The following is a 72,089-nucleotide window of genomic DNA, read 5'->3' as shown; positions in this document are numbered from 1 at the left end:
TAATTTCCTTAAGAACCATCCTCTGTATCTTCTTCATGGAGTTTAGGAAATAGTAGGTTTTACCTAGTTTAACTAAAGCCTCTCTTCCATCCTCATCCTTTGGGAAGGTATGGGCAACCATATCAGAGAATTTCCTATCCCTATAAGATATTTTCCTAATAGTCAAGATCCTTGTAACTTGGGAAATAATTTCCTCATTCATAGTAAATTCATTCCCCTAAAAGGCCATGTGGAACCCTTAACCCAATTTTTATGGAAATTTTTCTTAACAGAGGGGTTACCTCCACGAAGGTGCCCCATGAATGGGATAAGACCACTAGCCTCTAGGATCTCAAAAACCCTCTTCATCTTCCTCCACTTATCATAGGAGATAGGCTCTTTGTGCCTCCTCTGACCACTATTATTACCAAAAAACACTCCAAACTAGTCAAGCACCAAGTAAGAAAAATCCAAACATGCGAATATGGAAAAATAGATAGTTAGGCCAGAGGTAGGAAACATAATGAATGACTTGTACATTTTAAATACAACCAACTCCAAGAATAAATACCCATTAAAATATGCAAAGGAAAGTGGTAATAATTACCATGAGTATCATGAGGACAACACAATTTTCTAGCAAACACAAAGACTCTTCTTTGGAAAATTGACTTATTAATTTTAAAGTAATCCTGCTTTGCCATGAACATTGTCATAATTAGTATATGATATGACATCAATTTGGAGATCCAACTCCCCATGCCACCTCACTTGTTGATTGGATCTGATAACCATGTTTTCTAGTGAGTCAACCACCAAATCTAACTCCCTAAAGCTATGAGAGATATAACTTTTTTCCATAGGATAAAGAATTTCCAAAGCACTTAAACTAATGTTAGATAGACTTGTGTAATAGATGTCAGCTCACTATGTACTTCATATTGTATCAATTGTCTCTATATGTTTATGTTTAAATATGATGATGCACTTGTTATTCATTTTCTTATGTGAGATTTGGTATTAGTGGTTAATATAAGTTATAAATTATATATATACGCAATTCTATGCTATCGAACACTTGAGAATTTTCATTTGTGATCTCAAGTTACATTTATGTCATGTACTATCTTATGATATATTACTTGTTATAATTCTTTAGAATAACTTAGAGGGGGGGTGAATTAGTTATCCAAGGTCCAATGATGTCCAATACAACTTTTTCTACAAATCCTTAATGGCACATAACTGAAATTATCATGCATGCATTTGAACATTAAACAATCATGAAAAGTAAACATGCATCACACCATAACACTAAGGATTTGATAACCCAGAAACCCTCCAGGAATAAGAAGGTAAAATTGGAGTGGGGATGATACCCACAAAATAACTATGCAATTGATTTCAACCACTTCTGATGGTCTTCCCTGTTAAAGGCTACATCACATTGTTAAATGTAACCTTGTTAAAGGATTTAAGAACATTCAACTTGGAATGTCACCCTATTAAAGGATTTACATAGAGTTGTTAGGCTCACCCAAGTTCATGGGATTTACAATCACCTTCTCAAAAGAATCTTTCATCCCTCTCTAAGGATCTCCTATCCTCCTCCTAAAGATCTCTTTATCCTTCTCTTAAGGATCTCTTTATCCTTCTCCTAGGGATCTCTTTGTCCTTTTCCTGAGGCTTATCCACCTAGCTATTAAGCCAACCTAGCAATGTAGGATTTCAATATCTAATACAATGGTAAGAAAGTATTAGAAGGGTTTTGACCTAATACAGATTGCAACCCTAACTGTGCAGGTTTCATATCACTTCTTCAGTTCTCTTCTTTGCTTGGCTTTCCTCCTTTGCAGTGCTAACAGCTTGTTCACCCTTCAAGATCTATCTCCTTGAGTTCTTCCACTCATTATGCCAATTCTCTTTCTAGTCACTCGATCAATTCAGAGTCTTGATGCTTTGTTCTTACTCCTCTTGGCTTCTTCACATGATTACACTTATGACCAACTCCTTCTCATGCATTTGTGCTTGATCTTTGACTTGTAACTCCTTATAAAGAAGTTTTGTTCTTGATTTCTCGCTCAAATCTTCCTCTCCAACTTTAGGGTTTCAATGGATTAGGTAGGATATAATGTATCTATCCCATATCTTGTCTCTATCTTGAAACTTCATGATAAATCCATTAGCATTCACCAAAAATGTTTTACATAGTGTTCTGTGCCACCAGCTCATCATTCTTATCTTCTATCTAGTTCACAAAATTCTAGATAAGTACTGTGTCAGCTTAGATCTGGCGAATCTTTGACTTTTCAAAATAATGCAGCAACTCAGCATCATTGGTTTACTAATGCTCAGCACCTTCTGTGTTACTTGGCTTCTTAATATTATTTACTGGTGCTCGGCACCTATATCTTGCTTGGCACTTGAAGACTGCTCAGCACCTAACTAGAACTTAGTTAATCCTTACACCTTTTATATGACTTAGTGTGTCCATCCTTTGTGTCTTAGAGTATGTCATCAATACACTATTTCATCAATGGCTTAGCTGATCCTTGTACTTCATTACAACATCATAACTTCAACCTTTCTCGAGGTACTCTAGTTACATCTTATTGATTGCCACCTCCTTGTCAATCAACCAATTGATAGTATTTGGATCACTAAAGAAATTGTTATTCCTGCAAATAGCAAGTTTGACATCAATGACAAAACAATGATTGAAACATTCTTTACCAATTCCATTTCTCTTCATTCATGATCTTTTCAATCATTTCCAACATTACTTTCACATTTTTATTCATTATTGTTGTGTAATATTTTAAGATTATTTTTTATGTAAACTTATTATCATGTTTTAGGCTAGTTTCTCTTTGGTTCCCTTGTAAGGTGTTACATTGCATGGTACAACTTAAATGGTTTGCTACAAATTGTTAAACATGTAAAATTTACTATAATTTTTTTATCCCCTTCTTATTTTTCCAATGTCATGATAAATGTGTGTGCATTGAGTATGCATCAAACCCATAGGTTATACCAAAAACATTCTAGCCACCAAAAACAATTTGCCTAGTTTCGTGATGATAAAAAATGATAATTTGATAGGCAATCTACGGGTTTTTAAGCATTTTGAGCATGACGGTGAGGTCCTTTTTTCTCCACGATGCTTAAATTTTTTTTGACTTTACATTTTATCTCAATTTAATTATCCTCGATCAAGTTAACCTATAACTTTGATTGCTAACATTTTAATGAAACAACACTCAATCAATAGGTTTTGAGACATTGCAAGTGTAGTGATGACCTCTATTTGAGCCTAATGAGCATACAAAAATTCTCAAGCTTAGATCTTTCAATAATATGGATAAGAACTTAGCAGATTAAACTTTGATAGGAGTTGATGATAATTTTGACCCACAAGCCAATAATCATTTACAAGTAGGTCAATTATCATAAAGATTGATTAGGAAAGATAATTTTCTCCACATAACTTGAGAATTTTGTATTGATTGCTCAAAAAGAATTGAGATTACAAAGGATATTAATTATAATTTGTAGATAAATTTCTTTTATAGAAAACACTAGCTAACTGATAATAGAAACAAGCTATTTAAAGAAGACTAAAGCTCAAGCAGAGCACAACTAGATCCAACTAGAAACAACTTAGCACAATTAAAGATCCAGTAATTAAATGTTAGCTAAAAATACATTTGCAAATATGTGCTCAATTATGCATGAAAATATGCATAAGCATGAACATAATCATCACATGCAACAATATTCAAATGTGCATTGTACAACAAACCTACGTATGAGGTAACATATATGTTTTCTATAAAATTCACTACTAGATACTTGGGAGAGTAAATGTCACCCATCAACATTTTTAAAAGTGTATTACTAGGTATCAACTCTTTTAAATCAATTATTCAAGTCCTTAATACCTACCACTATTCAAGATAATAAAGGAGCCAAACGTATAGACAGGTGTCTTCCTCTATAGATTTGAAATTTGAAATATTAAAAGGGAGACTCATTTTGGGTCAGGTAAGTTAATCTATAGATATTAATCTTAGTGCCTTATCCTAGACAATGTGTCATATGAATAAGATATAAATTTTGATGTATTGGCTAATTCTCAAATAATTAACTCTGTATTGCCAAGACTTTGGCCTCAACATGAATGATAACCCTAGCCCCTATTATCTATTACATAGGGAGCCTCATCATATGTTTCAAAAATTGCATGTTAGCTAACATTGATTGTGTTGCAAGTCTTATTGGGAAACAAGATACTTTGGGGGGGGGGGGGGTGTGGTCAATCAAGATCTATAAAAATTTTCTCTACTTAAACAATATATTAGATTAAGTGCATTCACTCCTAATCCATCTCATATCTTAGATCTCATACCATATAATCATAAATTTTAATGTTGAAATAAAATCTATCTAAGCATAACACATAACACAGATTTTGGTAACCTAGAAACCCTCCAAGGTGAAGGTAAAAATGGGGTGGGGATGAAACCCACAAATATTTACTATTGCAACAACAAAGTTTTTTTGTTAGGGCTATAATTTGATCACTTCTGATGATCTATTCTATGAGGGGTCTGTTAGAGTAAACAATTAATTTACTAATTATTTATTCTATTTACTTAAGCTTACTTAGGTAAATGCATTTCATTTATTAGTTGTAGCCTAGGAGTTTGTTATAAGTTGTTGACAATATGGGATTTTGTTCTCTCTTAAGTCATACTTATCCTCTCACATTGTTCGAGGACTTTCCACCTCATGTGGATGTATGCTTAGTTGTCACACTTATCTCCTAGCGCCTTCTATCTTGTTCTAGGAGATTCCTCAAGCTCTTTATATTCGAGCTCCCTCATTATATTTCAACATCACATATTATCTCATTTTGCATATTGTAAATACATATTTTCTTGTGTTGCAATGTCTTGTGGTCTCTCATGTCCATTTAGGGTTTTTCCCTTACTCTACACTCTTCCTTCCTTGGCTTTCCTTTGATAAGTTTTCACATGCAGGTGATCTTGGGCATCTTCAAAGTTGGATTTCATCAACTCCAACATGGTATTAGAGCCTTCCTACTACTACTTTGTTGAAGGATTTTTGAAGCCGTGATTTAAAGTCACAAACCCTAGTTTGTTTGTGCATTTTTTTTTCAAATTAGGGGAACAAAAAAATTTCAGAGCACATTGGGCCCAAACGGACACTACCATTGGATCCGGAAGGCCATTTGTAGTCAGGATTCGTATAAAACTTTTCATTTTTTGAGACAAGGCTCTCGGAGGCAAAAAAATTTTACTTGCAGGAGGTTCCGTACGGATCGTACGAATTCTTGAGCTAAAAAAAAAAATTAAAAATATGAAAAGTGAGCGGTCACCACCACCGCACCACCCATGCGTAGCTGTTAGTGGTTGTAGCAAACAGCGCAACCTCACTCTCCACCACAACCTAGGCATTGCTCGTTCCACCGCCTCTACCAACAGCCTCTCCTCCCCATTGTTCAACACCACTCATCTTCACCAATGCAGAGCTCATTCCCGCCACTCCGCCTGTGAATGTAGCTCTAGCACCGCTTAGTCCTCCGCTCTATTTTGAGCCAGTCTGCACCTGACACGTGGTAGGTCTGCCATGTGGCCCCTACCACGTCAACTTTCTACCATGTGGCACTTTTTTTTCCGCAACGACCACCAAGTCATAAAATTTATGCTAGGCAATTGTTGACATCAGCATGATGTTAGCACAGCATCACCCACCTTCTTGCACCTCTCCTTCAAGGTCCTTTATGACCTACCTTCAATTTTTTGGCCATAACTTGAGCATACGGAGGTATTTTTCCAATCTGAAAGAAGTGTTAAAAAGCTGATTACAAGACGGAGACATTGGTGCAGGTATTTTTAGGTTTTGATGCATTTTTTTTGACCTTTTTCAGTTGAAATCTAAAATTCTATTTTTGTCTCTGGCTTGCATATCTTTTGCGTCCCATGTCAGTTTCTTGAAAACTTTATAGTTTTGAAAAGCTAGTTTTGTCACCTTTTCAAAAATGTGGTCCTTTTTTTAGATTTTGGCTCATACTCTTTTTATCATATTTTTGGCATTTTTGCTCTATGGTGGATATCTTGGGTGTTTTAGGTCCGCGGATTATTTTCTTGGCATGATTTCCTTTGTTTTGGGCTGTACTTTATTTTGTTGTAGCTTGTTTTCAATTTTGATCATTATAGCTATCATTTTGAAGCACTTTTATGTATTGCACTAAGATAAAGTGCCACTCTTGCATTTCGAGATCATTAACGTTGTTTGAGACAGTTGTACTTGCACTATTTTCATAAAGCACCATAGGGGGATAGTAGTTGCCATGTTTGTGTCATCTTCCTTTGTCAAGTGAGTGTCCCTTCCATGACATTAGCCCATGCAGAGTCAGTTTGACCATGTCTTTATGGGTGTTTTGTACCTCTTTCCCTCTCTCGCCATTCTTGGTTCATCTATACGAGACTTTGGCCCACCTTCTTAGTTGTCTGCCATTTCACCCCGTCTGCATTAAGGGGGGTTATGTTGTTTTTCTAATGCATCCTTGGTTCAATGGTTCGATAGTGTGAACTATGTATTTAGTGGTTGATCCTATATACAAGGCAATTGTAGTGGCTGGCTACCTATGCATTTCGGTGAGATGGATCATCTATCATATAGACAAACTCGATTTGTGCCTTCTTCTTCCATGGAGGTTCTTCAAATCAACAGTTTTCTTTTTGATGGCAGATTTGCAGCTTCTTCATGCTTCAATGATGCTCTTCATGATCACTCCTTGTTCCTGTTTTAGGGGACATTTTCCTAGTTGGAGGCTTCTTCAGTTCTTCACTAAGTTCTTACCTCTTTTTGGGGGAGGGTTTTTCCCACATGGTTTTCTCTCTTTCCCTATTTACAGAGGTTGCATTTTGTTGCTTTGTTTATGGGTACCTAACATCGCCTCGTTGCCAAGACCCATTATACATTCTGCATTTCTTAGTTTTGTGAGCTTAAGGCATTTCCCTAAGTTGCACTTAAGGGGGGGTGTTAGAGTAAATAATTAATTTACTAATTATTTATTCTATTTACTTAAGCTTACTTAGGTAAATGCATTTCATTTATTAGTTGTAGCCTACGAGTTTGTTATAAGTTGTTGACAATATGGGAGTTTGTTCTCTCCTAAGTCATACTTATCCTCTCACATTGTTCGAGGACTTTCCACCTCATGTGGATGTATGCTTAGTTGTCACACTTATCTCCTAGCATCTTCTAGCTTGTTCTAGGAGATTCCTTAAGCTCTTTATATTCGAGCTCCCTCATTGTATTTCAACATCACATATTATCTCATTTTGCATATTGTAAATACATATTTTCTTGTGTTGCAATGTCTTGTGGTCTCTCATGTCCATTTAGGGTTTTTCCCTTGCTCCACACTCTTCCTTCCTTGGCTTCCCTTTGACAGGTTTTGGATGCAGGTGATCTTGGGCATCTTTGGAGTTGGATTTCATCAACTCCAACAAGGTCTTCTTGGTTAAAAGCAATATAAGACTATTAAGTCTATCTTGATTAAAGGATCTAAACTCACAATAAAGTAAGCACTGTGTTAGGAGATTTAAACAAGGTCTATTAAAACCACTTTGTTAAGAGATATTCCCTGATTCACTTGTTAGAATGTCTCAGTACCCGATCCTTCGATTTTCTCTCACAAAGTTGTTTATGAATCTCATCTCTTCAATATCTTAACCTAATCTCCTTATCTAATCTGCTCTGTTATGCTCCTCACTGCTAGGTTTCTCTATCTAATCTCTTTATCAAAATTAGCCTTCCTTGCTTTTTCCTTAGCTTGTTCACTCCTTCATGCTTTATTCTTTCTCTTATTATAATTTAGGGTTGTATCCCTTCTTAAACAAAGAGTCATAGAATGTTCTAGATCATAATCAACAATCCATAATTCATCCATTTTATGTTTTACCCTTTTGATTGGTTAATCTATCTTTCTTGGGATTAATGCCTTCTAAAAAAAACCTTAACTATCTCTATGATTCTTAAATGTCACATAGAAGTTGGCTAAAATGATTTATATAATTATTTTTGTCATTGGAAATGCATATGCCAAAATTGGCTTACTCATAAATTAAATGTTTTAACGCTTGGTCATAACTAACATTCATGTTGTCTCTCGGATTCTATAGGTTTGGCATATACTAACTCACTCAGCATAAGTTAACTTTACATCACTTGGTCTCCATTGTTTTTCTCAAAATGTATGTTGGCTTAGTCTTTATTGGGGTGCTTGGCAACCTTTGACTTGCTCAATATAAAATGAAATATAAACAAGTCTATTTAGCTGGGCCTTCTCTAGATGGCTCAGTCATAGTGATGACTAACCAACATTTCCTACAAAATGACTAAGTGTTGGAAATTAATAGGAAACTAGGCTTAGAGATCAACAAACTCCCCCTTTGACATTAGTGGCAAAAACACTTTGTCATGACTAGGCAATATTCATAGATTTTTTTAAAGTGTAGCACCCCCCCTGAGACTATGATTCGATCTTCAAAAATTTGATTCTACTATACAATATATACATGTTTGTAAACTTTGATGCTAACTCATCTAATAACTCTACTTTTGATCTAATTTGCTAATTTTTCGTTTCCCACTTTATACTGTTATGATAATAATTTCCCCCTTATTTTTGTATGAGGATAATATTTCCCCCTTATTTTTGTCACTTATAGCTTGGGGTTTCCAAAGGTTAGCTAATATTTATCCAAATATAATTTATGAGAAGCCAAAATTTCTTAAAGTCCTTGATACCATCTAGATCTCACTAATTCCATGACTTGAATTTGAATTTCTAGCTGAGCATCTAGATCACTTAGGCTCTTTGTTGTTGAAAGATGGGGATCTTTCCTTATTACATTATGACCCACAAATAATTCCTTATAAATTATCTCTAAATGAGGTACATGGATAACTTTAAGAAACCCCTCCTGAAAAAAATGCCTAAATTGCTAGCGAATCCAATATTTTATGGGTGAGAAAATTTTATTATCGAGGGAAATTTTTTTGTTCCATGTAGGGAAATAAAATATTATACATTGGTGACTTGTTTCTTTCCCTAACAAAAATCATTTTAAATGTGGCAAATTAATTTTTGTTTTCTTGCTGAAAGATAAATAAATGATGACTATTTTTTCCTTGCCAAAAATGAGATTGTAATGTTAGAGGTGAAGTACTTGTTTTTGTGGGAAAATGAATAATAATGGTCTTGGCTAATCTTTAGTGGTAAACTGAAAAATTGTTTAATCTAAAAGCAAATTTGCAAGTGTATTGGCTAGTGACCTTTTAAGACTTTATGGTTGCCAACTATACTGACTATTGACTAGTGTACTGTCTATTATTAATAACATCAATGTCACCATTACCAAATTGGCTACCATCACTTTTGTATTGTTAATACATTTGTTTTATTGACTATTGATTAATTAGAGATCAATGACAGAAGATGAATTTCGGGGCCAGTTGCTTCAAAAGACCTAGAGCCGCATGAAATTGTTTAGACTAGAGACACATGGAAAGTTTTGCATGGAAACCATTAATTGAAATATAGGGAACATCACATCAAGATTAAATCATAAATGTGGCATTGATAGTTACAATTATTACATTCCATTTATAGCCACCTTGGCAGGCACTCTGATTATCCAACATTAATGCGAGTACATTTCCCAAAATTGCAAATTAATAAGAATACGAAAAAAAAGATATGAAAATTGCAAACACCGAACAATTTAATGCAATTTTCATTAAAGAGTCTCTTCAAATCCTCTTTCACTATCATTTCTCAAATTCTCAATTCGATATGTAGAGTTTCTTAGTTTGTCGAGTTTCTTAGAATCTTAGGTTTGTAATTGTCATGGATACACCAATTCAATTGAAATGTACCACAATGGGTGTGCAAAAGCAATTTTTTGGGCATGATACGTAAGGATGTCCTAGCCATGCTTTGCAAGGAAGATGTGACAAGTCCTTTTATCCGCTATGTTTTGTTCATGGTCCTCGGCCATGAATTCTTAAGAAATGAGAAGAGGTACCATGTGTTCACAACTATTACCTCCCATTTCCTCGCGTCTCTTCTCAACCTTGGAGTTAATCAAGTAGACATTTTGATGCTTCTACATAACATTTTAACAGAAATGTTTTTAGAAGATGATGTCAAAATTCTTATATTGGTTGAGGAAGTACCGAGGCCAGACATTGGCATCCCTTTTGCAAATGTAGAAGATAAGTGTTGGAAGCAAAGCATAGGGAGAATTGTATAGAAGCATCTCTTCCTTCTTGACATGCATGAATGCCAATTGACTCACCATCGGAAGTAGGCATTGCTCGAGAGGGATTATCTGTAGAAGTGGTTGTTATTGGACGTCATCATTGACACCAACTTCACATGGCTAGACGATTTAAGTGACATTATCATCTCCAATTGATTCCTCATGGAGGGGCTTGAAGACCTTTATGATCGAAGGCTTCAAGCCCTCAACCTGTTGATGCTCACTATTCCCTGTTTCATGTTTCCTTGACCCTTTCCCTTTGGAAAAAGAATTTTTTTAATCTATATTTATTTTTCTTCAGATTGGGCATTGCCCTTGAATGTAAATTATGAAATAATAAAATTAGGCTGATTTAATCAGCTATTTTGAATATCTATGCTATGAATCTGTACATTGTACACTCTCAAATATAATCAATGAAAATAGTAGTTTTTGACTTCCCAAATCATTGTTCTTATTAGCCCATGACTCTATTTTTGGCTTCTCAATGCACTGTTCAAATGTTAGTTTGTGACTCTTGTAACGCCCCACCAAGGAACCCAAAAGAAATCAACCTAAAGGTTTACTAAGTTTGCCAAACATTTTTTTTGAAAGATAATAACTTAACAAAAATAGTTATAACATAGCGGAAGCAATAACAACAAGAGATAAAATAATAGTGGAAGCATTAACTCACATACATAACAACCATCATAAACAGATTACATCCCTTAGGAATTTGTGACGTTGAATCACATTTAATTTTAATTAATTCTAAAACCAATATATAACACATCCACATTAAAGAATAATTGCAAGCACAAATTCATTTAAGTAATCTACAATTACAGGATGCCACTTGGCAATAAATAGAATGCACAATCATCTACTATACAAGTCACATGGTATGAGAGGCTAAAAGAATATACATCATAAAATAGATTACATTATCTCATAAGATCTATGAAATCAAATACAATACACTTAGAATATAACCATCCATCATAGAAATACAAGATCAAATAGAAAGGAACATATGCACAAACAACAACAACATCCAATTGTCAGATCTCAATGGTATAAGAAAATGCACTACCACCTGACCTCGTGAAACCCAAAAAGGTCCACTCCTACTGTGTTGAGAAGATAATCTCATGTCCTAAATAGGATAGCAAACTCACAAGTCAAAACCACTATCTAGGTTCAAGGAATCACCTGAAAGCAGACTATCTTAAAGGGTATCAAGACACAAGTATCAACTAATCCCAGAGGTAGCATAGACACATAGGAAATCTACTATGCAAGTGGGCAAGTGTCATCGCATAAGCCAACTCTAAGGTTATTCGGTCTAGTCTTTTAATACTCCAAACTCCTAGTTAATTTATGCGACATCAATATCCTTTTGTACAGACAAGGCATACTAACAAGTCAGCTCTAAAGTTACCCTGGTAGTCTTTTAATACATCGGCCCCCTACTGACTTTCTATGGTACCAATATCTTATTGATCCATTTTAAACCCATTTAATGAAATGTTATCACTTATTAAAATAACCTACAATGGGTTACCAGTCAACCTCTTTAGGGCCTCAGCCTCCATTGCAAACCACTTCCCAACATGGCATATAGAAAAACTACCCTAAGCTCAGCAAAAGAAAAAGATCTCAAATGACTATAAACCACAAATCAATTCTTAAACAAGAAACTAGAAAGCACTTAAATATCACTAATCATAATCATAAATTCTACCAATACGATCATCCTAACAGGACTGATCCAAAGTCAAGTATACATATACCAAATCTGTGACATCACATGACATCACCAAAACAAATCACAATATCACCTCAGTCCTATATAAGAAATTGGAAAGAAATCCAAAGATAATAGATCAAAGACTCAAAGGTTATATCAAGAAAGACACATCATCCACCTCAATTATACACAAGAACTGGAAAGCATATCAAAACATCTGATCAAACTCATCATAACACACATGACACATCACCATGGTTAGGTATAAAATATCATAATCAAAACATCGTCATGACATCACAGAACAAAACTCTCAAGCCTCTAGTCAATATCCTAACTGGCCAAAGTTAAGTCGACCTTGAAACCCATAACAATAACCCACACATCATAAAGAGTACATACAAAAGTCATTTTCATAATTCATTAGGCTTTGGAAAACACACAGTTTAATTTTCATTATAAGTTTTCAAGCTTTCATTCCCATTTTCAAGTGTCATAAATACTAAGTTAAACCTAAAACTCGACACGAGATACATCATACATTTCATTAGAAGTTTAACACTTGTTTCCATAGATCATCTAGTTTTTAAAACACAAAAGTTCAATAAACAATCAAGGTTTCAGTTTTCATCTTTTCAAATTATTATACTTGTTAAGGTTTCTTTTGAATAATCAAAAGATATAATCAATCTCCCAAAATAATAGAAATCATTTCCATAAAGACATCATCAAGGCAAAATCTGAGTTTACTTTAAAATAATTATTTTTCCCAATTTCCAATTCGCAATAAAACTTGCACACCTACATTTTAATAATAAATTAATTAAAATCTTTAATTAAAAAATATTAAAAATTAAATCGATAATCATAACATTATTAATAGATAATAATTAATACTAATATTATTGAATAACATTTAAAAATTATTAATAATAAAATTTAATATATTTAAAATAATTAATAATTAAAACATTTAATAATTTTAATTAACATAATAATAAAATTATTAATAAAATTTAAACAAACTTTAAAATAAAATAAAGTTAAAACTTACCTTTTATATAATATACGTTTAAAGCTCGTCGGCTGGAAAGTACCGTCGTGATAGTCTTGTTGTTGTCATAGCAGGTTTGTGTTAGCAGCAGACTTTTTGTGTGCGGCCTTATTGTCACCAGTGTAAAATGGAGAAGGGAGGAGGAAATGGGGGTGGGGGGTTGGTGGCCCCCGCCCACCCAATCATATTTTTTTTTGTTATTTACTTTAAAATAAATACAAACACCCACCCCTCCCCCGCCCCCCAACAATAATTAAATTCTCATTCCTCTTTTTAAATATTTAATAATGCAATTACATTATTTAATATTTTATTTTTTTTGATAAATTCTCCAATATAACTCTGGTATAGAAACTTGAACCAACCAGTCAATTTCTATAAATCAAAATTTGTTTTCCTTTCAAAACCCAAATCTCGATTCCAATTACTCAAATAAGAGTATCAAAACTAATATCCATTCACAAATATTTTCAAGAAATGAAGAGCAGTACTTCTAACACGAGGGTTACAAATTAACAAACAATATACAGATGTTTTTGAAAATAATGAACAACCAATTTCACGCACAAGGGTTTCAAATGATCAAATTTCTTATAGAGGTTTCCTAAAACAAAGAACATTAAATATGCAAACAAGGGTTTCGACCTGGAGGAATTTTGAAAATAGAAACACAACAGACACGAAGAAGATAGGAATTCGAAGAACGAGCAACTACTGCACACACCCACAAGAACCTACCTGGATCTGATGCTAAACTAGCAAATGCACAAAACACGCAAGAATTTCCTTCCTTCCGAAAACCCTCTCCCCGGAAATCAACTCCTCCAAACCTATGTAATTGCAAAATGAGCTCTAGATCTTTGATAAATATTTTTTTTCTAATTTGGGGCTCTGATTGTGCAATCATGTGAGGGAACTCGTTGATCAATTTCTTTTAATATTTTATTATCTTTTACATTTTCATGCACACTTTTTGTGATTTAAAATATCTTTATTAAATTAATTTTCTTTCTCTCTTTAATTTAATTCTCGAAACGTTTTTAATAGAAATATTTATTAACTTAAGTAATAATAATATTTAGCATTTATCTAAAAATAATCTCCTAAATATATTATTATTAAATTAAATTAATATTATTAAGCTCCAAAATTAGAACTATAACTTTATCTTTAAATTTAATTCTTTTATTTAATTTATTTCTCAACTAATTAAATATAATTAAATATTGATTTTTCTTTATAAAATTCCCATTAAATTAATCAATTTATAATTCTTTTAATTTGATTAAATTACAACTAAAAATCATCACTGACCCACAAAACCAAATATGAAAACCCATCATAAAGTATAGAATACCAAAACAAACTCTAGGGTCAAAATCATGAATTCACATCACTTGACGAATTTAGAAAGGTGAAACTAACTCAAATACTTGTCCTATTTTCTTGGGCAATTGGCTTAGGTTAGGATTTGGACACAAGAGTAATCTCCCCACTTATACCTTTGAGATACTATGATAGGGTGTGCTCATCCTAATAATTCAGGAAAGTTGATACTTGGTACCTACAATCTGCATAAAATTTATGCATGTACAAACACATATATTCTAAACTAAATAGGCAATGGCAAGGAGTGGTACATCGTGTAGATCTTGACTAGTAGGTGACTATAACTCCCTCCCTCAACCATATCAGGAATGTCAATCATAAAGTAAAATAGACACGTACACCATACACATGTAAGTATGGGGTAAGTAACCATAGAAACTGTATATAATTAATCCATCTAACTAACCATCATGAGATAACTAAAATCACTAACTGAACATACATATATCATTATTGAAAGGATAAATATAAACAAATGAAACAACTGAACAACTCATCACATAAATCAACTGAGTATGACATACATTTAATCTAATATAGTAACTAAGTACTGATAATCATAAAACACAATCATAAAACTGGCCTAAAAGAATCTGACACTACAACAGAAAAGTCAAGTAGGGGTAGGCATTACAACTCTATTACAAAAAATTAATTGTTACAAAGTTAGAAACAAAAAAGGGTTTCAACAATCCCTTTATAGTTTCATATTTGATTAATGATTCATAGTAAAACAAATATTCAATTGAAATTTATCCTATGAAAATTTGTAATATGTATATATGTATGTCCTTTAAATCTCAAAACCTATAAATTTTGATAATATATGAACGCAGGGACCAGGGCCATGCAAGTTAATAGTTATAATAGTTTTAACTATTATTAATTTATTTTAAAATATTAAATAAATAAATAAAAGTTTGTTAAGTTAAACTTATGATACATGTAATATTGAAATTTAAATTGTATAAATAATATTGAAATTTGATTTAAAAATAATAATTATAACTTATATATAGATGTTCATATAATATATTGAATATTACTTTATTAACTCATTACTTCCTATTTTCAAATCTAAATTTATTTAAATATCATGATCATCATAATATTTTTAATTTTTATCATATTTTGAATTAAATGAAAAATGCCACAGTTATTTAAATTTAAATTAAGTTATCATTATCAAGCTATAGCAATTTAGCAAATATCAATTACAATCTAAATTAATTTTAATTAAGTAAAAAGGATACAATTATTAAATTAAGTTATCATTATCAAACAATTATCAATCGATGACTGATAATTGATTTCAATTTACAAATTATAATTTTATATTTTTTTAAATTCGATGTTTCATTAATTTTACATGTTTAATTTTTTTCTAATCCAAATCAGAGATTTTGGAAATTGTCAAGAAATTCAAATAATTTGTATGTTTTAACTAAATCTTTTAGTTAAAATGTGTGCAACTGGTTACTGCACTTTGTGATTTAAATTTAAATCTTCATTTTGAAACAATGAGAAAATTTATAATTTAAATTATTAATATTTGTTATGTGAAAGATTTAGTGATTCACGAATTGATCTAGATCATTCAATGAATGATAGATCAACAATCATGATTCTATTTCGGGCCAAATTTTAAATGATCTAAGTTAAATTCTATTTCTACCCAAAATTGGGATATGTGTAGTCCAAGATTCTTTCTTATAGTTATGTCCAAGTCTCGACTGTTGATTAAAAGAAAGATTGACGACCCGAGATGAATTTTGAGTCGATTTGTGGAATGCTTTCCCATGTGCCTAGATTTATTTGGAATTGTGACACATGTCCGGTCATTGCAATGCTTGATTAAGTGTTGGGACTCAATTATTAATAATTATGTTTAGTCTTGTTTATTAGTTAATTTCGACTGTTAAGTATAAGACAAATCAATGACCTAAGATGAGTTTCAGGTAAATTTTGGGAATGCTATTATTCTTGTCAACAAATATTTAGAATCGTGAGACATGTCAAGGACACATGTTTGTGACAAGTGTCACAATTTTGGATGACGCTTGACAACAATGATAACATTCCACAAATCGACCTGAAAATCATATCGGGCAGGGCTGCAAGGGTCATCAGTTATGAAGTTCCATTTTTATTATTTAATTTATTTAAAATGTACAAAATTCAAAATTCAAATGTATAATGTAATTAATTATTACTTTTTATTATTATGATTATGTACATTATTGACAACAATTACATGTACATTGTATATAGTAAAGTACTGTAAATCATTAATTACTTATATTTAAACTTTTAACTATTAACCTTTTACTTTTATATTTTTAGACTATGAAGTTCAGAGTTCTCAAGAGTCTGATACTATAGGGTTTTCAAATTTCAACTTTTCAAAGACTGTGATTGAATTCCATTTTCTATTTTAAAGACTGAAAGTCTGAAACTTGAGTATCATAAGACAACACCAAGTATCTAAGTATCTACTAGCACCAATATTATCGAAACTCAAATCTCAATTTTGGGTATTTAGAAAAATGTGTAGTGTAATTGCAGCAATCGAAATCTCATTGTCTTAGGTTTATAATTTACAATTTTTTATAATAGGGCTTGAAGAAGAATTTTTTATAATAACTAGTAGAAGGCATGGGAAAAACAAAGTCAAAAACCTCTAGTACGAGTGCAAGGATAAAGGAAAAGAAAGACATTATAGAATTCGAGCAAGTGCTACAAACCTCAGGTTTCATCGATGAATGTCATGATATTTTATATCCTATTATCCATGGAGATTTGGGAATCATGAGAATTATAAATTCATTGTTTAATAAGTGGAAAGATCCACAAAAGGGGAGAAATTATTTCAAATATAACAAAAGTATTTGCACGCATACAAATAAACTAGTTGCTTTGGTTAGTGGATTAGCAAACCTCATTGTACCCAAAGTATTCCCTTGACCTAGAATTGTAATGCTATGCACTTAGAATTATGATGAAAATAGAAAGACAATTGTAAACCAAAATGCTCAAGAGGAAATTTTATCCATAACTAAGAGTGAATTTTTCACTCTATTAAACCTAGGGCTAGGTTTTAAACCAGAAAATTTTAACAAGTACATTGAGTTGGATAAACTAGCTTAGGCTTATGACAAATTGGATAGATTTTTTCAAGATTCATATATTAAGGGTTTAATAAACTCAAAGTCATCTACTAATCATATTAGTGTTACTGTTACACTAGACATAGACCATAAGCCTCCTTATTAGTATGATATTTTTGTGCCATGGATTCAAAATACTATTTCTTCGTTATCATTTTGTCTAGGATTAGACAGTAACAAGGAAGTGGGGGTCAGTGTTCTTGAAATGATTTATAATATCCATTTTTGAGGTCAATCAGTTAAGAAGGTAGAAGTAAGAAATAATTATATTCAACATGTTATTAAAAATATATGCAAGAACATTTACTAATGATTAAATAGAGTACAACTATAGGCAAGATAGAGACATTTAGGTTCAAAAGTTACTTGTGCTATCTTCTTTTAGCAAAGCATTGGCCAATATTTGAGACTGGGAACAACAAGCTTGATATTGAGGTCTATAAGTTTGATGAGAGAACCTAGAAGAAATCAGAGACTCCAAGTCCAGTATATGAGTGGACACATAAGATGAGGATGACTAGTAACAATAATAACTACAACCATTTTGTAGACTTCTTTTTGGCACCTATTTACCAAAAAATCATAGGCACTTTGATGCCTAGATTGCCTGTGTCTTGTAAAGATTGCATTCAACTGGGAAGTCAAATTCAATTGGCTGGCTAGTTCTTCATGAAAGATTACATTCTGTTAAGATTTTGCGGTTCAACGATTGAACTATGCAAACTTCCAATGCATGTTACAGAAAGGGTTTTTGCACTAGAATATGTATGGCAGATGGAGAGCACATATGAACTTTTCAATGGACATCAAAAGAAAATGATATTTTCTTCCTTGCCTTTCACAATTGGAGGCCTCACATTTGAGAGAAAGACTTTCAAAGTGGCAAATGAATTGGTAAATTTTTTAGCTTTGATTTTGTCAGTCACTGAAATTATGATCCACTGAACATAACAAAAATAAAACTTATTGCCAAAGGGAACTCTACAAGAAATTATCAATATCATAAGATGTCATTGATAGAAAAGTTTAAAAATATGGATTCATGGGATGAGGTTAAGAAAGAGATGGAGAAACATGCAACATCGAATAATATTTCAATGAAAGAATTGTCATCCCAAATTACAACATTGCACATATTAGAGTCACACAAATCAAATCCTTTGACATGCTTAAATTTCTATAAGAAATCATCTCAACCTTCTAAGAGTTCTATGCTGAAAGCAATTAAAGAGGCATGCAAATTTGAATTATGGTGTCAAACCAAGATGACTAATTTTTGGAAAATGAGGCAAAATTTGGGTGAACCAAAATTCTTAGCAAGTTTTGAGGAAATTGAGGGAGATGAACTTTTTAGCAATTATTGGAATAAAGAGCATACATTTGTAGTATAGCAATTTAGCACTTGCAATGGTAGTGATAGTCAAAGACAGAAGGACCTCAACTCTAATGAAAACATTCAAGATAATTAGGATCTCAAGTCAATGAAGCATATTTTTAATCTTCAAATGAGTGATTCTATTAAACAAACATATAGTAAAGGGGTAACTATGATACAAAAAATGTGTTATATAGGTATAGGGCCCATTGGTGCAAGTGGTGAAGGGATTTGGAATCCAATTATAGTACCAGACCCACCCAAAAGTGGAAATAAACTAGTCATTGGACTCTCCAATAAGATTGAAGATGATTCATCTAGAAAGGGCAAAAAATAGTATATTTCTACTTCTGAAGGCCATCCCAAGACAAAATTTGTTAAATCTTCAAATCCAATAGTTGATCCCACTAGTACTGGCATTGGCACTAGCATGGGTGAACTTTGTGCAAAAAAGAAAAAGTTATGACAATTACAATGCAAGAAATGTGGGTGGTTACTTCACCAATGTATGCACCAGTAGCTTCTGGACTAAACCTTGAAAGTAGTCCTAAAACAACAAGATTTGGAATGAGTCATATTTAGTATGTTGGAAATCCTCAAAATACAATTATAGGTGGAGTAAGTGTAACTAGAGTTGGAGGAGCATACATGAATACAATTGATAATTCACCATGCAATCCTTGGTAGTACTGCCTGGGCATAGGTGAAATTGGTGTCCACCATAAAACATACATCATCAAAATAATTATCTACCACTAATTTTGGTATTCTCATCTTATTCTTCATCTTATTTTTGAATTCTTCAAAATAATTATCCATGAAAGCTTCAAAAATTTCTCCCAATTATTTGATAAGGTCATTTATCTTCTCAATAACCAGTCTACTCCTATCCCATGCAACTATGCTGACAATAGGGAATGAATTCTATACAAACAAGTAAAGATCCAAACTTACAAGAAGTATTGTTTGTGTTCCTTATTTCTTCAAGATTTTATGATAGTTGTTGCAATTGCAGCTTGGTCAGATCATAACTATGATCTTTCTATACAATCTTGTAACCTAGGTCAACTGCAATGCAAGAAACACTATTTAGTTGGCTCGACTAATAGAATCTATGTGCAATTACACACACTGCAAACTCAACAACTAGATCTTCACTTCCATCAATTAACATTCCACGACCATTCCACTTGGCCTTTGTTAGTTGTTCAATAATGCCTTTTGTGGCACACCTCATTGTCTTTGGTCTGTCCAAGGTATGATAACTAGTAACTCGGTGAATGATAGCCTTGTTTATATTCACTGGTCCACCTTCTAACCATATTTTCATATCATGGGCTCAACTTAACACAATCTTGATCCATTCTTCTTTGAATACCTTTGGAAATGCCAGGGCACGAGTAAGCCCTTCCTTAGCAACAATCTTGTTTTCATCTCTCAAAACTCCATTGTCACACAACTTCTAGTAAGTTGCTCTTAGTTCATAGTCTCCAATTTTTGCAATCTTATACATATAACACGATCATACATTGTGAACCATTATTACTCTTGTTGGAATCGATGACAAGGCTCCAGATTCATCATCACTTGTTGCAATATCAAGGTATCATGTGAATTTTGGTGGAGGACATTGATTGTTCCTCACAACTTTTGCATTACTTTCCTTCAGTATCTCTTCCCAAATACATATGACATTTTGAAACTAGGGTTTAAGAAAATTTACTTCAACAACTTTGAAAACAACTTAACTCAACACTTAAAATTCACTTACTATATTCTCCAAATTTTTCCAACAACATATTGTGATTTGCTTGTTCTTTTGTTGAATTTGCCTTGATTGCCTTAAATTGCTTGTGTGCACTTGAAATCGTTGAGTAAATGAAATTGCACTTCAAAATTTGATATTTACCTTCAATTTTTTCATTTAGGTCTATAATAAATGTGTTTTACTTTGGTAGGTGCATAATAGTTGTCGTAGCCTTCAAAAATGTGTCTGTGTTTCATTCCATTCAAATACTCAGTCACTATTACTTGACTTGATCAATATCATTTAGTTTGGCCAATACATCAATTCAATTGAAATAAGCTCTTGGTCTATATTGCAATGCTTGCTTGATACAAACATTATTACTAATGCTCGACACTTGACAGTGTAACTTATTCCATTTCCCAATTCTAATCTTAGATTTGTCCTAGTGCATCTTGGTTCATGCTGATATGAACTTTTAATCACATTTCATGTTAGGAACTGGTGTATGATATAACATTCAAGTATACAATCCCTTACATACCTTTTTACTTAGTTGGATATGGTGTGATCACCTGATCCATTGGATTGGGTGATCTCAACTTTTCTTGCTCCACTACCTCCAGACTCTACTATCTTCTTCCATGTTGTATGCATCTCAACCATGTCTTTTCCTTTATTTCTTTCATTTTTCTGTGTTGGTGCTTGAGTCCTATAGTTCTTACTAACATGTCCAACCTTGTGACAACTAAAACAAACTAGGTTTCCATTCAACTATTTCTTATAGTTACCTTTGAAATGTGTCTATACTCTCCAAAATAATGAAAATTATACCATGTGTTGTAATCCAAATTGTAGAAGTTACCTTGCTTAGGTGTTTGAACTTGCCTTTTAGATGTCCAATTGGATTTTACTTTGAATATATATTCTTGAGCTCTATGTCCGTATTTCTGATAGATGTAACAATGTCCTTCAAATATAGGTGTAGTAGTTGTATCACTTGCCTTGACCTACATTCATGTGCTTAGTGTCCTTTTTTCTTGCAAGTAAAACAATTACCAGTAAACTTAGGTTTATGGTTTTTCATACCATTTTTGCTTCCCCAAATGTTTGTTGTATGTCCAAGTTTACCACAATGATGGCATGTAGGTTTGCCTTTAGGTTTTGCATTTCTTTGTTCTCCACTCTTTGATGGCTCTCATTCCTTAGTAGATGAGTGGTCCTTTTTGTGTCCTAAACCAAAAGTATCATTTGAATTCCTTGGTGATCTCATCAGCTCTTCAAAGTATTAGAAGTTCTTTCTCAAATTTGATGAAGGGTGCTCCCCTTAACAACATAAACACATAATAGAAACAAAGAAATAACAACAATTTGTAAGAACAAAATATGGGCTTCTTATTATCATTGTAAATGCAGAATTACATAATTCATGATTACAATATGATAATCCACATAGGCACCTTCATTACAATAATTTACAAGACAAAGTTGTGAACTATCACCCAAAGTTGTCCTAGACAATGTTCAGGCATTTCTTAAATAAGCAATTTTATGCCACTCAAGAAGGTTCTAGACACTCAAACTTAATACCTAGGTCCGAAAGACCCTAAAAAAACATGTAGAGTTGGCCAAATACATTTTTGATAGTTATTTTGAAAATTTTGGTTGGCCCAACTTTAGAAGGACATAACTTTTGAACTGTTGCTCTGATTGGCTATTATAACCACTTTTCAAAATCCTCAACTCATGATCTATAGGATCAGATTGGTGCAAGCACCCATTCAATGAGCTTTTAGGACTCATCGAGGCACGTTTATGCCTCCAATGGTGATCCTGAAGTTTTTCTACAAAATTTGCACACCAAAAATCCACAATAAATCCATTAATCTTCATGATATGGCACTAAGCCTCAACTGGTAGGCTAATATATCCACCTCTCAAATTAGGACACTCCAAGCTTGTATGATTGACTTATTAAGTAGCAAGCCTCTAGAAACAACAATCTGCACTGATACAACCCTTATTCAAGAAACAAAAAGGAAATATTTTTGGGTGATGCAAGATTGCTCTTACATCCAAGATGCTCCTATACCAAGATCTCAACTCATTCCTTAGTTGATCACTCTGTGATTTCAAATTTTTAATCTCCATGTCCTTTTGTTCAGCTCCTGATTTGTGAGTAACAATTGATTCATCATGTCCAGCTTATTGTTTGTAAGCTTTTTCACATCAAATGACCTTTCTTCAAGTTTGGTAGCCATTTGTCTTTTGTCTTCTTCAACCACAATCTTATCTTCTTCATCTTTCTTCTTTTGTTCAATCACCTCACATAATCTTACCGATTGAATTTCATGTTCTCTCTTCAATCCTTTGACTTCTTCATTTAGAGTGTTGATTTTTTTCCCAATAGATCTACTATTGTTGCATCACTGCCACTAGAATTTCCATTTTTAAGCAATTCTTTAGCATCAACTTCCTTATATAGTGTGGCATTCTATTGAATAGCCATATCTTTCCTTTTCTTTAAGGATTTACTTAACTCTTCTTTTGCTGCTTCAAGTTGTTGTAATATGATCTGGATTTCAATCATCTGATTCTTAATGATCTTTCCCAACTTGTAAGGCTCCATCTCCAAGATTTGAACTCGCAAGCTTTTAGACTTCTTTTAAGGGAATTCTGCCCTGATGCCAATTATTGGAAGTCTTATTGGGAAACAAGATACTAAGAGGGGGGTGGGGTTAGGTGTGAATTAGGATCTATAAGACTTTTATCTGCTTAAACAATATATCAGATTAACTGCATTCACTCCTAATCCATCTCATATCTTAGATCTCATACCATATAATCATTAATTGTAATGCTGAAATGAAATCTATCTAAGCATAACACATAATGCAAAGATTTTGGTAACCTGGAAACCCTCCAAGGTGAAGGTAAAATTGGGGTGGAGATGAAACCCACAAATCTTTATTGCTGCAGCAACAAAGCTCGCTTATTAGGTCTACAATTTGATTACAACTGATGATCTACCCTATGAGGGGTCTGCTTGGTTTAAAATAATATAAAACTATTGAGTCTACCTTGATTAAAGGATTTAAACTCACAATAAAGTAGGCACTATGTTAGGAGATTTAAACAAGGTTTGCTAAAACCACTCTATTAAGAGATTTTCCCTTATTCACTTGTTAGAATGTCTTAGTACTTGATCCTTCGATTTTCTCTCACAAAGATGTTTACGGATCTTCTCTCTTCAATTGTATCTAAATTTGATCTCCTTATTTGATCTGCTCTATTATGCTCCTTATTGCTAGGTTGCTATGTCTTAACTCTCCATCAAACTTAGCCTTCCTTGCTATGTCCTTAGCTTGTTCACTCCTTCACACTTTATTCTCACTCCCATAATAATTTAGGGTTGTATCCCTTCTTAAGTAGATAATCGTAGAAAGTTCTAGATCAGAATCAACAATCCATAATTCATCATTTTTTCATTTTACCCTTCTATTTTTTTGATTGGTTAATCTTCCTTTCTTGGGATTAATGCCTTATGACAAAATGCATAATTTACTCCTTAATTGTCTGTACAATCCTCAAATGTCACATAGAAGTCAGTGAAAATGATTCACATAAGTGTTTGTGCCATTACAAACACATATACCAAAACTGGTTTACTCAATAATTAAATGTTTTGACACTCTATCATAACTAACATTCATGTTGTCTCTTGACTACTATAGGCTCAACATATACTGACTCACTTGACATAAGTTAACTTTACATTGTTCGATCTCCATTATTTTTCTCGGCATGTATGCTGGCTCGATCTTTATTGGGGTGCTCGACAACCGTTGACTCACTCGGTATGAAATAAAATATAAACAAGTCTATGTAGCTTGACTTTCTCTGGATGACTCAGTCACACTGATGACCAACCAATGTTGCCTAGAGAATGACTAAGTGTTTGACACTAATATGCAACTAGGCTTAAAGATCAACAGATTGATCTGCGATCTTAATAAGAAGTGTGTTGTTCACTAAATGGTTATAGTTCATTTTTACTATTGTAAAAGTAATATTTACTTTTATTGATAATTATAAGGTGACATATTAATCTATTGTAGTTAACATAATTTTATTCTTCAACTTAGGATTTTTGTTATACTTCCTTGCTTTCTATACTCTTTAAAAAAATTCAACCATCCATCACAATAACTTTTGGTTTAAATTAGTACAATTAAGAAACATATCTTTTAATCTTGAAGATTGACTTACAACTCATCCTTGGTCCTATATTTATTTTTATTGTTAGTATTTCATGTGTATTTCATCTATCTAAATTGAGTAATAACTCCTAATGTGCTTGCAAAACTTTGAGGCAATTAGTGGAAACCAACCACTAATTATCTAGTAGTTTTAATTCATGTTTCTTAAAGTAGTACATCAATAGAAAGTCATGTTATTGGGATCATAACCTTAATATTTATCAATATGTATATGTTGTTGCCACTTTCATATTGGTCTACTTGTTATTAGTTGGTTGCATTACCATTGTCTACTTTTAATTTTAAGCTATTTATTAGTATATGGGAAGACTAAGATACGAGTCACAATTGAGATGCGATAGAAGGGAAAATAAAAGAAGATGTTACCCAAATGATACAACTTTAGTGGATGTCCTAAAAGTGGCATGCATTGCAAACACAATAACAACTCACCCTTCACTTCTCTTTGTTGCATTCCCAGTCTTCTTTCCAACATTAGATAATTAGTTATACATATTGGCATAAAATCATTTCTTATTTAATATGCTAAGACATACAACAAATTACAAATTAGTTTGGTATGGATACATTTATATTTATTTCCTTTTGTTCATTAAATATGACTTGACATTCTTCTTGATTCATGTGATAGTTCAAATAAGAACCTATAACATGTAATTGTATAAATAATTCATTATTTAAAAAATTTTGTTTTACAAATGCATAAGTTCACCATAAAAGAATAAATATTATTGATGGGAAAACAAATCTAGTTTCCATTGACATCAAGGTACATAAATGAATAATTAGTTTTCTTGTCTAAATAGAGGGTAATAAAAATAAATTAATTTATCACTATAGACATTATATTTCCCAATATATAGATCGATAATCTACAGAAATTTATCATAATAGTTTTACAAATAATTAGAATTTTTTCAATGAGAATTCTAATCACACTTTATAAACAGTCATAATTGGTTTTACACAATTACCTACTAATAATTATAACAAAAAAAATTAACAACCACCATTAGAGACCACACATGAAAAAGATGAAACCTCCATCCAATACCTAAATTTCAAACGTACTATTTAAGTTGTGAAATGTCTCCAAAGAAAGTTTAGCTTTATTATTAATTTATTGGACAAGAGAGATACATCATTATGCCTAGATTTCAAACAAGATTTTAAAGAGGATTTGAGAGGACTAGAGTTACTATTGTTAACCACAAATTCATTGAAGTGTGTGATTATATAATAATAATATGGTCATAAAATAAAGTGCTTTTTGTCAATGAAAGGAAATATGAATTATTTCTCCTCTCAATAGTCTCTTTATATGAACTATCTTGCACTACCTACCAATTACAAAATTATAATCATGATTTATCTAGCAAAGAAGCTCTATCCAGTTACCTCATCATTTCTTCTAGTAAAATATTTTGTTTTTAGAATTTACTTATTCTGGTAAATTTCCTCACAAGTTGATGCTTTTAGTTTATAAAATATAGCTACAAATTCAAAATTGGAATTTCATTTTGGTAGTAAGATGGGGTTTTAATTTGACAATTTGAAAGGTAAAAGTTTTTAATAATGTTTGTAAAATCAGGTAGTCTAGTGAAAATCATTTGGTTGAATAGTAAAATAGATTAACAAAAGTTCTAACTAACAAATTACAATATTTCTTTTTGATAATGTTTTGTTTATTTGTTAATTATGACTATTTGGAATCTATGATTTATCATTAGGATAATAAGGTACTGCTAGAGATGATTTTTTTAGGACATGTTCATGATTAACAATCTACGAGATCCCAAGTGAACAATGAAGAAACCAACAAAATTGAATCTCTTATTGGTTGTCTCTAATTAGTTTGCATATAATGATTCTTTTGATATTTGTGATCTAAGAAAAATAATTAAGTGCTAGTATAGATGAGAGTTTATTATGACGTTGTAGTGAACACCAATTCATGAAATCTTAGAATTGATTAGTTTTAACCAATAAATCACAAGCTCCATGTTTTACTGTCTCCTATTGTTTGTGGATATTTTTTTGGCATCCATGATCTATCATCAAAACAATAAAGTGCTAACAAAGAAAAAAGTTTTTAATGACATTCATGTGATCACCAATCTAGTTGAATTGTACAAAATCCAACAAAAGTTTCAACCAACAAACCTCAATTTTTGACAATCTTCTATTTGTTTTTTGGTCATTTGGCATCCATAATCTATTATCAAAATGATAGTGCACTAATAGAGATGAAAGTGTAATGATATCCTTACGATTAATAATCTTTTAGATGAAGAGTTGAGAAACAAACAAAAGTTATAACTAAGAAATCTCAATCTTCTTTTCCACTACCTCCTATTTGAATGTAATCACGATTCTTTAATATCTAAGATCTATTAATAAATTAACAAAGTAACATTAGAAATTGAAAGTTTTTAATGACATTCTCATGATTAACAATCTATGAGATAATTTCCACGGCAAGTCAAATTGTGATATTGCTATCAGGATTTAACTGTGTAGTTTTTGAGTCAAACTCATTGACCCATATTTCATGAGTAATGATTCAACACGAATCCATCTCTTATCAGAATAAATGGAACACATATCACTCATTGGATCTAGGTGATGCTCACAGAGGTGAAGCACTAGGACTTCCCGAGAGGTCACCCATCCCGGTACCACTCCAACTCGAGCATAGAGTTTCCTCCATGGTTAAACCCACTTTGCTTGCAACCCCATTTGCAAAACCTTCACCAAGTGTTGTGACTTATGAACCATTCATTAGAAAGCTCCTTAAGCTCATCAATTGATAAGTAGGAGATAATTTCCACAACAAGTCAAATTGTGATATTGCTATCAAGATTTAACTGTGTAGATTTTGAGTCAAACTCATTGACCCATATTTCATGAGTAGTGATTCAACAAGAATCCATCTCTCATGAGAATAAATAGAACACTTAGCACTCATTAGATCTAGGTGATGCTCATAGAGGTGAAGCACCAAGACTTCCCAGGAGGTCACCCATCCCAGTATTACTCTAGCTTGAGCGCGCCTAACTACGAAGTTTCCTCCATGGTTAAGCCCACTCTACTTGCAACCTAATTTGCATCTCCATGGTTTAGGGGCTTTCTAATGAATGGTTCATAAGGCACAACACTTGGTGAAGGTTTTGCAAATGGGGTTGCAGAGTGGTTTCAAACATGGAGGAAACTTCATAGTTAAGTGCGCTCGAGTTGGAGTAGTACTAGGATGGGTGACCTCCTGGAAAGTCCTGGTGCTTCACTTCTGTGAGCATCACCTAGATCCAATGAGTGTTAAGTGTTCCATTTATTCTCATGAGAGATGGATTCGTGTTGAATCAGTACTCATGAAATATGGGTCAATGAGTTTGACTCAAAAACCACACAGTTAAATCCTGATAGCAATATCACAATTTGACTTGTTGTGGAAATTATCTCCTACTTATCAATTGATGAGCTTAAGGAGCTTTCTAATGAATGGTTCATAAGGCATAACACTTGGTGAAGGTTTTGAAAATGGGGTTGCAAGTAGAGTGAGTTTAACCATGGAGGAAACTCTGTAGTTAAGCGCATTCAAGTTGGAGTAGTACTGGGATGGGTGACCTCCTGAAAAGTCCCGATACTTCACCTTTATGAGCATCACCTAGATCCAATGAGTGCTAAGTGCTCCATTTATTCTCATGAGAGATGGATTTATGTTGAATCACTACTCATGAGATATAGGTCAATGAGTTTGACTCAACAACTACACAAGTTATACCGTGATAGCAATATCACAATCTATGAGATCCTAAAATGAAATAATTCTACCCAAATAAATTGCTCTCCCTTCGTGATTCTCTTCTATTTGTCCTTGATCTGTCATAATAAAATACTAATAAAGATAAAAGCTTACAAAGACTCCAGATGATTAATAACTTGGGGATACCGAGAATTGAACAACACAGAACCCAACGAAAGTTCTAAACCTAGAAATTCATGGCACTGGCTAAATGGCCGAATATTTGCACCCAGTCATAGCCAGTGCCATTAGGTCCGTCAATCCCATCTTCCGTCTCTGTACTCGTTTCATATGTCAACAGTAAAAGTACAATTACTTCTTTTCTGACAATCTCGGTATCATGGCGAGTTCATTCTTTTGCATATACATAACGATTTTTTAAAAAGGAAAACTTGAAATATTTTTTGTTTTATGATTAAAAGTGTTAATGTAGTGAAGATTTTTTTATATTTGTATGTGATTAATTAATTCTATTTTTCATTTGTATTAGTCTCTCTATTGTTCATTTTTTTAAAATAAAAGAGATGGTACAAATGTATTTTATAAAAAATTAAAAACTTTAACAGTAAATATATTTTACATTTGTATGTCATGAATTATAAATTATAATTCATTTATTTATTTTTATTTTATAAAATAATTAATCTTGAACGTATTTTTATTAATATATATTCTTGTAATAGCAATGTTGAGTAATAATTAATAATATTTTGACATTTATTATATTAAATTAATATGAATATGTACTATATATATCATAGAAAATCAAACTACTATCTTAAAATTTGTTTTAGTTTTTATTAATTAAATTATATAGAATTTAAAATTAAGAAGTGAAGAATTATGAAAATCAAACTACTATCTTAAAATTTGTTTTAGTTTTTATTAATTAAATGATATATAATTTAAATTAAGAAGTGAAGAATTATCTAAAAAATTGTTTTAAATTTTATTGACATTTATAAGACTATGTAAAAGATAGATTAAATTATATTGTTTAATTAAATATACAAAATATATAAATAATAAAGTGACTATATTTAAAAAATTATGTTGATACTAAATCTTAAATTATATAGAATTTTAAATATAAGAAAGTGAAGAATATTGTTTGTTTAATTTTCATTCACATTTATAAGACTATATTATTACGTTATATCGTTGAATTAAATATACAAATAAATAGATTGTATTTAAAAAATTATCTAAATGTTAAATTATATAGAATTTAAAATGCAAGACTTATATATTTATTATTGTTATGAAGTGAAGAATATCGTTTGTTTAATTTTCATTCACATTTATAAATGTTGAATTATATAGAATTTAAAATGCAAGACTTATATATTTATTATTGTTATGAAGTGAAGAATATCGTTTGTTTAATTTTCATTCACTTATATATATTATTGTATTTAATATTCTTCACTTCATTACAATAAAAAATATATAAGTCTTCCATTTTAAATTCTATATAATTTAACATTTAGTATCAAGATAATTTTTTAAATACAATCTATTTATTTGTATATTTAACTCAACAATATAACGTAATAATATAGTCTTATAAATGAAAATTAAACAAACAATATTCTTCACTTTCTTATATTTAAAATTCTATATAATTTAAGATTTAGTATCAACATAATTTTTTAAATACAATCACTTTATTATTTATATATTTTGTATATTTAATTAAACAATATAATTTAATCTATCTTTTACATAGTCTTATAAATGTCAATAAAATTTAAAACAATTTTAAAGATAATTCTTCACTTCTTAATTTTAAATTCTATATAATTTAATTAGTAAAAACTAAAACAAATTTTAAGATAGTAGTTTGATTTTCTATGATATATATAGTACATACTCATATTAATTTAATATAATAAATGTCAAAATATTAAAAATATTTTATATTATTAATTATTACTCAACATTGCTATTACAAGATTATATATTAATAAAAATGCCAAAGGAAGGCAAAAAACTATAGAAGAGTGGAAAGTGTATTAAATGAATGCCTTCATCTTGCTGAAATAGATGTGCAAGCTAATCCCACTTCCATTCCTCATGCTGCACATGTCTCGGTTGCCAGAGATACGCTAAGGAAACATCAACATATTAAAACCATTGGAGCCTCTGTTAGAAGCCGTCAGCAATGGTTGAAATATGGGGATAAGGGTTCTAAATTTTTCTTTAATTACCTCAAACAAAAGCAGAGTAAGGAGAAAATTGATAGAATTGTGGTTGATAATCAGGAGCTCAGTGATATTAATGACATTGTTGCTGCATTCGAGAAGTTCTACAAAGCCTTATTCAAGTCTGAGGACAACAACAATGCCAAAGAGCTCTGAAGTGGATGTCAGAAGCTTATTCCCAAGAAAATTACTGAGGATGCTGCCTCCATCCTTAGGGCTAGGATCTCAGTTCAGGAGATCTCTGATGCTATATCTGCTCTCAAAAAAGATAAAGCACCTGGGCCTGATGGTCTCCCTGTTGAATTTTACAAATCCAATATTGATTGGATTGCCAAGGACTTATTTGACCTATATTCAGAAGCCTATGATTATGGCACGCTTGGACATTCTATCAATATGGGGATTATCAAACTTATCCCTCAGGATGGAGATAAGTCCCTTATCAAGAATTAGCGGCCAATTACTTTGCTTAATGTTTCATATAAAATTATGGCCAAAGCCTTGGCTTCTCAGCTTGTTAATGTTCTTCCTAAGTTCATATGTCCCACTCAGACAGGATTTATTAAGGGTCGATATATTTTAGAGAACCTTGTCACCAGTTGGGAGTCAATGGATTGGGCTAAGACTTCGCATCAAAACTTTGCTACATTTCTTCTAGATTTTGAGAAAGCCTATGACCGCGTTGAATGGGAATTTATCTTCTCTATTCTTTAGGCATTTGGATTCCCTGATGAATTTGTTCGGTATATTCAAGTCTTGCTTAAGGATTCATCTGCTCGAATTGAAATCAATAGTTTTCTTTCTAATCCTATACCTTTGTCCCGATCCATTCGACAAGGATGTCCCCTTGCTCTTGCTCTTTTTGTCATCGCTTCTGATGCCTTGTACTATATCCTTAGAGATAACACTATTTCTTCCAAAGTTAATGGGATTTCTCTCCCTGATAAGTCTGAGCTTATTAATATCCAGTTTGCGGATGATACTTCTCTTTTCCTTGAACTATCTTGTAGTAATATTCAGCATCTTAATCTTAAACTTGACCTGTTTGAGACCATTTCTAGAGCTCACATTTCCAAATCCAAATCTACTATGCTTGGTTGGAAAGAAGAGCCTCTTGATTGGTTTCTCCAGTTTGGATACTCATGGGGTGGACCTAATAAGCTTGTCAGATATTTGGGGATTCCCTTTTCCATCACCCCATCTCTCAAAGACATGTGGATTTGGATTAAGGATAAAATTGTTAAGAAGCTCTACAAGTGGGATAATAGGGTGTTGTCATTTGCTGGTAGAGTGCAGGTGTGTCAAAAAATCTTGTCATCCTATAGTATATACTACTCCTTTATCTAGATGTTTAGTAACTACCAAGTGTTTGAGATTCAAAAAGCCATTAGGAGATTCTTATGGTCTGATGGCAAAGGTCATAGGAAGAAACATGCTGTTAAATGGAGTTGGTGTCATGTTGCCAAGAATTCTGGTGGCTTAGGCCTAATTGACCTTAGGATCCAAGGAATTTCCCTTGCTGCTAAGTGGATCTTTCAGGCTCTTGATGGTCAGGAACCTTGGAAGATTCTTCTTAGAAACAACATTCAGTCTGGTTATCCTAAGCAGGCCAAACATTGGAAAAACCTTCCTTTTACTGATCTGGTTGCTGGGTCATTCTCTGTCTCTTCCAAGGTTCCATGGTTTTCAAGTCTATCTGGAAAGCTTGGGAGCTTGTGAGGGGTTTCATCTATAATTCCAACTTTGCCAGTAATAACTCTATTCATGGTGAGCATTCTATATGGTGGAATATGCATTATAATGGTAAGCCTCTTGCCATGACTCATGGTTGTTCTGCAAAATTTTGGAACAACCTTGGCATCTAGAGCTTTATTGACATTTTGGAGAATGATAACCTTGTTAGTTGGTAGGATATTAGAATCAAGTTCGATCTTCCTATCTCCCATAAACGTACTTATAATATGGTTGCCAATGCCTGCCGCACTCTTAATCTTCCCTGCAGGTGTGATGTGGACTCTCATAGATTTCTGAATTTCTGTTGGGATGATGGATCTCTCCTACATAAAATTAAAGCTAAAGATATATATAAGGTTCTCAATAAAGACAACTCTGTTATTTCTCACCTTAATACCATTTGGTATATGACCTTGAACTCTATTGAATGACACAAAATTCTTGACAGATTTTGGAAATCACATATTCCCTCGAAAATCTTACATTTTAAATGGCAGCTCCTTCTCGATAGACTTCTTGTTAAAAATCATGTTGGTGATGCTGAACTTTGTACTATTTGCAGGGTTTCTGAAAATTTAAGACATATATTCTTTACTTGTCAATTTGCTAGGATTATATGGAAGTTTTTTGGAATTTCTATAGCTGATCATGTTCCTATTTTAGATACCATTCTTGGCAACTTATTTGGTCTTAAAAAGGATGCTAATTTTTTCTGAAACATTCTATCCTCTCACATTCTTTGGTTTATTTGGAAATGTAGAAATGAGGACAAACTTCAAGATATTGGTAGATCCCTTACTTTGTTTCATTTGAAACTCATCCGTTTTAAGATTGTCTCGCAGATTTGTTGCATTATGAAGCTCGAGATGAACACGCTAAAAAGATTCATCCATGATGGGCTCGCTACGATATTCATTTATGAGATGAAGCATGAGACGAAATTGGCCAGCATTCTTGATAACCAGACTTTGGAAAAGCTCTTAAGGAGCTGCTCAAGGAAATACATGAGAACAAAGGCCCCTTTTCTGATGAACATGACTTCTTTGCTCATACTCTCGAGCAGAAGAAAGTCATGTGGATGGAAGGAGAGCTAGGATGGACAACTTGGTTCGATGATCATGATGATGTTTTGGAATAGCTTTTCTATCTCCTCTTTTTGTTATCTTGCTAGAACTGTTACTTAATGAGTTAGTTGGCTATTTCTAGCGGATTGTTGGACTTTGATTTGGGTGGTTGAGGCTTGCCTCCTCCCCTCTTTTGATACTGTACCTCTTTTTTGTTCTCTCGATTATTTAATTTTAAAAAATGAGTTCAAGATTTAAAATCGAAATAGCATTTAGATATAAAAATTTAAATTATATATCCATAAATAGAAAGTTTATTAAAATCAAGTATTCTTATATAACATAAAATTAATATAATAAATACAATATTGAGAATTAATATCTATATTGAAAATTATTTTATAAACTATAAATAAATAAATAAATTATAATTTATAATTCATGACATATAAATGTAAAATATATTTACTGTTAAAACGTAAAATATATTTAGTGTTAAAGTTTTTAATTTTTCATAGAATACATTTGTACCCGTCTCCTTTATTAAAAAATATTAACAATAGAAACTAATACAAATGAAAAATAGAATTAACAATGATAATTAATCACATACAAATATTAAAAAATCTTCACTACATTATGGGATTGACGGACCTAACGGCACTGGCTATGACCGGGTGCAAATATTCGGCCATTTAGCCAGTGCCGAAATTCATACTCTCCCTATTTCTTACTCTTAAAACTGATCTCCTATTTGTTTGTCGATCCGCTGTAAATTTCGATCAAGTAATTTGCTGCTTTTGCAACTGATTCCTCTTTGAGTAAGACTGGTACAGACCATCAAATTTAGGGCCCGTAGAGACGGTACATCCTGGCAAATGCACAGTATTTAACCATGGGTTGGTGGGGTTATTCAATATAGGAACAAAAACAGAAACAGTAAGCTGGGGTTGCATCGAATGATTCATTTAATCAGGTTGTGGACTTAAACCAAGGTATATGTTATCAAGATTAGGCAGACATTAATCACGTGAGGAACAGCTTCTAAAGTAAGGGGAAAAAAATCAGACAGGTTTTCTTTTTGGGTTTTAAGTAGAAAATTTCAATTGCTCATGAATGCTAGTCTTTGGCGCCGTACGCCAGTCAGCATCAATGGCAGCCTTTCCCGGAAGCCCAAAATGCCCGCTACCTATATACCTACATTGCCATACATATATGCGTAGATAGTCATGCTGTACCCTCTGCACCACACATAATTTGAAGAAAAATAAATTACCAGTAAAGAAAAATATGGTCAATCAATGAGGAGAAGAGATGGGACAGGACGATATTAGAGCTGAAGGGATTGGTATACCGGGCAGTGTGCAACCGCCAGAGCCCTCATATACAGAGGATTTTTGTTTTGAAGGATTTGGGCTTTGATATGAGCAAAGAACAAAAAGGCACGCAAATACAAATACAAAAATACAGATCTCATCATAAAACCAGAGAGGGAGAAGAAGATACAAGCTTTTACTTACTGAATCAATGCCTGCCGTCGCCTGCCCATTTGTCTGCCTCTGCTATTTAGCAAATCCTTTTTTATTTTGGGCTCAGGAGAATTACCCCAATCCAGAGCCCCACCGAATTTCAATGGAGAACTAGAAGCCGCGCCTTTTTGCTGCCCCCCACTTTTTTATAATTTATTTTCCTTGTCTTTTGCAGCCCTCCATTTGTTCCTGCAGATGTCTTGAAGGCGGTTCCGCCTTGAACAAGGAAAGGGAAAAACTACTTTACAGAATGTTGGGATCTGCATGTACAGAAATATAGTATGTAGAAATAATGTGTGTATCATACCTGCACGCATTTCATTACATTACATTGTGATTGCATTACTTTACCCAGAACGTATATAGAGCTCTTCTTCAGAGGCCCAGGAATCACATTCAGGAATGTGATTCAAGGAGCGTCCGGCTGACGTTTATAAAGAGAGGCTGATTTTAAAATAGAATTTGTGTATGAACTTTGTATTGGGTTCTGCCATAACGACCTTGAGCTGCCTGACTGCCCTCCCTTCGGATTTTCTTGGGCCCCCAAATGGATTTCGAAAAGGGCAAGCTTCATAAGAAGCTTTGGGCTGTGTGGGATTCATTTAAGGACTTGAACTGCGTTTTTGTTTAGCAGTTTGGGTGGATCAAAGGGGAGGGAGTAGTATTAGCTTGTGTTGTTGGATCGACGGATGGGATGAACTCCCCGGCAAGTTCAGAGACGCAGCAACTCGATCAGAGCTGGGGATGGGATCATCATCATCAGCATAATAATCATCACCATCAGAGTGCGGGAGTGGCGATGGAGCCCAGAGGATATCAGGACTACGTCTGGGGTTCGAGTCCCATGCTGGCAATGAACGACACAGAACGTAAGCCGCAGATTATGTCCGGAGCTCTGGTTGACAGTAGTCACAACAACATAGGGCAGTACAATGGGAACGGAGGTCATATGAATCTGAACGTTGTTGCTCTGAATGGAATGCTTTCTTCCCGTATGTCCCATGACAGCAGCATCATTGCTGCTGAGGCCAATAATCCTCTGGCTAGTTTGATGAGTACCAGGGGGTATGGGGGCTCACCTGGGCAGCATCATGTACTGGAGGGGATTCGAACCTCGTCTTGTCTGTTCGGGAACGGTCACAATGTTTTCTCCGGGTACAACGGTGATTCACGGGCGGGTCTGGAAGAGCAGAGGCACCATCTCCTAGGAATGATGGGCATGGACCAAAAGAGTAGTATCTTCCACAACATTGTGAAGCATGAGGATCTCGATTTCCAGGCGAGAATCGGGCTCAACTTAGGGGGAAGAACATATTTCTCCACGGAAGACAACATCGTGAGTAGGCTTTACAAAAGGGCTAGGGCTATTTCACCGGGCTCTCAGGTTCCCAGATGTCAAGCAGAGGGTTGCAAGGCGGATTTGAGCAATGCCAAGCACTATCACAGGCGCCATAAGGTCTGCGAATTGCACTCTAAGGCGCCTACCGTTGTAAGCGGCGGCATCAGCCAGCGTTTTTGCCAGCAATGCAGCAGGTATTCCGTTTTGCTTTTCTTCTCTGCCGACATTGTTAACGAGTATCTTGAGCTGAAGCGAAAGTTGCCTTTGCCTTTGTTGCAGATTCCATGTCTTGTCTGAATTTGACGAGGGCAAAAGAAGCTGCAGGAAACGGCTAGCGGATCACAATCGTCGCAGAAGAAAACCTCAACCCAATACAACTCTGAATGCCTCCAATGGGGAAATCCCTGCCGCTGCTGGTTCGTCCCCTGTGAAGGCCGCTGAAGCCGATCATGATACAAACAGCGGGAGCAACCAGTCAAGTAGGTTTGGATTTGGTTTGGTTTGGTTTAGGATGGCTCGCTTATGGTTTGGAAAGTTTCTAGGTTTTTTAATATTTTCCCCAATGTCTTGGCAGATGTGCACTCGGATTCCATTCCGATGACAGAGCCACAGGCGCTGCTTACTGGAATTTCTTTATCTCCATCAATACCTCTGGTTCTACACAACGGCAATGCGAAAGAACAGTATGTGCAACAGTCCCAGGCCAGTCCAAGTCTCTCTCGAGGTGAAATGGGGATCGACTATTCAAGGCAAACCTCAGCGGAAAAGTACAACGGGCTCGAAATTGCAATTCCATGGCTGAAATCCGCAGATTCGGGCTCTGAGTTTGGCCGATCTGAGAAGAACAACAGTTCCAGCGGCGGCCAAGTTTCGGAATCTGGAGCGAGCAGTTCTACTGTTCAGGTCTTCCCATCCATTCAAAGCCTTCTCCCCAGTCTGCAATCCCCTGCAGAGCTCGGGAGCTCAGATTGGATGATGAACGGTAACCTGACGCCCGGCTCCAATGATGCTCGGAACCAGCAGCATTATGGATCAGCGGCAGATCTCAATCTTCAGGCCAATTTTGAAGGCCAGCATATGCTTGGCTTGCAAGAGAAAAGTGTGGGTAATGGAAGAGGCCGCCAAAATGCAGTAGAGTACTTGTCACAAGGAGGATTGAACTCCAAACCTGCAGTGGATGGCCATTCCGAGGGCTTCTCGGGGATCCAATCGTTCAGATCTCTGGGCCAGTCAATGTATCAGAACATTTTGTGAATCGGGAGGAAGCATTAAAGCACCCGGTTTTATTATCATTCAAGATAGTATTCAGGTTCTCCCTAGGTTATATTTACTACTTTATTCTGATTTCCAGATATTTTCATCGGAAATAGCGAAAATTAGGAGACAAGCTTTAATGGCAGCACTGCCTGTATAGGATTTAATTTCACTTAAAAGAGTTAGTATATAGCTCCGCACATATTCTCATTCTCTGTGTAGATTCTCATCGCAAAAACTTTCTTTTCTAAAATCTCCCCAATTTACAACTGCAAATAAATTCAGCAAGAGACATCGGCATCATAGCTTGTGTAAGCTATAAAAATCGTGATGTTTTTGGACGGAAGATCGAAACCCTTCCGCTCCTGGAGAAATATTTGATTGCCTGCAAAACGACGGACGCTAATCGGCTTCGAGCCTTTCCCATTATAATATTCTTTATTAGGGTTATAGCCTACTTCCTTAAGCTTTTGAAGACATTTCGACCGAAGGACTTACTATATGAAAATATTACAAGACATACATCTTAAATTTACGAAATCGCTCGAAGACATTTTAAATTCCAGGAATGTGATATCTTAACGTTGAATTCGATGACAAATCATTCTAATCTTTCACTCCCAGGATTCGATTCTTCATTCGCAAGGACGAAACCGTTTAAACTTTAGTCGACACCGTTGAATTTCAGTAGGGTTTCATGTCGCCGTAAATATTACAGTTTTGAACAGGCGAATTGTGATGCCTGTAGATTAATTCTCGATATTTGCGGCTCATTTAAATTCAAGCTTATATTTTTTTTTGTTTTCCGTGCTATTGTACTGCGACAAGCTACGATCTTCAACCGATACATATGTACGCTGATATAAAATCTGGATCGAAGTTGAAATCTACACGCTACCCTAATTTAGTTTATTAGGCCGTATTGCAAATTGAAATTTAATAGGGCTCGTTTGGTACATACATCTCGGACATCGTAACGAAGTCCAAAGAATCTGTGCAATGTAGAGTCTTCAATCGCAGAAGAAAATATTCAGGTTGTTCTTCTGTGCCAGCCGTAGTAATGGAATCTGAAGGCTATCGCTTCGAATTGCGTGCATTTTGAATATCTCAGTACCACAGAAGATCTTTCTCAAACTTTAGCAGCAACAGACGAGTAACGACTCAAAAAATTGAATGGTTTACATGAGCACGAAATTTGATCTGCAGTATAAAAACAAATGTACAAGATTTGAGGCTTTTCTGTGTGAGGAAATAAAATGCATTCTCGAATATTCATATCCGAACGGCAGATCAATCGGAGCATTCAGGTATATATATTGTTGCTCTTTGCCTTGAATTGTTCTCGAATGTGGGACTAAAAACTGTCTCAGTAAGTGCAATTCGATGGCGAATCGTATATATGGTTAGATTGAAGAGCTCTGGCACGAATATAGTCAGTCCGATAGAGAAAAATTGAATAATATTGGTATATGAATGATTTTAATGACTTTGGTACGATTGAAAAGCTTAAGGGATTAAGAAATAGCAGTCTTAAATTATCTTTATATTTATTTTGATGTTGGATCTTATGTTATGAATCTTGATTATAAAGCTACTAGTTTAAGGTTGATCTTATTTTCATCAAATAAATGGTGCACGATGTCAAGTGCATGTTGTCAACCTTCTGATTGTTTTCATTGAGTGTAGATATTCTCATAAGCTTTGCATTTATGATAAGTGTCATTTTGTCTCCACTATACTCTTATCGTAGAATGCAAGTTCTCGCTTTGATTGTGGTCCTTGAGTACTTATGCTACAAAGTGTCATTCTATCTTTACTATAATCTTATTACAAAATATGCAAGTTCTCTCTTTGATTTTGGTCTTTGAGTTCTTATACAACAAAGAGCAAACTATTAGTCTCGATCTAGAAATCTTCACCTAAATCACTAGAGAGAGTAGATCAAGGGAGATCTTAATAAAGTCCATAAAGTTAAACAAGGAAACATAAAATCATTGGCTTTGATGAGTTAGTCTTGATAGACAAGGTTATAGGAAGATCTTAATAAGGGTTACAAAATTGAAAAGAGAATTATTATTGTTGATTTACCAATCTTTGATTACAGTCAGTGAGAAAGATTAAGATTAAAATATAGTCCGATAATTTAATAACATGTTAAGAATTTAGAGAGATCAGAGTCTTATAAATTGTTTCAATATCTTCAAGTATTCCAAAGGAATCTTACCAAAGGGATAGTAATTATCTTGTAAGCTTGGTTAAACTATTATGTCATAACTCTATACAATTAGAATGACAATGGATTCAAAAGTTTGAGATATTTTTAATGCTTGGGATGGTCTTAATAAGATTGACTAAATCGTTTCCTTTTTATATTATTATATAATAGGATGATTGAGGTCGATCAAAGTGGGTCGTAGTTGAAGGTCTATAGATTATATGTGGTAACTAGTGTGTGAGGGTAGATGAAAGTAGGATAGAGGATGATCAAGGCATATGAAAAGGGGAAAATAATAGAAACAATTTGAGATATCAAACAGATCAAATTTCCACAATCTATTACAATTATAGCAATTAGCTTTTGGATTAGTCATTAAGGTTTTTATGGTCAACATTTTGAATCACAAATGATCATGATTATGGATCACGTAGTATGATTCAAAATGTTGATGGTAAGAAAAATAATACAATCTAATTTGAAGATAATCACTCTAATTTGAGATATGGATAAAGTCTTATGGTGACCTATGTTAATTTCACTAAATGGGCTTCCATTTATAACATTTTATAATAGGATGAGCGAAATGAATCATAGTTGAAGGCTACAAATTATATACAAGATGTGGTGTAGGAAAGTAAAGTGCAGTGCACTAGAGAACAATAAATGTATATGTGAAGGGGAAGGAACATCAATGTTAGTTGAAGGCAATTTGGTCTAGCCATTTCAATTCATTTTTATGATTTTCCATGTTTAATGTTTTTAAGAAGATCACATATCATAGGGAATATTTCTTGATTATGTGTGTACAATAGGCACTACTATTTACAAACATATGAAGTTGTTGCACCACAATATCTCATTACAAACAAAGAGTGTAACACCATAAAATTATTGGTGGTATCTAATATTATAATTACTCGTGATATACAATAATTATCTTAAATTATTTTTTCCATATCTATCGTGGGTATTGGGTGTTATTCATAAAAACATTGGCAAAATAGGATTACTTAGATTCATCTTTCTTAGATGTCTAAGTACATGGTGTATGAAACAATACAAATAAGTCAAGATAATTGGTAAGAACCTCATATGTATTTATGTTTTATTAACCTTAAACTATAAATTCTCCTAATGAGTTTATAACCTATATAATTAGATAAACAGTGTCACACGTTTGATTTTTAATTGTATGGGTTGACATCAACATGGTCAAATTTACCTCACTTCACATTAGAAAATAGAAAATATATTAGAATATTAATTTCCATAAATAAGAATAGAATCATAGTCTCTACCACAATGTATAACATAATTGATAAAATCTATTTACTTTCAATTTCAAATAAGTCTTGATTTAGAAAACAGTACACACCACTTGTAGTTGAATAAATTGCACTTATTTATGCATCAAAATGAATTCATGACTCGATGCAATCCCATGTCATATTAATGCAATTTCAAGATGCCCCTTATATAAAGTCAAAGATAATCATAAACATTGATTTTCATTTTTATAATGTTTGTGCCATTTTTTTGTTATGGATTATCACTTGAATGTGATCATAACAACATTCACAATGAGTCAAAATATAACAATTTTGTCCTATAATATTATATGTCAACTCTAGAGACTCTCCAGACTACCAATATCCATTGCAATGTTTAACTTGTGACTTTTACATAATGACATCCCATTCTATTTTTGTTAGTTAAATGTACAATTTCATATGTAGCCCCAAATTGGATTGTTTATAACACCCAATATATTCAAGCATAATTATTGAACTCAATGATTATACACAAATACATTTATATGGTCTCGAATTTTAAGTGTATGTTCAATTATCTATAGTGCTTAGTAGCTCCACCCACATTAATCACTAACATTTCCCAAATTTTGGGGGCATTATTCTAGATATGACTTATGAACAAGTCAATTTGGATGTTGTCTAAGTTATCCATGAACTAGGATGTACAAGTCATTTAAAACTACCATCTTGATTGTTTCTTTTTAGTTAAACATCCGCAAATTCAAGATTTCATTTATTTTTAAACCTACAAGAATTACACAGTCTTCAAGGAACTTTCTATAGGAACATGTTTCTTTCCACCAATGTAATAGTTTTGAAATGACATCTCTTGCTTAACTAACTCTTCATAGACCACTTGGTAGTCATTTGTGTGGTCAACAAATGTTCTCAAGATAAAACTACTCGTTTCATTTGCAACTTGAATATGTGGAATAGTAAGCATGGAATCAATGATCGATAGATCGAAGACCAAGTAATGCTTGTTATTGACTGTAAGTTGTTTTATAATTAGGCATAGTTATATTATACGTATAGTCACTTGATCCTTCATATTGGAGGACAAATAGAAGAAAAGTATAACCAATCCAATATAATGTGTTTTCTCCTTTTTAGTCATGGGAGTTCTATAGGGCTGATACATGCAAATGCAATATTTCTATGCATGATTTAATTTGGTTCTATCATTGATTATTTGAGTGATATCTAATTTTATCATTGATTATTTGAGTAAATGTTAAACTTGAATATTTGTTTTATTGGGTTCTTCTAAATTCAAATTTACTCCCTAGAAATATTTGTCTAAAAGTTGTATATATTTTGAAAATTAAAAGATTTTGTTAGCTCTTGATTAAGATTTTGTTATATGATACAACAATTACATGGGCAAAATATTTAATGCGATAATGGTTTCCTCAAGCCATGGTTATTGTGTGCCCGAGGCATTGTATAATTTGCTCAAGGATTAGCCATAGATTCGCTTGACTCTTTACACCTATAAAGGGGTATTCAAATATATAGTGTATGTGGATGTAGAATTACACCCATTTTTGATGCAAGGAGGAATATTAAAAGCTAGGGCCAAAGACATGCCTAACTAGCTAGCCACCTTGCTGAGTAAACACAATGGGAGAAAAGAACATGGAAAGAAACACCAAGGAGAGAGAGAACAAAACATTTTTATTGATTTATCAAATTGTCAACATACATGCCTCGCTGTAAGGCCTTCTAGGCTACAACCAGATACAAAATGTACAACTTCAAGATCCACGATCCAACTTCAAATTCACTTTTTCATAAACATCTTCTTTGAACTCTCTTTAAGTCTTCTCCTAACCTAAACCTAACACCCTTATTATACTTTCCAAAATGGCTTACAAAAGATTTTAGATCATTACATAATAGAAATGTCGTCCTTAAAATGGTCTGCACACATCCCAACAAGATGTCTCAAACTAAGAACCAATCACAGACAAACTTGATCAAATAAGGAACCAAGCATCAACAAATATCAAGTTCACTTGGCACATGAAGGAACACTTGACCAATACTGGACAACTCAATATTAATTGGAACTTGACAACAACTGGAATTTGGCAGTAACTGGTAGAACGAATAAAATGCATAGGATTACAAGGCAACCCAGGATGCTCTTGCATCAGACAACCAGGGTTAAAAGAAATGATTCTCCTCAATCATTGAGATGTTACAACCTAAGCAGAATCCAACTTAGATTGAGAAATCCATGTAACATCTTCAACTGGTATGTTCTTCCACTTTACCAAATATTCATAGTAATATTTCCTCCTGTGCTCTTACCAAATCTTTGATCCAATATCTATTCAACCTCTTCAATCTGCTTCTTGGTATAATCATATGATATGACCACCTCATCATTTGATTCATTACACTTATGTAAATCAACAATATTGAGTATAGGAGATATATCTGTGTCATTAGGTAACTTAACTTCATAAGCATTACCACTGTCAAACTTCCTCAAAATCTTACAAGGTCTAAGCTTCTTCATTTTTAGATTAATCTATGTTCCAATAGGAAATCAACCTCTCTTCAAATGAACCATCATCTCATCACCAACTTCAAAAATATAATGTCTCCTAGACTTATCGACATTCTCCTTATACTTCTAATTATTTTGTTCCAACTTCATCTTCACTTCCTCATGCAAAGACTTCATAAAACCAACAAATTCTTCTTCTTCAACACTTCTCTTCACTCGCAACATCTCTCAAATCTAATATTCCTCTAGGCTGCATTCCAGTAACAATCTCAAAAGGTGTTTTTTTTGTACTCCTATTCACAAAATTGTTATATGCAAACTCACCTTGTGCCAATATCATATCCCAATTACTTGAATTATCTTCAACTAAACATCTCAGGGATAACTTTAAGAAACCCCCTTTTGGAAAAAATGTATAAAATTTTGGTGAATCAAACATTAGTTTATGGGAAAATAATTAATTTCTATTAGTGAATTAATGTTTTTAAGTAGGAAATTTTTAAATTTTATTGGCAATCTATATGAAAATTCTATAAAATTTTGATGAATCTTTCATTATTGTTGAAAATCATGGACAAAAGTACACATACCTAGAAACCATGATTTTATTATTGCTATTATTCTATGGATCCTAATTGATTATCAAACTTCAAGGATAAATTTATCACACTTTTATCATTATAGTTTCCTTCCAAATTATTGAATGGTTGTATGCAGGCAACATCCCTAATATTTATGATCATTGGAGGATCCTAAATCAATCACCTAAATCCTATTTTAGGCAAAACTTTTAAAAGGATACCAAGTTTTAAAGAAAGTCCAAAAAATAAAGGCACATGTTCCTAACCAAATCTATTTTGGGCCAAAGTGAGAAAGGATAAGAAGTTTTATGGAAAGTCTCTAGAATAGAGATGCATGCCAAATCTACATACTTAACGTGTAACCTAACTTCATTTTTTACCAAATATTGGCTAATATGACATTAATTAAGATAAGAATTGGAAATTGTAGGTGAACATATATAATTTACCACATGGAAAAAATAGATTGCATTGGTGAAGTAATCACTAAAATACAAATACTTCTATATTATTATTAGCGATTGGCCTAGGCATGAGACCAAATTTTTGTAAAGTGCATGTGACATGGCCACCCCAAAAGTGCAAAAAATTAGCCAAATTTGGTGTCCCTGATGAGTGAGATTAACCAATCAGCGAATATTAGCAACTAAAGTTATCTTTGAAACATCTCAACAAATTACCCAAGCTTCTATTCACAACCTCTGTCCATCCATCTATCTATGGATGGAATGTAGAACTAAACTTCAGCTCAGTATCCATCTTCTTCTACAAAGTCCTCCAAAAAAAACCAATAAACTTACTGTCTCTATTAGAAATAATACTTTTTGGTAATCCATGCAATCTAACAATCTCTTTGAAGAAAATCTCAACAAAATGCACAACATCTGATGTCTTCTTACATGGTATGAAATGTGCCATTTTAGAAAATCTATCCACCGAAATAAATATGGAATCATATCCTCTTGATGTCTTAGGTAATCCAAGAACAAAATCCATGCTGATGTCACTCCAAGGTTTCTCAAGAACATAAATAGGTATATATAATCCAATATTCTGACTTACTCCTTTTGCAACTTGACAAATTCCACAACTTCTTATAGATTTCTAAACATCCTTATACATTTATGGCCAATAATACTTATCCTTAACAAAATCAATGTCTTATCAATTCCAAACTATCCAGCCAAACCACCACAATGCTTTTTCCTTAATCAAATTAACTCTCATAGAACTTCTTGGATAACACAACTAAATTCCTTTGAACAACATACCTTCTTGAATGAAATACTTATCAAACTTACTCACTTGAATTGATAGATTTGGATTTGGCACTCTACAATCTCTTTATGCCTAAGAAAAATTAGGGTCAGTATCATACAATTCCTTCGTTTCATCAAAACCAAGAACTGCAATCTTCATCTTGGTCAACAAAAAATGTCTTCTACTTAATTAATCAACAACTTGGTTAGTAACTCCACTTTTATGCTTGATCACAAATGTGAAAATTTACAAGTACTCAACCCACTTCATATGTCTTTGATTCAACTTATGTTGACATCCCAGGTATTGTAAAGCTTTATGACTAGGATACAACAAAAACTCTTTAGGAATCAAACACTGTCTTCATTTCTTCAAGGCTTAAACAATAGCAGAAAACTCTTGATCACACACATAATACTTCCTTTTAGCATCATTCAACTTCTTACTAAAGAAAACAAAAAGTTTACCTTCTTGACTCAACACAACTTTGTAACAACCCTGCTCAAAACTGATCCCAAAATGCTGATAAAGGTTCAAGAAAACACTTTGCATACAAGGGTCATATGACTGATATAAAAATTCATTTTGCTTTTATGGCTCTTTCCTTCACTTAGCATCAATAAGAATGCTTGCAAGAAGACTCTAAAATGACTAAACAATGACTTAACATGAATGTACAACTTATTTTGACAATATTCAATGCATATATGTGACTGAAACTACTTGCAATATGCAGCTACAACTAGTAATTTTGACAAACACTTGGGATGCAACCTGTGATGGTGTTAATGCACTTATAGCCAAGTGGCATTAGTACAAACACTTGGTATTCAGAATTATAACATTATTTATGCCAAAAAAAAGAACCTACAACCAATTGACATTTTGTCAAACAACTGGCATGCAAACTAATAAGCTAATCATGAATGAGAAATGTTGGGTACAATTGTTAATTGTGTATTGTCTTTGATGTTACACAAATGTCATATCAGCCATCAGACAGAGTCTACCGAGCTCAGATGGTCAGCAAAACAATTTACAGTGTCTACTGAAGGTTCTTGAACATCACAAAGGAAAGTTAGCACTTACCGAGCTCACTCGAGCATCAAAAAATTCTGTAGCGGAAAGTTAATGTTAACCGAGCTCCCAAGGTTAACAAAAGGAAAGATAATGTCTACTGAGTTGACTCGGTCATCAAAAAAAAGTTACCTTTTACCGAGCTAACTCGGTAAATGAAGGAAGGTCAGTGTTTACCGAGTTAATTCGATCTCCGAAGGAAGTTACAAGGTTTGCAGTGATTATCGAGCTTCATTTGGTTAACACTGGGGAAACTATTCTGGAGCAGTGGTCACCGAGCTGGGTCGGGCAGCAAAGAATTTTATTATTCTAAAGAATTAAGTTTAATTATTTTGTGCAATGTTTGCAGCCAACTGATTTATGTTTTTCAATTGTTGTAACTTGTAATTGAGCCGACTTGAAAATCTGTAAGGTATATATGAAAGCTCAAGTTGCGAATTCATAAGAAGTAAGAGTTTGGATGCATAAGAGTGCGAATGTATGGATATGGAATGAGAAAATATTGAATATATGAACAAATGTTGAAGAAGGATTAGATATGCTTATGGAGCTGCAAAGTTATATTCGATCAGTGAGGATCTAGTAAAGCAGAACAGAGATCTGTATTCAGCAAAGATAAGTTGCATATATTTTAGATCACTTCATTGTTGCTTTCTAATCATTGTAATAGTGATTCAAAATCTCTTAACAGAGTTGATTTAATAGCCATTTTGTAAATCCTCTAACAAGGTGACAATTCAGTTGAATTGTTCTAAAGACCTCTGACAAGGCCACTTCTAACAGGGTGATTAAATCCTCTAACAGAGTCACACCTAACAGTGTGTTTTGTAACCTTTAACAGGGTTGGCTCCTAATAGGGCTCACTTCAGAAGAGTGAAAATCGGTAACTAGTTACTTGGTGGTTTTTCTCAAATTAGGTTTCCATGTTAAATCTGGTGTCTCTTGTGTTCATGTTATTTCTTTATACATGCATGTTAATCACTTTAAATGCTTAATAAGTTAATAGAACATCTATCAAGTTTCAACATTTATTTGTGTGGTTACCGAGTATCAGCAGCAACTATATTTTAAGACATCTAAGGACCTGTGGATTTATTTTTGTGGTAACTGATTCACCCCTCCCCTCTCAGTTACTCCATCTTTATTTCCAACAATTGGTACTAGAGCTCTTGGTGCTTGTAGGATAAGATTCAAGGATCCAAGCTAAAGATCAGGATGTCTTATAAGAGGAAAATTCCAAGACTTAACAGCCCGACAACTTCTCAGTATGACAAGGGTTGATGAGACTTCATCTAGCTTCTATTGGAGATACATGACTAAAATACCTTGATGAAAAATATGCAGAACCAGCTGGTACACTATCTGTCAATGATATTGCTGAAAAGAAGACCCACAACATTATGATGATAGATATAGCATCTGCTCTGAGTTATGAAGAATTTGATGATGTCAAAGACTGCAAATCTGCTTTTGAAATGTGAGAAAAACTGAAAGAAATCTATGGAGGAGATGATAATGTTAGAAGAGCCAAAGCAGAAAGTCTGAGAGGACAATTTGATCAAATGAGGATGAGAGAGGATGAAAAAATTGCAAAATATGTTGAAAGAGTCAAAGCATGTGTCAGTGCAATCAAAGCATCTGGAGGAGATATCAAAGAAGAGACAGTTATAAGTAAAGTTCTCAGAACTCTGCTTCCCATTTATGCAATTAGAGTTTCTACAATTCAAGAAAGAAGATGTGATGCAAATCATAAGATAAATCTAGAGGCTATAGTTGGAAGATTGACTGCATTTGAACAAGAAAACTTTGATAACTATGTTCCAGCTTCCAAGAACATTGAATCAGCATTTGAAGCCAAACTTTCACTCAAGGAAAAAGACAAAAAGAAATCTCAGTCAGAAAGTGAAGATGAATAAAACCAAAGTTTAGACAGTGATCTTGAAGTAATTGAAGCCCTTCTAGTAAGGATATATTCTCGAGGCAAAGGAAAATACAAAGGTAAAGTACCCCTAATCTGTTTTTCATGTGAAGAAGTTGGTCATATTGCTGCTAGGTGTCTAAACAAGTAGAATAAAGATGAAAAGAAAGATCACAAATGGGATGGCAAGAAAGATTTCAAATCATTCAAGGATAAAGGTAAGAAAACATGTTTTATGGCTAAAAATTCTAATGATTCTAATGATGAAAAAGAAGATGAAATTGTCTAAATTGCTGTGAAAGATGAATCTGATAATGATGGGGAAATGGCACTCATTTCTCATATGAGAAAAAATGATACATGGATCATAGATAGTGGTTGTTCTCATCACATGACTGGCGACAAAACTAAGTTTGAATATTTTAAAGACTACGATGGTGGCAATGTAAGATTTGGTAACAATGAACCTTGTTGTATAAAAAGAAGAGGAAGAATCTCTCCAACCAAGGAACTTATATGTGATAATGCCTATTGGGTAGAAGGACTAAAGCATAATTTGCTAAGTGTGACACAGTTACTCAATAATGGATTCAAAGTAGAATTCATGCATGGTAAAGCAAGATTGTTGGATGGCAAAGGAAAGCTGATTGGATCAGGTACTCAAACTAAAGGTAACTTGTTCTATCTTGAACTAGGTGAATGTTCATGTTTCATTGCTCAAGTAGAAGAAAGTTGGTTATGGCATAAAAGTTGTGTCATGTGAACTTTGATAATCTGGTAAATATAAGCAAATTCAAGAAAGTAAGAGGCATTCCTAACATAAAGAAACCTGAGGTCGGTCTATGCAAAAATTGTCAGATTAGAAAGATGGGAAAGACTAGTTTTAAAAGTAAAAACTATCAGTCTGAAGATATATTAGAAATTGTTCATATTGATTTATGTGGACCCATTGAAATTGACAGCTATACTGGAGAAAAATTCTTCATTCTTTTTGTTGATAATTACTCAAGAATGATGACAGTCATGTATCTAAAAAAAAAATCAGAAGCATTTGAAAAGTTCAAATGGTATTTGGCCAGAGTAGAAAAGGAAACAGGGAAAAGATTAAAATGCTTGAGGTCAGACAGAGGTGGAGAATTTATTTCACATGAGTTTAATAACTTTTGCATTGAAAGAGGAATCAAAAGACAGGTATCAGCCCTTGGAACACCCCAGCAAAATAGAATAGCTAAAAGAAGGAACAGATCCATCATGGATTGTGCAAGAACTTTAATGATTGAAAAGAGCATTGCTATCAAATACTGGAAGGAAGTTATCAGCACTGCAGTTTATACCCTGAATCGAGTACAGCTGAAAAAAGACTCATTCAAAACCCCCTATGAGTTATGGTATGGCTATAAACCTAATGTAAGTTACCTTAAAGTATTTGGAAATAAATCTTACATTTTGAAAGAATCTAGAAAAGGAAAATTTGATGTGAAAGGTGATGAAGGTATATACTTTGGATACTCATGCAAAAGTAAGGCATACAGATGTTTGAACTTGTCTACTCACAAAGTCATAGAAAGTGCACATGTGAAAGTTGTTGAGTTTACAGAAAGGACTGAAGAAAAAAGCAAAAGGGAACCAGAAGATTATAGAAGGTTTGTCTTCATTGAACCTGATACAGTACCAGTTACATCAGAGAATCAAGAATCTTCTACTCTCGAGTCATCTGTAACCGAGTTACAGGAAGTTCAAACCGAGTCACAGCAAACTAAGTTAAATTCAGTATCTACCGAGCAAGTATCTACTGAGCAAGTGTCTACCGAGTCTGAAGGACCTGAGCCAGCATCTACCGAGCAAATATCTACCGAGCTAGAATAGACAGAACTTGAAGTTGAAATGCAAGAGGATAACAATGAAATCCATTCAAAAGGCAAGGAACCTATATTAGCTAAATATGTCAAGAGACATCATTCAACAGATCAAATCATTGGAAACAAATTTGAAGGAACCATGACAAGAAGCAAGTCGAAAGGTACTTGTTTACTTGCTAATTTTGAACCTAAAAATATCAAAGATGCTTTAGAAAATGATAGTTGGATTGAGGCTATGAATGAAGAAATAGAGAAAATAAAAAAAAATAAGACATGGACTCTTGTACCCAGGCCTAAAGATAAAAATGTGATTGGAACCAAGTGGGTATTTAGAAACAAGTTGGATGAAGATGGTAAGGTATCAAGAAACAAAGCTAGACTAGTATGCAAAGGATATGCTCAAGAAGAAGGAATAGACTATGGAGAAAATTTTGCTCCTGTTGCAAGATTGGAAGGAGTCAGAACCTTACTAGCATATGCTGCTCACAAAGGATTCAAAGTTTATTAGATGGATATCAAGTCAGCATTCCTCAATGGTATCCTGGATGAAGAGGTTTACATTGAACAACCTGAAGTTTTTGTTGATCCAGATAAGAAGAACATGGTCTACAAATTACACAAGGCATTGTACGGTTTGAAACAAGCCCCTAGAGCATGGTATGAAAGATTGCATAACTATCTTATTCAAATTGGTTTTCAAAGAACTAATGATAACAGTAGCTTGTATATTAAGGAAGGACTAGATAATAAGATTGTCTTGGCAAAAATATTTGTAGATGATACTGTTTTCACAGGGAATGATGATCTGTGCAAAAAATTCTCAGAACAAATGAACAAGGAATTTGAAATGTCTATGTTTGGTGAGATCAAATTCTTTGTTGGTCTTCAAATTCAATAGAATAAAAATAGTATCTACATCACTCAATCAAAATACATCAAGGAGATATTGAAAAAGTTTGGAATGGAAGATTGTAAACCAGTTGGGACTCCTATGTGTACCGAATTAAAACTTACCAAGGAAGATGAATCAAAAGAAGTAGATCAAACATTGTATAGATCTATGATTGAAAAGTTGCAGTATGTAGTTCATACTAGGCCAGATATTGCCCTTGTAGTTGGTATTGTAGCAAGATTTTTAGCAAAACCAAGAGAAAATCACATTATGGCAATCAAAAGAATAATGATATATTTGAAAGGAACTGAAGAGTATGGTTTATAGAATAAGTTTGGAGGTAATTTGGATTTGAAAGTGTTTACTGATGCTGATTGGGCAGGAAACCTTGATGACAAAAAAAGTACAAGTGGAGGTGCATTCTTTCTTGGAAAGAGGTTGGTTTCTTGGACAAGCAAAAAATAGAATTGTACATCTCAATCTACATTAGAGGCAGAGTATGTTGCTGCAACAATAAACTGTTCTAATATTGTTTGGTTTAAACAGTTGTTGGAAGGCATGAAGATGGAAATCAAAGAACCCGTTGTTATGTTCTATGATAATACAAGTGCAATCAACATATCTAAGAATCTGGTGATGCATTCCAAAACCAAGCACATTGCAATAAAATATCATTTTGTCAGAGAATTGGTGCAAGATAAGGAGATCAGATTGGAATATATTCATACAAAGGAACAAATTGCTGACATATTCAAAAAACCATTACCTAAGGATGCATTCCTGTATCTAAGAGGTAAGTTAGGGGTCACTCCCCTATTTGAAGTTCACTAAAATAAATTTTTAGTGATGCATCAACTCATACCAGGTTGAAGATCTATCAGTTGATGCAACATAACCAAGAAATATTGCATATGAGTCAGTACTAAAGGCACACTAAAATTCATTTGAGTTGAGTTGTCTTTGGCCTATGTTGTCAAAGAGGGAGAGTTTTACTATCATATCTCTCTAAAATTTGTTTAAGATAAAAGAGTTTGCTATGTAATTCCTTCACAGAGGGAGACTATTGTAAGAGGGAGAGTTTTTCTATCTTAGAGGAAGAATTGTTATGTTGACATATCGTGTTGCCATATAAGAGAAAGACTTGTTTTCAAATTTCATTCTACTATGACATGTTGTGTTGCCATCGATGCCAAAGAGGAAGATTGTTGGATACAATTGCTAATTGTGTATTGTCTTTGATGTTACACAAATGTCATATCAACCATTAGACAGAGTCTATCGAGCTCAGACGGTCAGCAAAGGAATTTATAGTGTCTACCAAACATTCCTAAACAACACAAAGGAAAGTTAGCTCTTACCGAGCTCACTCGGGCATCAAAGGATTCTGTAGCAAAAAGTTAATGTTAACCGAGCTCCCAAGGTTAACAAAAAGAAAGATAATGTCTACCGAGTTGACTCAATCATCAAAAAGAAAGTTAGCTTTTACCGAGCTAACCCGGTAAACAAAGGAAGGTCAGTATTTAACGAGTTAACTCGATCTCTGAAGGAAGTTGCAAGGTTTGCAGTGATTACTGAGCTTCACTTGGTTAACACTGGAGAAACTATTCTGGAGCAATGGTCACCGAGCTGGGTCAGGCAGTGAAGAATTTTATTATTCTAAAGAATTAAGTTTAATTGTTTTGTGCAATGTTTGCAGTCGACTAATTTATGTTTTTCAGTTGTTGTAACTTGTAATTGAGCCGACTTGACAATCTGTAAGGTATATATGAAAGGTCAAGTTGCGAATTCATAAGAAGTAAGAGTTTGGATGCATAAGAGTACGAATGTATGGATATGGAATGAGTGAATATTGAATATATGAGCAAATTTTGAAGAAGGATTAGATATTCTTATGGAGCTGCAAAGTTATATTCGATCAGTGCGGATCTAGTAAAGCAGAACAAAGATCTGTATTCAACAAAGACAAGTTGCATATATTTCAGATCACTTCATTGTTGCTTTCTAATCATTGTAATAGTGATTCAAAATCTCTTAACAGAGTTGGTTTAACAGCCATTTTCTAAATCCTCTAACAAGGTGACAATTCAGTTGAATTCTTCTAAAGACCTCTGACAAGGCCACTTCTAATAGGGTGATTAAATCCTCTAACAGGATCACACCTAACAGTGTATTTTGTAACCTTTAACAGGGTTGGCTCCTAACAGGGCTCACTTCAGAAGAGTGAAAATTGGTAACTAGTTACTTGGTGGTTTTTCCCAAATTGGGTTTCCACGTTAAATCTGGTGTCTCTTGTGTTCATGTTATTTCTTTATGCATGCATGTTAATCACTTTAAATGCTTAATAAGTTAATAGAACATCTATCAAGTTTCAACATTTATTTGTGTGGTTACCGAGTATCAGTAGCAACTATATTTTAAGACATCTAAGGGCCTATGGATTTATTTTTGTGGTAACTGATTCACCCCTCCCCTCTCAGTTACTCCATCTCTATTTCCAACAATAAATACATATTCAATTACACTATATCAGACCAGAAAATTATGTCTCCTTTATTGCACATAAAATGTTAACAACAATGCTAGTATGAAATGGGCAAGACTCTTGGCATACATTCGCAAGAATAATGCTTAAATCTATTACAACTTTCACCTATAGCCTTGCCTTCTAATATGCATCTAAATGATAAGAACAATGCATGTAATATCCAAAGGAACCTAATTATAGATGGCTGTAATAATTTTCTCCAATGCTGCCTTTCTGCTTTGCTTTTTTTGATCTGCTTTTTCACTTTTTTTTCAGATTTGCTTTTTTGCTTTGCTTTTTTGAATTGCTTTTTCGGATCTACTTTTTCAAACTGCTTTTTCGGATCTTCTTTTTTGGACTACTTTTTTCAGATCTTCTTTTTCAAACTGCTTCTAAAAACTCAAACCCTCAAGTAGTCTAAGTATACAAATTAAGCTCAACTTGAAATGGCTGAATACCACTTCAAAAGTGCAACCCTTCAGAAGATCTTTCACTTCCTCAGTTATGCGATCTACTGGGAGGTATCGTTCCCAAAGACCAATAGACTATCTAAAACCCTTGGCTTCACAATAGACCATGTGATTGTATTCATAATATGATGTTAAGAGAAATGATAAAAATTGGATGATGAGAATGAAGCCCAGGATGCCTATTTATTCTTTTTCTCCACTTTCTCCAAAAACTTCTAGAACATTATTTTTATTTTATTTATTCAGTGACTTTATAAGATATTTTTCAAATCACTTTATTAAATTAATTAAATATAAAGTTACCTTTTTAATATTTCTTTATTTGATAACTTTATAAATAATTAACTTAATACCACTTATTTATTTAATTAAAATAATTAATCAGTCATCCTCATAAAATATTCATTATTTTGGACAACTTAATTAATTAAATTAATTAAATCAAATTACCACCAAAACGGGGACATTACAGTCCACCCCTCCTAAAATTGCTTGACCTCAAGCAATTCACCACTTAGATCCCACAAGAAGAACTGCATAATGTCCTTGTCATTGCCAAACAACTCTTATAACATTTGCTCAATCCATCATTCTGTTGTACCAACTCAATACCACCAATGCATTCCACTGGCCTAAGCGAAATGTATAACCCAACTCTGCAACAATGGTAAACATTCTCAAATGAAATTGTACCCAGTATGGAGAATCCACATACTATACAACTCTTACAGTCAACACAACTCTATAGATCACCGACCATTGTCTCATAACCATAACTCCCATGCATCACTGATGGAAAATAGTCATCACATGATAGATAGCAAGAACTAGAACTCGAACCAAATCTGACGGCCATCAAGTCCTCAACACCTAGATCCAATGCAAACTAATGAACATACCTTGCAGTATAATGCTGATTAAAAGAACCAACCTTAGTCAATAGCTCGCCATACATAGGTGATGCAACCCACTGCAGCTGATCACTAACCAAGCCAGAACTAACTACTACTTCCGGAGATATTGCCAAGGGAGTAGTGTCACTAGCAGGAACCATGCCAACTGTTAGCTCACCAACATCACACATGATCTCTGATACTACATCACTAGTCTCCTTGCCATATGTAGTAGAGACCACCACCAAGTCAAACATACCTCCATGCTTAGCTACAACGCCCAACTCAACTGAACCTGCCTCCAGTGGAAACGAACCAAACATGCCAATACTGGTATCGAGGACAAATATATCCTCATCTCCATCACCTTTATCGACCTTGACCACGAACATCCTCAGATCACTAGACACTGCAGTCTGTGATTGTACAAAATTTGGTAAAGACTAAAGTCGCTCTAACTCCATGGTCACCTCAGCTAAATGAAAATGTGACTCCTCAAAAGCCAACTGTGTACTCTCAAGGAACTTAGAAGTCACCTCGAGTTTCTAAGTAAGCTCACTAACCTCATCTTCCTTGACCAATAATGCATCATATTCTGTATTGCCCCACTCCATAAGATAATCTCTATCAGCTACCAACTGCATATAATTCTGTCTCAAAATCCAGATAGCCTCCCATAAAGAGTGGATCTCTATCAAGGAAAGATAATTGCCTCCCTACTCATCACTAGTAGGAGAACCCCATCCATAAACTGCTAACAACTAATGAGCAACATCGAAATTCTTGCAAACGATAGCAATGTCTTGCTCACTAACTCTCAGCTGACTAGACGCATGATTGTACTGGCTGGTCAAACTCCTATACTCTACCCCTAGTACACTATCCAAAGGAGTAACCTCAGAATAGCTATTGTCTATAATACTGCCATCCAAATTTTGCAGTCCAACTACTGAACTCGTATCATCAAATGGAGTGACTAAAGCATCAACATAAACATCCGTATCAAAGGAACCCGCTGAAGAGACTAAGTCCTCAACACTGTCCACAACATCCCCTAGGTGTCATCTGTAATAATCAGATCCTATGACTATTCTATAAACTTTGTCATATCTGAGAGATCATCAACCCATTCCAACAAGAATGGTCGATTGGATGCATGAAAAATGCCCAACATAGGTTAATAAAAACTAATTTGAGCATCAGACAAGCTACTAGCATGGATGAGAACTACACCTGGTAAACTACTAATCAAGTCCATGATGGTGCAACAGATACTATTACCAAAAAATGATAGACATCTCTGATCAAAAAATTCTCAAATACTAAGATAAGGATCCCAACAACTAATCCATGAATGAGAATCAACTGGCAACTCAAGTAAACTCTACACCTGAGTAATGTGAACAATACCAATTGACTTCATGCACCTGTCTACTATACCCACTACAATCTCTGAATCTGGAGTGTGAATGCTAGACATACTCATATCATCATCAACATGTGACCCGACTATAAAAGAAAATTGAGTCCTTGTTATAGGCACTAACTCTTGAACTGAACTCACCTCAAGACAAAGCTCGTCCACATGTCTCTCAGAATCTTGGAGAGCCAACTAAGTATACATCAATGAATTTTGAGTATCTTCCAGCTCATGAGAAAATTGGTTGACCTCCTCTTCCTTCTTCTTCAATGCATTTGAATAGATCCCCACAAGATTAAGGAGATGATCATGACCTGAAAGTAGGTGTATGTAACTTACCTTCATTGCTTCCATGCCTTCTTTGATCTGCTATAAGTCATCACAAGAAGAACCTGTTGTGACTCCTTTCTGTCTCTCCTGCAATTGAATCATCCAAATGTGATTCTTAATCAATCCATGCATCTTGTCATGATGAGATAAAGCCGCGACAATATCCTTTTTCTCCATCTTTAGCTAGTTGCCAAAACACGTGAAGAACTACTAGCCTCTATCTCATGCGAAGAAGCATCCAACTGTGCCTGATACTCATTTTCTACAAAGTCTTGAATGTTCACTTTTTGATCAACCATACTATCCTCAAACATGATAGTATCCTCAACTATTGTAACTTCATCCAGCCCAACTGTACTAGAATCACTATCTGTGTCAATCACGTAGTCTAGTGTGTTTGTGATATCACCTTTTGATGCAACTGGCTCAACTTGCCCAACATCTGCAACCACTTCTACCTATGAAGATGATGCAGATAAACCATTACCTGAAGATGTGCTAATGTCTCCCTATACCGAATCAACATGTTTGTTAAACTCCTCATATAAGTTTCTGCCTATCATAGGAAAAGTACTTCGATCCTTAGGCCTATCAATCAGGCTCCTTAACCATGTACATGTCATATGTGACACATTCCTTTCTTTTGTCCAAACCCACCATAAATCTTCTGCCAAAAGTTTAGAAATTGCATTCTCCTCCTCAAACAAGATTGTGAACATGATGGAGTGCATCGATGCTAATACGCTGCTAGGATGAAACTCATCCATAATATTTCAAAATGTGTTAAACTTCTTGCGAATGTCACTGATACAACCTATTGCCAACATAATGTTATCAAATCTACACCTTGCAAATACTTCAAGTAATCTTGCCCTTTTTGTGAAATAAGGGTCCTAGATGTTGTCCAACTTTTTGAAGCTTTTTACCATTGCGTGAAGTATCTCTCTCATAATTTGATTGTCATAAGAATTAAGGCCAGCTATTATCCTCATGATTTCACTAATGCAAGAGAGAGCTACAAGTCTTATCACCTCATCATGATGTCTCAATAAGCGGGGCTTAACCAATGAACCAAATGTTAGAGATAAAGCTGTTTGCATAGCATCAGGTTTTGACTGATCAATCTTGCCTAAATAATTTTCCAACTCCTCCAAACATTTTAGAAGGTCCTCTGTTCGCTAAAATGGGCAATCTAATTTCTTCTTTGCATTGTGCATTCTTTCTTCCAAATCCCTGTCTCTTGTTAACTCCATATTGATAATTGAATTCATTCGAAATAACCCAGTTAGGCTGGTAGGAAATCGTTATGATACCACTATAATGACCCTACTCAAATCTGATCCCAAAATGCTGATAAAGGTTCAAGAAAACACTTTGCATAAAAGGGTCATATGACTAATATAAAATTTCAATTTTCTTTTAGGGCTCTTTCCTTCACTTAGCATTAATAAGAATTCTTGCAAGAAGACTCTAAATTGACTAAACAATGACCTAACATGAATGTGCAACTTATTTTGACAATATTCAATGCATATATGTGATTGAAACTACTTGCAATATGCAGCTACAACAACTAGTAATTTTGACAAACACTTGGGATGCAACCTGTGATGGCGTCAATGCACTTATAGCCAAGTAGCATTAATACAAACACTTGGTATGCAAAATTATAACATTATTTATTCCAGAAAAAAAGAACCTACAACCGATTGACATTTTGTCAAACAATTGGCATGCAAACTAATAAGCTGATCATGAATGATAAATACATATTCAATTACACTATATCAGACCAGCAAATTATGTCTCCTTTATTGGACAAAAAATGTTAATTACAATGCTAGTATGAAATGGCCAAGACTCTTGGCGTACATCTGCAAGAATAAAGCTTAAATCTGTTACAAACTTCACCTACAACCTTACCTTCTAATATGCATCTAAATGATAAGAACAATGCATGTAATATCCAAAGGAACTTGATTGTAGATGGCTATAATAATTTTCTCCAATGTTGCCTTTCTGCTTTGCTTTTTCTGATCTACTTTTTCACTTGCTTTTTTCAGATCTACTTTTTCACTTTGCTTTTTCGAACTACTTTTTCAGATCTACTTTTTTGGACTACTTTTGCGGGTCTACTTTTTCAAATTTGCTTCCAAAAACTCAAACCCTTAGGTAGTATGAGTAGACAAATTAAGCTCAACTTGAAATGGTTGAATACCACTTCCAAATTGCAACCCTTTAGAAGATCTTTCACTTCCTTAGTTATGTGATCTACTGAGAGGTATCATTCCGAAAGAGTAATAGACTATCTGAAACCCTTGGCTTCACAATAGACCATGTGATTGTATTCACAATCTGATGTCAAGAGAAATGATAAAAATTGGATGATGAAAATGAAGCCCAGGATGCCTATTTATTCTTTTTCTCCACTTTCTACAGAAACTTCTAGAACATTATTTTTATTTTATTTATTAAGGGTAAAAGCATAGATCTGTGTCACCGTTTGTGATAAAAAAACCTGTTTTTGTCAAATCTCATTTCTCTATCAAAACTCAATTTTTAAAAAAACTAAAAATGCCCTTTTATAGATTTCAGATTCAATATCATCATTATATAAATTTTTGAGTGTTTTGATTAGTTATAATATGTTATAATCTAAAAATATTATAAGTCGATATTTCAACATTTCAGAAGATGCTCTCTCAAAAAATGAAAAAAAATAGTAAATCATATCAAAAAAATAAAAAATATATATTTATCACTAGAGGAGAGAATCCTCTTCATGAATATGTAATTTTTTTTCAAGAAGGTATAGATTTAATAGGGAAGTTTTGACGGGAGGAAAAAATTGTTGGATTATGACAAGGTCAAACTTGAGTACTTATAACAAAGAAAATATACATCAAAAATAATTATTTCTTTTTTTGTGCACTAGTTATACATGTCATCCATAAAATATTTTCAAATCATAACAAAAAAAGATGATTTGCACATACTTGTTTGACGGGAACTACATCCTATATTTTTTACAGTTAAAAAAGGGACTTCAAAATAAAATAAAATGAATAAATTCTTAGGCAAAAAAATAATAAAAATTATATGCATAAAATTCATTCAATTCTACACATTTCATTAGTTTACATCATCTTCATATTTTAAACGCAAATACCATTTTTTTTTTATTAATGTTGAACTGTCACATTCTGATACCACTTTTCTTTATAAAAGGTGACACAGGTTTGTGCTTTTACCCTTAAGTGACTTTATAAGATATTTTTCAAGTCACTTTATTAAATTAATTAAATATAAAGTTACCTTTTTAATATTTCTTTATTTGATAACTTTATAAATAATTAACTTAATACCACTTATTTATTTAATTAAAATAATTAATTAGACATCCTCATAAAATATTCATTATTTTGGACAACTTAATTAATTAAAGTAATTAAATCAAATTACCACCAAAACGGGGACATTACAAACTCCTATTTCACTACCACTTGCATCACATTCAACTTGAAATTCCTTTTTGAAATCAGGTAAAGCCAATATAGGTAACTAAACAACCTTTTGTTTCAAAGTCTTGAAACTCTTATCAGCTCTATGTGTCCACTTAAAATCCTTTTTATCTCCTCTGATTGTCTTAGTCATAGCATTACAAATAGAATTGAAGTTCTTTATAAAATTTTTGTAGAAACTAGCCAAACCATGAAATAATCTTACCTCACCCACATTCTCAGGTGTAGGCTATTCCAAAATTGCTTTAACCTTCTCAAGATCAATTCTCAAACTATCAGTTGAAATCACAAATCCCAAGTACATAATCTCCTTTTGCATAAAGGAACACTTTTTTGAATTAATCATCAACCTCTCCTCTTTCAATCTCTACAATACTTGTCTAACATGCTCAAGATGTTCTTCCTTAGTCTTACTGAATATTAGAACATCATCCAAATAAACAATCACAAACTTACCCAAAAATATCTTGAGAACTTCATTCATCAATCTCATGAAAGTTCTAGGTGCATCAGTCAAACCAAAAGGCATAACCAACCATTCATACAAATCATCTTTTCTCTTGAAAGTAGTCTTCAATTCATCACCTTCTCTAGTTCTGATATGATGATAACCATTCTTCAAATAAATCTTGGTAAAATACTTTGTTCCACTCAAACAATCCATTATGTCATCCATCCTCGGCATAGGAAACCTATATTTCACTATGATCTTGTTAATAGCTCTAGAATTAGTACACATCCTCCATCCTTCATTCTTCTTAGGTGCTAATACAACATGCACAACTCATGGGCTCAAACTTTCTCTGATAAAACCTCTCTACAATAACTCATGCACTTGTCTATTAATTTCTTTATTCTCTGCAGGTGTTAATCTATATGGTGCTTTATTTGGAAAACTAGCTCTAGGAATTAGGTCCATACAATGACTTATACTTCTTACTAGTGGGAAACCATCAGGTATATCTTCTAGAAAAATTTCTTTATACTCATTCAAAAATATTTAAATTTCTACTGGCACTTGGTTATTACTACTAGCTTATGCTGTCACTCGGTTACTAATAATCTCTGTCACTCACTTACTATTGGCACAACTTGGTCTTCTAGGAATTATGACAAAAAACATTTGATTCTTCTTCATTTCCTTTTCAAATTGCTTTCCATTGACCACACAAACTCAAATAGTAGTACAATTAACCTCATCTAAACTTTCAATCAAAGGCAACAATATTTTCTTTCTCCCATTCAACCAAAGAGTATATTGATTCAATCTTCCATCATGTATAACATATCTATCATATTACCAAGGTCGACCCAACAAAATATGACAATAATCCATAGACATAACATCACACAAAAATTCATCAAAGTAATTTCCAATGTTGAACTTCACAACACAATATTCACTTACCAATATCTTATGCTCATCCCTGATTCATGAAACATGATAGGGTTTATGATGCTTCAACCTTTGCAACTGCAACTTTGTAACAAGCTCCTCTAATGCCAAATTTGTACAACTTCCACTGAAAATGATCACTTTCCAACATTTTCCTGCCATCTTACATCTAGTCTTGAAAAGACTTCTCCTAATGATAGGTTCCTCATCAATTCCCTTATTACACAAAGTTCTTGTCATCATTAGATTTTCTCCAACCTCAGGTCCACTAAGTGAACCCTCAAGATCTCCTTGAATCATAACATTTTTGTTACCTTGTTCATTCTCACCAGAGTATCTACACTTAAAGGATCTATTCCCTTCTTTAGCACATCTAAAACAATTACCATAAAAACCTCCTGTAGAGTAAGAATTACCTCTTCCTCAGTAAGAATTACCACCTTTCCATTTGGTCTTGCCCTTATCTTGCACATAATTGGTAGATCTACCACCTTCTCCATAAGATCTACCTCTGCTTCTTTGGAATCTACCACCTCTATCTGTTTGTCTTTGTTCATGATTCTTTGTCAAGATATCCTCATCTTTCAAGGCATATTGGTATGCTTCTTCCACACTTTACAATTCAACAAAACTTATCTCATCTTGAATTTCGGATCTCAATCCATTTAGATACCTTGCAACTTTTTCAACCTCATCATCCACATGTCCAGATTGGATGTCCAATCTATAGAATTCCTCAATATACTCCTTCACAGTCATGTCCTTTTGTTTCAAATTTTGCATTTTCCTCAACAAGCTAACTTGGTGATCAATAGGAAGGAATTTTTTCTTTAGCTTGTTCATCATTTTCATCCAAGTCCTTATCTTCTCCTTTCCTCTCCTTTGTCTATCAATTTGCAAATGCTCCCACCATAGTGAGGTATGACTTTTCAACCTAGTGACTATAATTTTCACCTTTCTATTATTAGGAGTATTTTCAAACTCAAAGAACTTCTCCATATTAGAGATCCAATCTAACACAACATTGGTGTCTAGTTTTCCATCATAAAGAACAACTTCTATAATAAGCTTTGAATGTGCCCTATACAACACTCTCAACAATATTTTCTCATCTTGATCTTCCTTAGGTTATGGATTAGGGTTTGGTGTCATTGCTTCATCATCACTCACGTCATCAATATGTACTCCTCTTCTCTGGGCTATCTCTATAACATCTAATCTACATGCAATTTGTTTCAACATGTCCATAATAACAGTGCCAACATTTCCTTTGCCTTGAACAATCTTTACAAATAGGTTCCTGAAAGATCACAACCCTTTGTAAGTCATAGGTCCAATCTACAGATCTGTACCCCTATAACCAAATTCAACTTAGTGTTCTACACAGTCCAATCTCCACAAGGATGAACCTCAAGCTCTGATACCACCTAAAGTAAGGAGGAATATAAAAAGCTAGGGCCAAAGGCATTCCTAACTATCCAACCACTTTGCTAAGTAAACACACTGAAAGAAAACAACATAGAGAACAACACCAAGGAGAGAGAGAAAAAAACATTTTTATTGATTCATCAAATTATCAGCATACATGCCTAGATGTAAGGCCTTCTAGGTTACCACTAAATACAAAATATAACTTCAAGATCCATGATCCAACTTCAAATTCATTTTTTTGAAAATATCTTCTTTGAACTCTATCTAAGTCTTCTCCTAACCTAAACCTAATGCCCTTATTATACTTTCCAAAGTGACTTACAAAAGATTCTAGATCATTAAATAATAGAAAGACCAACCTTAAAATGGTTTGCTCACATTCCAAGACAAGATCCTATAATCAAATTTATGATGCAAATTAAATGCATAAGTTGGCTCAAACTAAGAATCAATCATAGAGAAACTCAATCAAAGAAGGAAACGAGCATCAAAAAATATCAAGTTCACTCAGCACATGAAGGAACACTTGGCGAACACTAGAAAACTTGGCAATAACTGGAACTTGGTAGTAACTAGAGCTCGACAGTAACTAAAACTTGACAGTAACTAGCACTCAACAGTAACTGACAGTCAACAATAACTGGTAGAATAAATAAAATGAGCAAGATTACAAGGCAACTGAGGATGCTTCTGCATCAATTTTAAGCTCTTCTAAAATCTTGTGGTTTATTCTAACTCATTACATAGTAAAGGCTAAGCACAAATTTTGACTCAAAACTTGGAGCAATGTTATTTCTTTTTTGTTTTCAAAGTAACATGAATTAATGTTAGAATGATGCCCTTTATTCAATTTGAATGCACAGTTAGCCTATATGACTATGAACTCTAGGTTTTAATCCAAAATATAATCCATAGTTTATGTTCTATTAGTTTTTTGTTTCTACTTCAATCTTCGCAAGAGAAGCACTTTAAGCTAAATGATTCCTAGCCAACAAAACTTTTTGGGGTAATAAAGTTTTTCTTATTAATTAAATCATATTGATTTAATTATTAAGTCACTTATTATCTCTAGTTTACTTAAGCTAAACTTTAGGCATATAATAATTAATAGATTATATCAATTATTATCATGCAACCTAGGTTTTACATGTTAGAGTTTTGATCTCCTTTTTAAAGGATTGATCTCTTTGTAACACATTCATTCACTTTCGATTATAGAAAATTCTTTTTGTTCCTCATCAAGAATGTCTCGTCAGTTGATCTGAGAATTCCAACCTTCATAGCTTTTGCTTATCTCTTTCATTGATAGGTGTTTGCATGTAGGTGACTCTTGGGAGTTATGGGTTTGATCTTTCATCAACTTCAACATGGTATCAGAGATCTAGATCTTTATGCCCCTATTCTATATGAGGTTTAGCTTGGCCTTTAGATCTATATTTATTTTTTTTCTTTTAGAGGGTTTCATTTTTAATTTTTTTTTTTCTTTTTTTGTATCAGATTTGGGGGGTCACTTTTTTCGGTGCACTTTGAGCCCAAACAAACCTCACTGTTGAGCTCAAAGTGCCCAAAAAACCCCTACTTTCATATAAAATTTATCCAAAATTTGTCCAATTTGTAAATAGTTGAAATTTGAGGCAAACAAAAATACTCCCAGATTGGGAATGTTTCCCGAGGTATCGATTTTATGATTTTTTAGCTTGTGAATCAAGATTTTTGGCTTAAAAATAAACATTTTTTGGCATGGAAATTGAGTTTTTCTAGTACAAAAATCAATAATTTTTGGCATAAAAATTAAGGTAGTTTTTGGTATAGAATTGACACGCTTCCTAAGGTAATTTTTGGTATTTATAGACACGCTTCTCAAGGAATTTTAGCATGGGTCCTGAGGCGATGATTTTTTGTTTTGCCTTTCTGACTCTGTTTTGACCTACTTGAGGTTTTTTGGCCATAACTTGCTCATCTAGGCTTCATTTTTTTACAAACAAGATATCACTAGAAAGATGATTCTAAGCTCGTCGGTTCTATTTTTCACTTTGAGAGACATATCTTGAGACATTCTATTTTCTTGGTTCTACTCCAGGCACATACCATTCAATTTTTTTTCTTTTTTTGTATTATGATGGATATCTTGGTTATTTCAAGTCCAGGGATCAATTTTTTTTCTTGAGATGATTTTTCATGGGTTGTACTATCTCTTTTATCAACCTTATGTCTTTTTTGATCTTTGTTGACATCCTTTTGTAGTGTTTTGCAAATGCACTAAGATAAAGTTCCATTCTATTGCATATTGGGATCTTGCACATCTATATGTTTTGTTGTACTCACACTACATTATAAAGTTCCTTGAGGGGTTTTATGTTAGCCATATTCACGATCTTCATTTGTCAAGTGATTGTTCCTTCCATGGTATTAGCCTCATGATGTGCTGATGACACATGCCATTATAGGTGTTTGTACTTCTTTTTCACTCTCAATGTTCTTGGTTCTTCTTTCTGTAGGAGATATTACATTCAATTTCAGTATTCATGTCTTACCTCTCAACATTATAGGGGGTTATGTTGGTTCTATTACTTTCTTGGTTTGATGGAGTGAGCTATGTATTCAGTATTTGATCCTATGTACTAGGCAATTGCAGTGGCTGGATACCTATGCATTTCAGTGAGATGGATCATTTACCATATAAACATTCTTTTATTCCTATTTTTGGAAGCCATGAAGATACCTCCCATCTTTGATTGATCAGCTCTTTGGACTTAGTCTTCTCTACCTAGTCATGTTCTATATAGTGGAGATTCTTCAAATAAATGGTTTTGTAGTATTTGTAGCTTCATGCTTCAATGGTGTTCTTCATGATCATCTTTTGTTCCTATCTTCTAGGACATTCCCTAGTTTGGATGCTTCTTTAGCCCTTTACTAGTTCCTTTTAGCATTATTTTCATATCTTTTTGGAGTAGAGTTTTTCCCATGTGATTTTCTCTATTTCTCCTCTTTTTAGAGATTTGGCTGTGTTTGGGTATGTTAGAGTAAAAGGTCAATTTAATTTAATTTATTAAATTAACTTTACTCCCTTCTTAAGATTTTTCTTTATGCACTTGTATTTCTATTTAATGATTAGTAATTATTAAATGTCATTTACCTCTTAGGGTTTCCCTTTTAGGTTTTTTGATCTCCTTTTGTAAGGATTGATCTTTTATAAATATCTCTCATTTTTTTAGTCTAATAATATAATTGTCCATATTTTTAGAGCAAAACCCTTGCCTCTTCTTTGTCTTTTCTTCTCTGTGAGAGGTTCTTTCATGCAGGTGTTCTTCAAGTTTTGTGGATTTGTATTGCTCAAATCCTACATGGTATCAAAGTTTGACCTATTGTAGCTTGTTTTTATTTGGAGAAAAAGAAGAACAAGTGTTTGATAGGATAGATCTAGCTTTTTTTGGGTAATTTTTTGTGAAAATAGGGGTGTCTTTATTTTTCAGAGTGCTTTGATGCCAAACAGACCTCATGATTGGATTTAGAAGGTGTCAAAACGCCCATTTTTCATATAAAATTTGTTAATCTTGGACAAGATTGGCTGGGGAGGTATTTTTTTTTTTTTACATACTAGGGCTGTACGACCTTTGGTAGATGTTCCAAGGTGGAAAAAATTGCAAAATCACAAAAAATAAATTTTAAAAAATGTATTTTTACTACTATGATTATACTAACCACAACCACCACCACCTCAGTTTGCTAACTGCATTGGAATTGCTACGGGTCAATGCATCACCATAGCCCCACCTACCACTAGCAATGCACCTACACATCAATCAACTGCCCGTGCATGACCAATGCACCACCCAAGCCACAAATGGTGGTTGGAATTTTTATTATTATTTAAAAATAAATAAATAAAAATTTCTAACCTCTAGAGGCCCTGATAGTCTTTTCTCTCTAACTTGAGCATACATATGTGTTTTTTCTTGAGATAGAGATGATGGTGAAGGTTTTTTTTTGTATTTTTTCCATTTTAATACCTACTTTTTAATTGAAGTTAGATGATTCCTTCTATCTTCTAGGGGGAGTAACTTGCTCATTTTAGCTCTATTTTTTGATTCGAAAGAAGCACTGGAAATCTCTTCTCGAGACCTATCTAGATTCTTTATTATTTTAATCAGTATTTCTTAAATGTAGATGTGAATCTCAAATTTATTTTTTCTCTCTTCTTGTTTACACATTCCCTCTAGCAGTTGGGGTTTAGTTTTTTGTATTGTGGGAGGTGCTTTGTATGATTAATTTTGTTATTTACATCAGTAAGCTAGAAATTTTTCAAAAAAAATTCAACACCTTCTTAAATGATGGCCAAGACCTCTTCTTGTCTAGAACTTTTGACCCCTCATAACTATCATACATGGAAGTCCCTGATGGCATGACTTCTCCGGTCAAAAGAGCTGTGGTATTGTTTAGATGTAGTGTAGGTAGTTTTACAAAGGCCTTTTGAGGTCATGCAACATCTAAACAATATGGATAAGGCATTGGGGTTGATTTTCTTATAGGTATCTAACATTCTATAGTTTCATCTTGATGGATGCAATACCCCTCTAGCTATGTGGACCAAGCTTGATCACTTGTTTGGTATAGTGAATGAGTTTAGGGAAATTAAAATTAAGGGAGGGCTTACCTCTCTTGTACCAAATTCTTCTCCATCCATCAAGGACTTCTTGACAAATTTCAAACAACAAAGATCTTTATTTCAAGGTTGTGGGAAAACTAAGACTGACACTGAGTGCATTTACCTAATTTTTTCTAAGCTTTGTGGAAACTTTCAAATTTTTTATTCTACCTTCTATTCCACCAAAGATTCTTTGGGTAATATATTAACCATGTCATCCTTTGAGGTTTTTTGTGATAGTTTAACTCGAGAGAAAGCTAAGTTCTCTCAATTGGATTCTCTCACAGGCTCACATACTTATGCATTGGTAGCTCAACCATCTTCTGGGATGAAGGAGAAGAAATAGAAATCACATCCTATAGAGTCTCAAATTGATTATAGTCCTCATATCACATTAGGCCATCTCCTCCTAAGGGGGATAAACCAAAGCTAGAAAGATAGAAGTATTATTATTGTAATAAGCCCAATCATGATGAGTCACGTTGCAATGAGAAGAAGTTAGATGGCTATGCCAAATAGGTTTCATATTTGTCAACTCTCCTTCAAAAGAGAAACATCAATATTCCTTTGACTTCTCACAGATCTTCTTCATAATCATCATTTAAGTAAGATGGTAAAGATATAGGAAAGGGTCATGCACTTTGTGCAAATACTACTCCACACTCTTCTAGATGGTTACTAGATTAAGGTACTTCACACCATATGGCATCTTCTCATGATTTGTTCTCTTCTTTTGAGGCTTCTCCTACTCTACACATTTTGATGGGGACAACATTGTTATGACTATATGTGAGAAATTTTCTATTGGCACTGATGATGGTACATGTCATGATGTACTTTTTGTTCTATCTTTGTCCTCTATTTTTCTCTCTATTTACCAAATTACATGGTGGGATAGGGAAGATAATTGAGTTTGCACAAGATTTAGTGCACATTAGAGATAGTAAGACATGCAATATTATTGTTATAGAGAATTTTGATCATTCTTCCTACCTATACTCCTCTCATTTTGGTCCACCATATCCACTATTAGAGACCCACTCTCCTTCTTTATAAGAGACTACTAAGGTGAAGTCAGGTCACTTGAACTTATGTGTTGTTCCTGAGACTATTTTTGTGACTTCTACACCTCCACCTCCTATTCAAATTCTATCCATTACATAGGATTAGTGTTCAACATTGCCTATCATTGCAGCTCTAGTCATTAGGCCACCTACTTTAGTTGTTGAGGATATATCAGAGGACACACATCTCCTCTCAGATGATATATTTGACACACTTATTATTCCACCTCCATTGGAGAATCCATTTTAGGATTCTCATGCATTCTGCTTTGAGCATCAACTAGGACTTATAGGTTCACCTTACATTCAAGGGTTTCAACCTCCTTGTCCATTGCCTTTGTTTCTTTCAGATTGGAGCAACATTGGTATGTTCATTGACACATGAGTTCTACCATTCTGGGGGGCTATGGATTCTCAATCTTTTATCATGGGGGGTTGCATTGTATTTATGGTCTTGAGAGAGTCTCTTGAGATATTTCATTTGTGCATCCTTTTCTATCACATTTTCCCAATGGGTTTTCTCTATTTCTCTATTTCATAGAGATTTGGTTGTGATTGGGTACCTCATCAAGCCTTGTTGTCAGGACTCAATTTTTGCTTTCAGCATTGTCATTTCCTTTTCTTTTCTTGCATTTTTTGTAGCTGCATTGTTTCTCATATTAAGGGGGGGTGTTAGAGTAAATGTTAATTTAATTTAATTTATTACATTACCTTTACTCCCTTCTTAAGATTTCCTTTTATGCACTTGCATTTACATTTAACAAATAATTAGTAATTATTAAATGTCATTTACCTCTTAGGGTTGCTCTTTTAGGTTTTCTGATATCCTTCTATAAGGATTAATCTTTTACAAATATCTTTCATCTTTTCAGTCCGATAATATAATTTTACATATTTTCAAATCAAAACCCTTGCCTCTTTTTTGTCTTTTCTTCTCTGCGACAAGTTCTTGCTTTAGACACTAATCTAATGTGCTAGAAATACTAATTCAATGAAAGCATTTACACATTAAACTAACATAACATATAAGAGAGACAAAGAGAAGACAACCTTAAATGAGAATGTGAGCCATGGATAGGCTCTCTCAATGAGATTGTTCCCTTGTTTTTGGGATGTGTCTATTTATGGATTGGGGATGTATGCTAAGGTTGGTGGTAGCTGAGCTGATAGGTGGTGCTAGAGTGAATGGCTAATGAGAGGATGACATTGGATTTGTATGAGGATAGCCTAGAGCGAGATACCAATGACAAGGGAGGATGGACATGACAAGATCTCCAAGGAATATAGTGCCCCTAGTTAGAAGATGACATGTGGAAGGAGGTCTTACAATGGATGTGATAGGATTGAAGCTAGGATGGAAAAGCTAAAGGCATTAGGGAGATGGATGATAGTTGGGATGATTGGCTGAAGTTGTAGAAGATAAGTGGATGGTGATAGATAAAAGCTGGAAGATGAAAGATAGGTGGATAAATTGGAAGATGGAGCTGGATCGCAAGATGTGACCAAAAGCATGAGGATGATAGGCTGAATTGGGGATGGCTGGATTACACATGATGTTTGTTTGCCAAGTTTTCATCATGGTACTTGTCCAAGGTGCTTGAATTGCCAAGTTTTTACCAATGGACGCTTTATTTTTCTTTATTTTTTTGACTTTTTGACTTTGGACTTAGCTAGAATGATTTTGGCTTTCTTGAGCTATTTTTGACTTTTTTGGAATTTTTCACTGGCTATTGGAATGTTCAATTTTGTTGCTAGCTATTGGTACACCAGATGTGTGATTTATGCAATAGACTGGATTAGATGGGATTGATGGTAGGAGATGGAGGGATGAAAAGGTTGGAAAGGAGTATGAGATGGGGATGCTTGCAGGATCAACATTGGCACATGTTGGGACGGGTGTGAAAAGAGCATATGGGAGATAGATGGTAGATGTGGGCTTGATGGAGGATTTGTGGAAGCACGCTTGGGGATATAGGCACCCAAGATGGAGTTAGGAGATGGGGGACACGAGTCACTAGATGGGGGATTAGCAATGGTGGATGCTATTATGCATTGGGTTTCAACTTTTTTCTTTGGGATCCACATGGTTTTGGATTTTCTTTTCATAGGCTTTTGCATTGTTTTGCATTCTTTGATTGGATTTTTCCTTTTTGGAGTATGTCTTTTAGAATGGACATATGATTGCCTATGATGCAGATTTTTAGCTTTATGTATTTTGAAGTTAGCATTCACGTTGCTGTAGTAAGCTTTGGGAAGATGGTTAGGAGAAGCTTTGTGAGATGAAGAGGATATGGAAGAGCATGTAGGGGGATGACGATGGACGATGTGCCCTGATATGTGCCTTTGTTGATCTTGCATAGGAATGGATGGAATAGGATTTTTATGACGGTTGATAGGAGGATGGAGGATGGTAGATTTTGGGACATAGGGACCCAAAATGGATTTAGCAGATGCAGGGGTGATATGGTAAGTTGTTTTGGGTTGTAAAGATGGTGGAGGGGGGATGACATAAGTTTTCTTGAAGGAGTGATGGGAGGCTGGCATGGTGGGTTTGGAGATATGCTTGGTTTGGGGGTGTGGTGTATCGACACCTTTAGATGGTGAGCCTTTGGATACATATCCAAGACCATGAAATCATAGATTTTTTTGTGCACTAATAGGCTTTCTGATTCCTTGCTCTTGTGGTCCTAAACCTTGACCTTGATAATGCCATCGATTGAGCATTTGAACTAGCTGAGGATACCTTTTG

At 33.8% G+C, this 72,089-nt stretch overlaps 1 protein-coding gene across 1 annotated transcript; it reads left to right on the top strand.

Moving 5' to 3' along the window:
• The first annotated feature begins 34,738 nt into the window (after positions 1-34,738).
• On the top strand, positions 34,739-38,220 carry LOC149551821 (uncharacterized). Its single transcript, XM_089787324.1, has 3 exons — positions 34,739-36,950; positions 37,036-37,235; positions 37,331-38,220. The coding sequence occupies exons 1-3, from the start codon at positions 36,112-36,114 to the stop codon at positions 38,008-38,010; spliced, it is 1,719 nt and encodes a 572-aa protein (XP_089643450.1). The 5' UTR covers positions 34,739-36,111; the 3' UTR covers positions 38,011-38,220.
• The last annotated feature ends 33,869 nt before the right edge of the window (positions 38,221-72,089 follow it).

Source organism: Cupressus sempervirens, chromosome 6 (genome assembly GCF_028749045.1).
Source record: "Cupressus sempervirens isolate cs-2001-9-10 chromosome 6, ASM2874904v1, whole genome shotgun sequence".
Classification (NCBI taxonomy): Eukaryota; Viridiplantae; Streptophyta; class Pinopsida; order Cupressales; family Cupressaceae; genus Cupressus; species Cupressus sempervirens.
The sequence above is the reverse complement of the archived record's forward strand: the minus strand, read 5'-3'. Positions and strand labels throughout refer to the sequence as shown.

What these genes read in the sequence shown, in the direction of transcription:
- LOC149551821 (XM_089787324.1), top strand. Translation starts at nt 36,112, where the DNA reads ATGAACTCCCCGGCAAGTTCAGAGACGCAGCAACTCGATCAGAGCTGG. An exon ending in TTTTGCCAGCAATGCAGCAG is followed by an intron (nt 36,951 to 37,035) that starts GTATTCCGTTTT and finishes CCTTTGTTGCAG; the next exon opens with ATTCCATGTCTTGTCTGAAT. An exon ending in CAGCGGGAGCAACCAGTCAA is followed by an intron (nt 37,236 to 37,330) that starts GTAGGTTTGGAT and finishes ATGTCTTGGCAG; the next exon opens with ATGTGCACTCGGATTCCATT.